The sequence below is a fragment of the Medicago truncatula genome, chromosome 7 (genome assembly GCF_003473485.1).
Source record: "Medicago truncatula cultivar Jemalong A17 chromosome 7, MtrunA17r5.0-ANR, whole genome shotgun sequence".
Taxonomy (NCBI): domain Eukaryota; kingdom Viridiplantae; phylum Streptophyta; class Magnoliopsida; order Fabales; family Fabaceae; genus Medicago; species Medicago truncatula.
Window position 1 is genome coordinate 18390862 of NC_053048.1, and position 72089 is coordinate 18462950.

At 39.7% G+C, this 72089-nt stretch overlaps 2 non-coding genes across 2 annotated transcripts; one reads left to right on the forward strand and one right to left on the reverse strand.

Annotated features, from left to right (window-relative positions):
• Positions 1-18375: 18375 nt before the first annotated feature.
• LOC120577236 (small nucleolar RNA R71) lies at positions 18376-18482 on the forward strand. The gene has a single exon (XR_005643311.1). It is a non-coding gene; the product is annotated as a small nucleolar RNA R71 (small nucleolar RNA).
• An 11474-nt stretch (positions 18483-29956) lies between these two features.
• Positions 29957-30063, reverse strand: LOC112417673 (small nucleolar RNA R71). The gene has a single exon (XR_003008266.2). It is a non-coding gene; the product is annotated as a small nucleolar RNA R71 (small nucleolar RNA).
• Between the last annotated feature and the right edge of the window lie 42026 nt (positions 30064-72089).

The window sequence follows — 72089 nt, forward strand, 5'->3', positions numbered from 1 at the left end:
AACACAAAATTTTAGTTTTATATTCTTTATCAACATTCAACAATGACGGAAATCGAATAAATTAATTGGATTCGAGTCATTAATGAACTTCTTCTAGGATAAATCGTTCAGAAAAATCAGAGTTTGATTTTTAGTGGGAACAATTTTTGAACAGACTATATTTACCTTCTGACCGAACTCCGGATTACTAGAACCCATTTTCTCTAAAACCCAGATGATTGACACCAAAAAACGACGGGAATTAGTTCGCCTGACCAAGGGATGAGAATAGGCTAGGCCGCTCGTCAAGAGCCTATGACTCGAACTACTTAAAGTCTGATCCGTCCTAACTCATTTGGTAAATATGTTAAGCTCATACTTTTTAAAAAGCTCATTAATTTAAATAAGTCAGACTAAGACTTATAAAACAACCTCATATGCCTATCAGGTCGGCTCATATATGTATAATTACATGTAGTCCATTATATTAATAAATTCTTGGTTCCATCATATTTATAATATCACAAGTTATTTTAGGCAATAGATACTTATAAAGTTGAAAAAAAAAATTATGTACAAGCTTTACAAAATTTTATTGGCTTATTAGCTTTTCAAAAAATAAATAATCTTTTTTCCAGAATTTCAATAGATAAAATTCAGAATTTTTTCGAAAATTTTATTCCAAAATTTTTAAAAAATCTTTTACAAAACTAAAAAGTTAGAAAAAAAATCATGAGGAATAGAATTAAGGTCTTGTTGTTCAACAGTATAACATGACTTATATACTGGTGTCAACCAATATTAATATCATTGTATCCTGTTATTCATCTAGATTATATTTTCGAATAAAATAAATTATGGAAATTAATTTTCAAAATCAAAATAATTAGATAATATTATATTTTCGAATTTTAAATAATTTTTATTTAATTCGGATTTTTTTATAATTTTTTCAAAAATTTTGATATATATTAATTTTTTCATTTTTATTAATTTTTCCAGAGTTTTTTTCATTTTTATTAATTATTCCAGAATTTTTTTGAAAAATGCACAAATGTCACATGTACCCATAAAAAAAATTAATTATACAATCAGCGTGCCACATTAGCAAAAATGCACAGTGAGATGGCCTAGGGGATATTTCAAAACAATTTTGTTTTAGAATGACGAAATCTAAATTTTTTTAGTGCAGGGGGCAAAATCAAAAGTGTCATATATTATATAGGGGGTAAAGCCCAATTAACCCTTTACTTTATTAAAAAAAAAAATATATATATATATATATAGGTTTATTACTCATTTTCTTTATAAATAGGTCGGATGTTTTATACAAAATTATTATCATAAACTAGACTTTTAGAGAAGTTAATAGTTGAGATCAAACTTTTAAATCAAACTTAAAATAAATTATTTGACTTCCCTGACTTAGACTTTTAATATTTGAGTGATGTCATCTCGACAAAGTTGATCACGAACAGTTCACAAAATGCAATCAATCAATTAAATTTGTTAATAATGCACGTCTTGTGCAGGATAAATCATCGTTGTTATTAATATACATCATTTTTTTTTTGTGAAAAAAAAAAAATTAATTTGTTGTTGTCCGGACAAAAAAACAGGAGTTTATAGGGTAGCTTTGTGAGATCGTGAAATTTTCACTAAGATTACTTTCGCTGTAAGTAGCAATTCTCCTTAATATTTTAAATTAGGTTTGATCTATTTAAAGAAAGTCTGGCTCGATCCGACAAATTTCCAGAACGAAATAAAAATACCCTTTTAAAAGAAATAAAAGGATTAAATACAAAATAGTCTCTGAATTTGCACTTTTGTTATCAGTTTAGTCTCTGACGTTAAAAACTTCTATTACCTGGTGAGATGACGTGCATGAGGTGTCATAAGGATAAAATGAAAGTAGAAAATGATCACTTTAATCCCTAAACAAAAAATTGAATCTCATATCCCTAAATCTCGAATTTAATCTGAAGTCCTTAAACCTGCTAAAACACATTTATAAAACATGCATGTTGAAACACTTTTATCAATTTCACTTCACTTGCACTATATAATGAGGAAAATATTATACTTGTTGGAATTAATGAGTAAAATGTGGTAATTTGTTATAAACATTAACATTACAATCTACATAATTAACAAAAAAAAAAATTGATTTTCAACAAAAAAGAGAATCAGATGAAATTTAGAGATTTGAGGATTAAATTTAGAATTTAGGGATTTGAGATTTAAGTTGGGGATATTGATTTTTGGTTCACGATTAAAGTGAACATTCTTTACTTCCACTTTATTCCATGTGACACCTCATGAGTGTCACCTCATCAATTAACAAAAGTTTTTAACGTCACAAAATTGATAATTGAAAATGCCCACATTAACAGACTAAGTGTGTGTTTGGTATGGCGGTGGGAATAATTGATTTTGATAGAATTGAGTTTGATATAATTGATTTTGGTTAAAAGTGAGTTTGATGTGAATTGATTTATGTTTGGATACACTTTTTTAAAAATGATTTTTATGAGTTGATGTTGTTTGGATAGTTTGAATCAAAATTGATTTTGAATGTACAATGACCAAATTATCCTTTTAATTAAAATCAAATTATCAAATACTCCAACATAGCCCAAAACCCAATAGTAAAAAAAAATAAGGCTTGAATATGCAAAACGTCCCTGTAATTTCGCGTGTTTTTGCAAATCGTCCCTATATCTTTTTTTGTTTCAAAATCATCCTTGTAAGTTGCCAATCGTTTGCAATTCGTCCCTCCCGTTACAAAAACGTTGTGGTGGCAGACAGAGACACACGTGGTGAAGTGTGAGTTGGAAAAAAGCTTGCTTATGTGTCAAGAGAGATGATGAGTGGCTAGAAAGGAGGGACCAAAACCAAAAGCGCAAAATTGCAGAGGGATGAAATTAAAAAAAAAAAAAATTAGTTCATTCCTCTCCCTCTATTTTTTCTTCTTCATCTCCAACCCCAGTTAAAAATGTGTATGTGTTGGATTTTTGATGATAAGAGTGCATCAACATATTCTTAGTTTTTCTCCCCAAAATCAAGAACACTTCACACTAGGTAAAGGCTCATGATAGCACTTGAATTCATTGATTTCATGTGAAGAATAGAAAAAAAGGGTGAGCTGAGTGTGTTGTTGAATGGGTTCAAAAAGAGAAGTAACATGGGGAATCACCAACAGAAACATGGCTGAACGAATTGCAAATATCTACTTCTTTTTCTTTCTTTTTGTACTCGCATAAAAGTACAATAAGGATTCTAGGGTTAAGAATCGTATACTAGGGTTTTAGACTGATTATTGGATAGATGAGAGTGTTCTCAAGGGTGGTATTTATAGCCCTCTATGGGCTTGGGTTTTGGTTGCTTAGTCTCCAAGTAATAGGGGTATTTATGTATTTAGCGCGGTTTCTAGAAGATTCTAGAGGCTAGTAAGGCGGCGCCACGTATAGTACTCGCCTGGGACCCTAAAACTTCTTTTAAGGGTGCTAAAGCCTCCTTGACGTGTCTTTAAGCCCTTTTTTAGAGGTCCTTCAGGTCCTTAGGAATATTATGACGGTCCACAGCCCCCAAGCACAAGTCTTAGTACAAGGCGTGGTGCTTTTAATGCTTATGAATTTACTTAGAATATACTTCTTCCGTGGCGAGATGTTTTTTAGAAGTATCTGGAGTTTCATAAGGGTGACTATCCTTAAGAGGGTACTCCTAAACCGTTAAGTTTTTATTGAAGAACTTTAAAGTCCTTCTAGAGGGTTTCTAAGCTTCGAGGAATATTATGACGGTCCAGTTAGTTAAGAAGAAAGATGGAAGCATGAGGTTGTGTGTGGATTATCGGCAATTGAACAAGGTGACGATTAAAAATCGGTATCCACTTCAGAGGATTGATGATTTGATGGATCAGCTGGTTGGTGCAGAGGTGTTTAGTAAGATTGATTTGAGATCAGGATATCATCAGATTAGAGTAAAGGCGGAAGATATATTCAAAACCACGTTCCGAACGAGGTATGGACACTATGAGTATTCTGTGATGCCATTTGGAGTATCTAATGCACCAGGTGTCTTTATGGAATACATGAATAGAATATTTCATCCTTATTTGGACCGTTTTGCGGTGGTGTTCATAGATGATATTTTGGTGTATTCAAAGTCTGAGGAAGAGCATGCTGAGCATTTGAGGATTGTGTTGCAAGTATTGAAAGAGAACCAGTTATGTGATTTGGTTGAAGGAAGTGAGTTTCCTTGGTCATGTGATTTCTAAGGGTGGTATTTCTGTGGATCCTTCTAAAGTTAATGCAGTGTTGCAATGGGAGTCTACTAAGTCTGTTTCTGAGATTAGAAGCTTTCTTGGTTTGGCCGGTTATTATCGGAGGTTCATTGAAGGATTCTCTAAGTTGGCGTTGCCATTGACGCAGTTGACTCGGAAAGGGAAAGCTTATGTTTGGGATGCTAAGTGTGAGAAGAGTTTCCAAGAGGTGAAGAAGAGGTTGACTTCAGCTCCAGTGTTGATTTTGACGAATCTGAAGGAATCGTTTGTGGTGTATTGTGATGCTTCTAAGATGGGTCTTGGTGGTGTGCTTATGCAGAATCGTCAGGTTGTAGCTTATGCTTCGAGGCAGTTGAAAGTGCATGAGAAGAATTATCCGACTCATGATTTGGAATTGGCGGCCGTTGTGTATGCATTGAAGATTTGGAGGCATTATCTGTATGGTTCTAAGTTTGAGGTGTTCAGTGACCACAAGAGTTTGAAGTATCTGTTTGATCAGAAAGAATTGAATATGAGGCAGAGAAGATGGTTGAAATATCTTAAGGACTTTGATTTTCAGTTGAGTTATCATCCCGGGAAGGCTAATGTTGTTGCTGATGCTTTGAGTAGAAAGACTTTGCATATGTCTGCTTTGATGGTTAAAGAGTTGGAGTTGGTTGAGCAGTTTCGAGACTTGAGTTTGGTTAGTGAGTTGACACCGGATGGTGTGAGGTTGGGTATGTTGAAGCTGACAAGCAGTATTTTGGAAGAGATCAAGAATGGTCAAAAGGAAGATTTGGAACTCGTGGACCGAGTGACGTTAGTTAATCAAGGTACGGGTGGATACTTTAGATTGGATGAGAATAATGTTTTGATGTTTTGTGATCGAGTTTATGTACCAGATGTTCTTGAGCTTAAGAGGCAAATTTTGGACGAAGGTCATATAAGTAGTTTGAGTATTCATCTAGGAGCGACTAAGATGTATCAAGATTTGAAGAGGTTGTTTTGGTGGCCTGGAATGAAGAAAGAGATCGCTGAGTTTGTTTATGCTTGTTTGGTTTGTCAGAAATCGAAGATTGAACATCAGAGACCATCGGGTTTGATGCAACCGTTGTTTGTGCCAGAGTGGAGGTGGGATAGCATTTCTATGGATTTTGTTGGAGCGTTGCCTAAGACTAGTAAGGGTTTTGTTTCGATTTGGGTGATTGTTGATCGGTTGACGAAGTCGGCAGATTTTGTTCCTATCAAGACGGGTATGACTATAGCGAAGTTGGCTGAGATCTACATTGAGTAGATAGTGAGGTTGCACGATATTCCTTCTAGTATTGTGTCGGATCGGGATCCGAGGTTTACTTCTAAGTTTTGGGAGAGTTTGCAAGCTGCTTTGGGAACTAAGTTGAGATTGAGTTCTTCTTACCATCCTCAGACTGATGGGAAGACGGAGAGGACTATTCAGAGTTTGGAGGATTTGTTGAGAGCTTGTGTCTTGGAGCAAGGTGTTAGTTGGGACGAATGTTTACCGTTGATTGAGTTTACTTACAACAACAGTTTTCATGCTAGTATCGGAATGGCACCGTTTGAGGCTTTGTATGGTCGGAGGTGTAGGACACCGTTATGTTGGTTTGAGTCCGGAGAGAGTGCTTTGTTAGGACCGGAAGTTGTGCAAGAAACTACAGAAAAGGTTAAGATGATTCAGGAGAAGATGAAGGCGTCTCAGAGTAGACGGAAGAGTTATCATGATAAGAGGAGAAAGGATATTGAGTTTCAAGTTGTTGATCATGTGTTTTTAGGGTGAATCATGTGACCGGAGTTGGTCACGCTTTGAAGTGTAGGAAGTTGACTCCTCGTTTTGTTGGACCATTTGATGTCATTGAGAAGGTTGGGGTTGTAGCGTATCGGATTGCGTTACCACCGTCTTTGTCGAATCTTCATAATGTTTTTCATGTGTCTCAGTTGAGGAAGTATGTGCATGATGCGTCTCATCTGATTCAAGTGGATGAGTTGGAAATAAGAGATAATTTGACGGTTGAGACTTGACCGGTTAGGATTGAGGATCGTGAGTTGAAGCGTTAGCGTGGCAAAGAGATCGTTTTGGTCAAAGTGATTTGGGTTGGACCAACTGGTGAGAGTGCCACTTGGGAACCGGAGAGTAGGATGAGGGTTTCGTATCCGGAGTTGTTTCAGTCAGGTAAACTTTCGAGGGTGAAAATTCTTTTTAGGGGGGAGAGTTGTAACAGCCCGATTTTTAGCTAGATTTATTTTAATTACTTTTATTATGTGTTTGTGTGTGATTATTGGTGCTTGCGTGTATTTAATTGTCATTGGATGCATTTACATGGATTACCGTATTAGAAGGGTATTTTGGTCATTTGGCGGGTAAGGGTAAAATGGTAATTTTGGTGAGAATTATTTTAATATTTAGTGAGAACCCTTATTTTACTAAGTTACTAGTGTAGTGATTAGTTTTTACCGTTAGTGACCGTTGGCTATATTTTACCGTTGTTAGTAATTACCGTTGAGTGTATAGAAACTTTTTAGAATTATGTTAGAATGGGTTAGGCCCATTAGAATCTAGAATTGAGCCCATTAAGGGAGATAACATTAGGGTTGTCATAGAAAATATCTTTCATTCACTTCACAAAATTTTCCTAGAGAGAGAGAGGTAGAGAGAGAAAGAGGTGAAGAGAAGGACAAGGGTTTTGAAGGCAATAGCTTGAGGAATCAATTGGGGTAAGCTTAGGAGCTGAATTGAAGCAAGAGTTAGGGTTAATCATCTTCTAAGGTAAGGGGTTTAGTTATTATCATAATCATGTACAATTTTTGCATTTTCTCATGTTGTATGAAAATGGGTTGATGAACAATTCTTGCTAAATTCGTGCTCTTGTTGTGATGCTATTTTCTTGTGCATGAATTGATGATAATTGTATGATTGTTGGTGAAATTACATGTTCAAATATGTAAAAAATGATAAGTTATGGAAATTGTGTCCAATTGGTGAATTTTGCTAAGTTGTTGTTAATTTGAGATTTGATTCTTGTTCAATTGATGTTATGAATGTTAATTGATGTTATGATTGATGAATAATTACTTGGGTTTGCATATTCATGGATTGATGATGAAAATTTGAATTGTGTTGATGTTTTGGTGAAAATGATGAGTTAGCTCAAATGTCAAGTGTTTTCAAGTGTGATTGTGTCTTTGTGAGTCTTTTTAGTCATATTGACCTATAAACATGTTCTGGAAACACATTTTGGGATTGGGGGATCAAATTGGGGAATTTTGAGTGAAAAGGGTTCCAAACCCGTAACTTTTTCTGTAAACCTGTGAAGGTTCACTTAGAGGTTTGCTTAAGCGACCTGGTAAGCGAGCATTCATAGTTTTTTCTGGGTTCAGTTCGCTTAAGAGAATTGTAAGCGAGCAAGTAAGCGAAGATTCTGGTTGCTACTGGAACTCGTTCGCTTAAGCGAACATGTGGTCGCTTAAGCGAACAGGTGATCGACCAGAAAGCGAACAAAGTGAGTTGCTACTGTAACTTGTTCGCTTAAGCGAACCAGGTGGTCGCTTAAGCGAACAGCTACAGTTTCAGTCACTTTGATCTTTTGTTCCGGGTCTTTGGGGGCCAATCCGAGTTTTCTTAAATGATGTTCTAAGCATGTTTAACCACTGTTAATCCTCCAAAACCTACTGGAACAATGACTGCTTGTATATACTTGGAATTTTTGAAATGAGTCTTAACTTGTGAAATTTTGAGAATTCCAAACTTTGTCGAAAACAAATTTTGTAATCTAATAAGGCTTGCAAGTGAACCTACAGCTCATATAGACTTAGGTGATGCTTGCAAGGGCGGTTAATATCTTAATCAAAGTAAAAATGGTATTTCGGGTGGGAAATGAAAGGTTGTGAAAAGGGGATTTTTCTATGAACTTAAGATGTGCTTGGGTTTATGTTGATGATCCGAAGACGACTTAATTTCATGTATACATTGTCGATTAAGATTGGTTAATGGTTTTTAAGTTGTCTATGTTGTTTCGTTTCAAGTTGGTACGGTGAATTGTTCATATGGTTAAGTGAAATTGTGTGAATGATATTGTTGATTGTTGATAATCAAGTTATTTATGTGATGATGAATACTATGATTTATTTGTGTGTGGGCATGTTTCCTTGGTAATGCAATGTTGTGGAGATAATCAATATAATTGGGTGTTGTCCTATATATTGAGGTTGAGACTGTGAATTGTTGTCGCATTATAGAGTCCTTATACATGTCCATGCATCATAGTCGAGTTGTTGTAAAAGGGTTGAGCTCTTTTACTTCGGAGATTATGTAAGGCGGGGGTGAACCCTTACATACGATGTGTTTTATCATCGGAGGTGACGACCTTTTGGAGATTTGGTACCACATGCATTTATGTGTCAATAAGTGCATATCATAACATGAGTCTTATGTGATATATGTGATTGGTGATGAAATGAGATGAATCATTATTGATGATGTTTGTGATTGATGATTGTGAATGAATATTTATGAATGGATAATTGTTCATATGATTGATGTATGATGATATGAGCTATCAAGTTGTGATGTAAGTATTTATGTATGACTAATATTATTCAAGTACATGATATTATATGATTTAATTGTTATTTGAATTATGATAATGTAATACTTACCCCAGTGGTTTTAACCGCCTACTTGCCTGTATGGGTGAGTAGATGTTGTGCAGGAATAGTGCTCGGTGAGTCTTTGCTTGGGATATCGGGAGCTTTCTCCGATATCGGTGTTGAGTCGGCTCTGATTTAGGCTTGTTGTGTCGGTCTAGATTAGGTTATTTTATTTTCCTTTGGATTATTGTTTTGTTGGTGACTATCCGTATGTTTGGGCTTTTGAGATTCATATTTGGGATATGATTTATTTGTTCATGACATGTACATATTTTGATTACTCTGGTTTATATTCCGCTGTAACTGTTGAGGTTTATATACATGTCTATCGGTTTTGAATTTTGAATGTGGCGTAGCCTCTATTTCTTGAATTAATGTATTATTCGCATGTTTAATTGCTTAAATAGAAATAGGAGCGTTACAAGGCCCAAGAGGAGAGATGCTCCTACTGAGATTGTTTGCTTCAAGTGTGGCGAGAAAGGCCACAAGAGTAATGTTTGTGATAGAGATGAGAAGAAGTGCTTCAGGTGTGGTCAGAAAGGACACACATTAGCTGATTGTAAGCATGGGGAGATAGTTTTCTATAACTGCAATGAGGAAGGTCATACCGGTTCGTAGTGTAAGCAGCCGAAGAAGGTTAGGACAGGTGGTAAAGTGTTTGCTTTGACTGGTACGTAGACAGTTAATGAGGACCGACTTATCAGAGGTACTTGTTTATTTAATAATACTCCTTTAATTGCTATTATAGATACTAGTGCTACTCATTGTTTCATTGCTGTTGATTGTGCATATAAGTTGGGTCTGGTTGTATCTGATATGAAAGGAGAAATGGTTGTTGAAACTCCAGCTAAGGGTTCAGTAACTACTTCTCTTGTTTGTTTAAGGTGTCCGTTGTCTATGTTTGGTAGAGACTTTGAAGTCGGCCTAGTTTGTTTACCGTTGACGGGTATGGATGTAATTTTTGGGATGAACTGGTTAGAGTATAACCGAGTTCATATCAATTGCTTTAGCAAGACGATGCATTTTTCTTCTGCTGAAGAAGAGAGTGGAGCAGAGTTCCTAATTACTAAACAGTTGAAGCAGTTGGAGCGTGATGGAATTTTAATGTTTTCTTTGATGGCATACTTGTCATTGGAAAATCAAGCTGTGATTGACAGGTTGCCAGTTGTGAATGAATTTCCAGAAGTTTTTCTTGATGAGATTCCAGATGTACCACCAGAGAGGGAGGTTGAATTTTCAATTGACCTTGTTCCAGGAACGAAACCGGTGTCGATGGCACCTTACCGTATGTCAGCTTCCGAGTTAGCTGAATTGAAGAAACAGTTGGAGGACTTGCTTGATAAGAAATTTGTAAGACCAGGTGTTTCATCGTGGGGAGCGCCAGTGTTGTTGGTTAAGAAGAAGGATGGTAGCATGAGGTTATGTATAGATTACCGTCAGTTGAACAAAGTTACGATAAAGAACAGGTATCCACTTTCGAGGATTGATGACTTAATGGATAAGTTAGTGGGTGCACATGTATTTAGCAAGATTGATTTGAGGTCAGGTTACCATCAGATTAAGGTGAAGGATGAGGATATGCAGAAGACGGCCTTTAGGACATGTTATGGTCACTATGAATATAAGGTGATGCCTTTCGGTGTTACTAATGCGCCTGGTGTGTTTATGGAGTATATGAACCGAATTTTCCATGCTTATCTGGATAAATTTGTGGTTGTGTTTATTGACGACATCTTGATTTATTCTAACACTGAAGAGGAGCATGCAGAGCATCTGAAGATTGTATTGCAAGTATTGAAAGAGAAGAAGTTGTATGCCAAGTTGTCTAAATGTGAGTTCTGGTTAAGTGAAGTATGTTTTCTTGGCACATTATTTCTGGTAGTGGTATTGCAGTTGATCCATCAAAAGTTGATGCAATATCACAATGGGAAACTCCGAAGTCAGTGACTGAGATTAGAAGTTTCTTGGGTTTGGCTAGTTATTACCGCAGGTTCATAGAAGGATTTTGAAAGTTAGCACTTCCGTTGACTCAGTTGACCTGTAAGGGTAAGTCTTTTGTGTGGGATGCTCAGTGTGAGAATAGTTTCAATGAATTGAAGCGAAGGTTGACAACTGCTCCTATTTTGATTTTACCGAAGCCGGAAGAACCTTTTGTTGTTTATTGTGATGCGTCCAAGTTGGGCTTAGGAGGCGTTTTGATGCAAGATGGAAAGGTGGTAGCTTATGCTTCTAGGCAGTTGAGGATTCATGAAAAGAATTATCCTACGCATGATTTGGAGTTGGCTGCGGTGGTATTTGTTTTGAAAATTTGGAGACATTATTTTTACGGTTCCAGATTTGAAGTGTTTAGTGATCACAAAAGTCTGAAATATTTATTTGATCAGAAAGAATTGAATATGAGGTAGAGAAGATGGCTTGAGTTGCTTAAGGATTATGATTTTGGTTTGAATTACCATCCGGGTAAAGCTAATGTGGTTGCAGATGCCTTGAGTAGGAAGACGTTGCACATGTCTGCTATGATGGTAAAGGAGTTTGAGTTGCTAGAGCAGTGCAGAGACTTGAGTCTTGTCTGTGAGTTGACACCTCAGAGTGTACAGTTGGGTATGTTGAAGATTAATAGTAATTTCTTGAATAGTATCCGAGAAGCACATCAAGTGGATGTCAAGTTTGTTGATTTGATGGTTGCTGGTAGTGAGACTTAAGATAGTGACTTCAAGGTTGATGATCAGGGTGTGTTGAGGTTCAGAGGAAGGATTTGTATTCCTGACAATGATGATTTGAAAAAGTTGATTTTAGAGGAAAGTCACAAGAGTAACTTAAGTATTCATCAGGGAGCTACAAAGATGTATCATGATTTGAAGAAATTGTTTTGGTGGTCTGGGTTGAAACGTGATGTCGCTCAGTTTGTGTATGCATGTTTGACTTGTCAGAAGTCTAAGGTTGAGCATTAGAAGCCTGCAGGGTTGTTGACACCGTTAGATGTGCCAGAGTGGAAGTGGGACAACATTTTCATGGATTTTGTGACGAGTTTACCGAACACTCCGAGAGGGCATGATGCTATATGGGTTGTGGTCGACAGGTTGACGAAGTCGGCGCACTTTATTCCGATTAATATCAGTTATCCGGTAGCACAGTTGGCGGAGATTTATATTCATAACATTGTGAAGCTACATGGAGTACCGTCGAGTATTGTGTTGGATAGAGATCCGAGGTTCACTTCTAGATTCTGGAAGAGTTTGCAAGATGCTTTGGGTTCGAAGTTAAGGTTGAGTTCGGGTTATCATCCACAGACAGATGGTCAGTCGGAGAGGACGATACAATCCTTGAAGGATTTGCTGAGAGTGTGTGTGCTTGAGCAAGGTGGAGCTTGGGATAGTCACCTACCGTTGATAAAGTTCACATACAACAACAGTTACCATTCGAGTATTGGTATGGCACCGTTCGAAGCATTGTATGGTCGGAGGTGCAGGACTCCTTTATGCTGGTTTGAGTCAGGAGAGAGTGTTGTGTTGGGACCGAATTTGGTTCATCAGACTACAGAGAAAGTCAAGATGATCAGAGAAAAGATGAAAGCGTCGCAGTGACGACAGAAGAGTTATCATGATAAGCGTAGGAAGGCCCTTGAGTTTCAGGAGGGTGATCATGTATTTCTGAGAGTTACCCCCATGACGGGTGTAGGACGTGCATTGAAGTCGAGGAAGTTGACTCCAAAGTTCATTGGTCCGTATTAGATTTCAGAGATAGTTGGAACAGTGGCATATAGAGTTGGTTTGCCACCACATCTTTCGAACTTGCATGATGTGTTTCATGTGTCGCAACTTCGGAAGTATGTAGCGGATCCTTCACATGTTATTCCAAAGGATGATGTGCAGGTTAGAGACAACCTTACAGTTGAGACCTTACCGTTGAGGATTGAGGACCGTGAGGTGAAGAAGTTGAGAGGCAAGGACATACCTCTAGTGAAGGTTGTTTGGGGTGGAGTAACTGGTGAAAGTTTGACTTGGGAGCTGGAGAGTAAGATGCGGGAGTCGTATCCAGAGTTGTTTGTTTGAGGTAAGATTTCAAGGACAAAATTCTCTAAGTTAGGGAGAGTTGTAACGCCCTAGTCGTTAATTTATTTATTTTGGATTTATTTAGAGTCTTTTATATGATTTTAAATAATATTGGCGATTTATGTGGTGTGTTATATTTTATTATATAGTTTATTTTAATAATAATTAGATTAAGTGAGAAATTAGTATTATTTTGGAGTGTGGGGAGTTAATTAATATTTAATAAGAATTAAGGGGAGTTTAATGAAAAGAAAGGGAAGTTACTTTTCGGGAGTTAAGAAAAGAGAAGAGTCAGAGAAAACGTTTTTACGTGAAACAAGTTTTGGGAGAGAAACACCAAGAACAAGGGAGAAGAGCCTAGGAACCGATTTTGCTGTGCAATTCTTTCTGCAAATCTAAGGTAAGGGTGAGGTTTGCTTCATTAGTGTAGATATTGAATTTTAATTTTGAATTTATCAGGTTTATGCATGAATTGGGAAATTTGGGTTTATGTGAATTAATGGGTTTGAGAGTAGGAATTGTTGTTTTGATGTTAGAAATGGGTTCTGAGTGCATACAACCTTTCATTTCATATCTGTAAACTAATTTGGGGAGTGAATTGGAGGAAAATGGGATTTTTGGGAAAAACCTGCATTCTGCCGGTACAGAAGTTCATCGCTCGCCTCGCGAGTGATGAGATAAAACCGCAAGTGCACGGTCTTACCGAAGCAGTAAAATAAGAGTATCGTTCCGACAGGGAGTTATGAATTCAATTAACTTTAGATAATGATTAGACTAAAGATTTATAAGGTAGAAAAGTTTGGGTTTTTTGATTAAAAGAAAATAATAAAAGAAAAGATAAAAGCCTTGAGATTATTGGGTCATCTAAATGACAAGTCCTTCACAAACCAAACTATAAGCTTATAACTTTATGTTAGACCTAATTTCTCAAGACAGTTTCTCTTTTGTTCCTTTAGCAACCAAGCCTATTTCGCTGACTTGATTACTATTAGATTTTGGTTCCTCTAACAACCAAGCCTATTTCGCTGACTTGATCATTATTTGTTCTCTTGAAGATCAAAACTATATGTCTCAAAGATTTCAAAGACTATTTCGCTGCCTTTGAAACCCTTGTCTAAATTCACTTGTTCGAATATCAAAGCTCCACTTTCGTTTTATGAATTGATATTTGAGATGATGGATAAACAATTATCAAACCCTCCACTTTCGTTTCCACAGTTTGATAATGGTTGATCCATGTTAAAGCGGTGAATTTAGATAAGAAATTAGGGTTACATAAGATTAAGGCTTAGAGCTTGGTTTGATTAGGATTATGTCATTTAGACTTATCCAACAATCCCAAGACAAGAAGAAGTCTACTCACTAATGTTCATCGTAGACAAGGAGCAGAAGAGAGAAAGCATAAAAGTAAATAACAAGAAAGTAAATGAACTTTTATTAGAAAGACAATTGTCACATATTGCATTCCAAGAAAAGATGAATATTTGTGATGGCTAGCTACTCTATTTATAGTTTACATTCGACTTAAAATCTAAGCAATCACTAGAATGTTCCACAAGTAAACTAAAACAGAGTAGCTTAAAATCTAAGCAAAAGCAGCAAAAGTTGTTCTAAGAGGTGGCACGGCCGTGCCAACCTTCGCACGGGCCGTGCCAAGCTTCTGACTTTAGGGAGATATATTTTTGTCTCCGAATCTTCATATTTTCGTACCGAATCAGCTCCAAAACCCCTTTCTTTTGCTCCAAGACTCAATCCATCAAATATTCGTTTCTGAAATATAACAATATGCAATTGTAGTAAAATAGCTTAAAAAGGAAATAATATAAATATAAAATAAACTCAAAACTAACTAAAACTAAACTAAATAACATATAAAAATATATAATAAATGACTCATCAAACTCCCCCACACTTGAATCTTTGCTTGTCCTCAAGCAAAAGGCATAGACATAGCAGCAACAAAAAGATTAATATATGACAATTCAAAAAAAGCTTATGTCTCATTCGAGGTTTCATTTCAATGTACACAAAGCACAACTTCAAGTATTCCTTGTGAACTTATTCAATCCAACAACAAGTTTTAAGTGAGTGTGTGTGTGTAGTCCAAGCCTTTTCTTGCTCCTGTATAAGATAGATATTATGAGGAACAGGTTCTATCCTTAACACTAAAGTGACCGAGAAAAATCCTTTCTTCATTTCATATAAAAGAGATGGGAGTTAGTTCAGATACATTTGACAATTTAGATACTTGGGGGATTGTAGATGCCTAGGGGCTATCATTTCACATTGGAAGTCCGCGAGGGGGTATCCTTTCCTCCAAATTTCCATGATCACCCTAAGTAGTGCTACAACTTATTCATCTTCACTTAGGAAGTTCCTCTTTTTAAGAACAATTTATTTGAGAAGTCATCACCACATTTAGGAAGTCAGTGAGGGGGTGTCCTTTCCTCCACGTGTTGGTGATATTCTTCTGCCCCATTTTGGTTTACACATTATAGCACATTAGAATTATTCCCACGCAAACTTATACTACTTTTACTTTGAAGATTTTTAAGGGTCCAAGTTACCATTAAAGTTAGAACGTGTTCCTTAAAATACCTATTCATACACTTACTCAAGGATTGCAACTAGGTGCTTTTCTCATTGGAGAATTTTCACAATAAAACTTGATGTGGGTATAACAAGAACACTTACAACACAAGTAATCACTTCCATGTTCAAGAAACAACCATTGGAGAGACAACAAAAAATTTATGTCATAATAAAACAATAAAAATAAGCTGCTTATTCATACCTTTTACAATAAAAAAAAACAAAAGAATAAAGTTCAAGGGAGTTTGGAAACACTACGACTCAAGACACTTTATTAGGCTCCCCCCACACTTAGGAGAAGCATTGTCCTCAATGATTTAAAAGAAGAAGAAGAAGAAGAAGAAGAAGAAGAAGAAGATGATGATGATGATGATGATGAAGAAAGAAGAGAAGTAGAGAAGAGTAGACGAAGAGGAAAGCTCACAATTTTATTGAAGTCCATAAGGTAGACCTTGGAGGTGAAGGTGTTGCATCATGTATCGGAACATTTGATTGTTTTATTCATTTATTTGAGTGCCCCTTAGGACATCGTTTCTTAGCCCGATCATTTCAACACCTTGTCTTTGTTGCTCGGTGCAGATTCTTTGAACTTTGGTTTGCATCCATGCCCACCGTTCATCATTATATTTTCCACCGGCTTCTTGTTATTGGTGCAAGTTTGCACCTACCTCCTCTTCATCACCACCATCATCACCATCATTGTGTACCTGTGGGTTAGTGCCAACATAAACCAAGTTTTCTACCACCTTCGGATTAGTAATATCTGAATTAGGTAGAATAATCAAGAAATTAGCATTATTGACTCTCCACTCATATTGGTAATTGTGAGAAGGACTATGGGTTCTAATAAAAACATGGTAGTGAGGGTATCTAAGTCTAGGTAGTAGTTTCCCTCAATCATATTTATCCCTTTCTTCACATTTACCTTAATTTTTCTAACAATGAAAGTGATGATTCCACCTACCACTATATCACCTTTATATCCGGTTTCTTTCTAGGAATTGAAACAAGATAATAAATCAAATAATAGCAAATGTTAACATGGTGGTTATAAAGCATAGCCTACAAAATAAACAGCTCAACAGTCCTTATCATTCCTACCTCTTTTCTACCTCATATGGTGCAAGCCATAACCGTGTGAAGGTATCTAAGCACAGGGTTTTGAATTTATTCAACAGCCTAATCACATGTTTATCTATTTCTAGTCTATCCAAAGCATTAACATCAGGGTACCTGCAAGGAGAGATAGTTCTAGAGATTAGAGAATTTTACCTATTTCTTTGCTCGGAATCCTTGAGTTGGATCCCATGATTGCGGGCTGTTGATTGCTTCTTGCTTGCACCTCTTCCGGAGGCTTCAATATCCTCACCTTTCCTTTTTGATGCCATTGACCTTAGCTTGGTTTGGGTGTGGGTGGATGAATGTTGTTGAAGTTTGGAGAGAATTATGGAAGAAGGATGAAAGAGGTTATTTGATTTGAATACGGGAAGAAAAAATAAAAAATAAAAAAAATGATTTTTTTTTTCGGCTAATGGGTTGGCACGGCCGTGCCACCACAGGCACGGGCCGTGCCAACTCTCTAGAAAAAGAGGGAAGATTTTTTTTTTTTTTGTGGGTGGGTTTCTGGTCAATGGCTTCAATTTTTTTTTTCTTCGCTTTTTCGCATCATATTTGGACAAATACCTACAAAACAAATTAAAACAACACAAAACAAACAAAATAAAAGCAATTAAACTCGTGGGTTTCCTCCCACGAAGCGCTCTTTTAGAGTCATTAGCTTGACGATTAGAAGGTTTCTCTACCCAATACCCAATCTTTCCCAAAGGGATAGTGGCATCAACCTGAGATTCTCTCCCAAATCACACATAGCTTTTTCAATGGTTTCACTCTCAATCACACAAGGGGTGGAAAAACTCTCAATCACTGTGAGGTTAGGATTAGCAAGCCTTTGTAGGACATGGATTTTGAGTTTATAAGGTGGTGAAACGATTGGCTTATCACTTTCTCCTATGACTTTCTCACCTTGTTGCCTTTCACTCTCTATCTCACCCTCAATTGTCTTAGTTTTCATAATGCGGTCCTCTAACTGCTTACCGTCCCTAAGTTGAATAGCATTTATAATGCTTTTGGGGTTGGCTTCAGTTTGACTTGGAAAGACTTCGGGGGGTTTGAGAGGAAGTAGCTACTTGTTGAGCTACTTGAGAGATTTGAGTTTCTAGCATTCTAGTGTGAGTAGCAATGGAGTCCACTTTAGATGTAAGCTTGACAAGAGAGTCATTCAAAAATCCAGTTTGATTTTTAAGTTCTTGAAATTGCTTGGATTGCTCTATAGCATGTTTTTCTAGTAAAATTTCCAAACTGGATTTCTGAGGGACTCTTTGGTTGTTTGCATAAACGGGTGCTGTTGTTTGTTGTCCAAAGGTATAAAAATTTTGCTCGGGACTTTTAGCAACACTACCTAGTTGGCATTCAACACCAGTATGGTCAAGTATTCCACAAAATTCACAAGGTGGTGAAACAAGAGCAGGTGTGACGACACTTACAGTAAATTTATCAAATTTTTGAAGAAGTGTGTCCACCTTAGCAGATAGATGATCAAGGGTAGAAACCTGGTACATACCTGCCTCTTTTTTAGAGGGTGGAGGAGTACCTTCAGTGATAACTCTCTCACTTGTCCACTGATAGTGGTTTTGTGCCATGTTCTCGATCAAATCATATGCTTCTGTGTAAGTTTTATTCATCAAAGCTCCACCTGCAGCTGCATCAACATTCATTTTTGTGGAAAACAAGAGACCATTATAAAAAGTGTGGATAATAAGCCAACTCTCAAAACCATGATGGGGGCAAAGCCTAAGCATTTCTTTGAAACGCTCCCACACATCGTAAAGAGATTCACCATCTTTTTGAGTAAATTGGGTGATTTGACTCCTTAATTGAGCAGTTTTACTATGGGGAAAGAATTGGGAAAGGAATGCCTTCCTCATTTGGTCCCATGAAATTATAGAACCAATTTTCAATGAATGAAACCAAGCACTAGCTCTATCCCTCAAAGAGAAAGGAAAGAGGTTCAGCCTTACGGCCTCTTGGTTTGCCTTCAAAGTTCCACTGAGTTTTAAAAAATTGAAACATGAAGATTCGGATCCTCAGTGGGTGATCCGAAAAATTGATTTTGCTGCACCAGGTAAATAAGTGCAGGCTTTATTTCAAAATTATTACCCTCAACCGTTGGGTACACAATAGCATCGTACGGCTCATCTGAAGATGTGATTGCATACTCTTTGAGAGCACGTTTCTCGACCATATCGTTATTATTGTGTGTTTTTCATCTTAGAATAAGAACCCAAGAAGTTAACGGTAAAAACAAAGAAATAAAGAAAGAAATAAAAATAATTTTTTTTTTTCAGTCTAATCGTTAAAATTTTTTTTAATCAAATTGCAATAACTCCCCGGCAGCGGCGCCAAAGACTTGATGAGATAAAACCGCAAGTGCACGGTCTTACCGAAGTAGTAAAATAAGAGTATCCTTCCGACGGGGAGTAATGATTAGACTAAAGATTTATAAGGTAGAAAAGTTTGGGTTTTTTGATTAAAAGCAAATAATAAAAGAAAAGATAAAAGCCTTGAGATTATTGGTTCATCTAAATGACAAGTCCTTCACAAACCAAACTATAAGCTTATAACTTTATGTTAGACCTAAATTCTCAAGACAGTTTCTCTTTTGTTCCTCTAGCAACCAAGCCTATTTCGCTGACTTGATTACTATTAGATTTTGGTTCCTCTAACAACCAAGCCTATTTCGTTGACTTGATCATTATTAGTTCCCTTGAAGATCGAAATTATATGTCTCAAAGATTTCAAAGACTATTTCGCTGCCTTTGAAACCCTTGTCTAAATTCACTTGTTCGAAAATCAAAGCTCCACTTTCGTTTTATGAATTGATATTTGAGATGATGGATAAACAATTATCAAACCCTCCACTTTCGTTTCCACAGTTTGATAATGGTTGATCCATGTTAAAGCGGTGAATTTAGATAAGAAATTAGGGTTACATAAGATTAAGGCTTAGAGCTTGGTTTGATTAGGATTATGTCATTTAGACTTATCCAACAATCCCAAGACAAGAAGAAGTCTACTTACTAATGTTCATCGTAGACAAGGAGAAGAAGAGAGAAAGCATAAAAGTAAATAACAAGAAAGTAAATGAACTTTTATTAGAAAGACAATTGTCACATATTGCATTCCAAGAAAAGATGAATATTTGTGATGGCTAGCTACTCTATTTATAGTTTACAGTCGACTTAAAATCTAAGCAATCACTAGAATGTTCCACAAGTAAACTAAAACAGAGTTGTTTAAAATCTAAGCAAAAGCAACAAAAGTTGTTCTGAGAGGTGGCACGGCCGTGCCAACCTTAGCACGGGCCGTGCCAAGCTTCTGACTTTAGGGAGATATATTTTTGTCTCCGAATCTTCATATTTTTGTACTAAATCAGCTCCAAAACCCCTTTCTTTTGCTCCAAGACTCAATCCTCAATCCATCAAATATTCGTTTCTGAAATATAACAATATGCAATTGTAGTAAAATAGCTTAAAAAGGAAATAATATAAATATAAAATAAACTTAAATCTAACTAAAACTAAACTAAATAACATATAAAAATATATAATAAATGACTCATCAGCGAGTAGCCTTGTTCGCTAAGGCGAGTGAGCAACTTCATAGCTCGCCTCGCGAGTGAGACAACTCGCCGTGGCGAGTCCCTGTGAGAAATTCTGGATTTTTAAATCGTTGTTATAAGCCGTAATTTGGTTAGTTTTGAGTACCTAGATGATTTTAGAGAGGACTGGAGCAAGTTTTAGATTAAAAAGATGAATAGGCAGCTTAGAATTGAAGTTTTAGTGAGAAAAATGTCAAAACTCCCGAGAGCACCATATTTTCGTTCGCCTTGAGTTCGCCATGGTGAGCAAGCTGTTTTCGTGTGCTCGCCATAGCGAGTAGAAGTATTCGCGAGGCGAATTGCCCAATATTTGGATTGTTGATTCTATTTTGTACAATGAAGAATGATATTGATGTTTATGAATGATTGTGACTAATTGTGCACTTTTCTGGAAATATTGAATTGATTAAGATGATTGTTGTTGACTGGGATGTATGCTTTTATTTAATTAAATCATACATGATGTTGCATTATAGAGTTGTGAGTCATATACATATATATGCATTGGGTTGAGTTGTATGTAGATATACACAAGTGGGTCAGTTGCATAAGTTTAAAAGCGGGAGGGCTTCGGGCCTGAAACGCCTTGTCGTTCAAAGCGGTGGAACACTTTGTTGTTCAAAGCGGTGTTTAGCGGTGAGGACTCATGTCCTGAAAAAGAATGCTTTGACCATTCGATTAGCGAGGGCTTCAGCCCTGAATATGGTACCACATGCATATCTGCAGTTGTTGAGGAGTCTAAGAGTGTCGTCTTAGCGGTGTTGACATGTCATTTGCATGAGTCGGTGTTGTTGATTATAATTGCCATATTGATGATGATGATGTTGTTTGATGAAGTATATATTTATACATATATGACGATGATCTGATTATATTTAGGGTGTTAGATTCAATTGACGAATTTTAATATTTATATCTTATTGTTGTGAATCTCACCCCTTCTGCTTGAAAATGTTGCCCTTCCTATAGGTAACTTGCAGGTGATCCTGAGTAGTTGGTGGTGGCTCAAGTGTCTAGGGCTCTGATACATTTGAGATGGGTTTACTTTATTTATGTTTCATTCCTTATGTATCATATTTTGAAACTTGATGTTGTAGCCCTTTTTAGTGGTTGAACTTATGTTGTTGAGGCTTTTATGTAAGAATTATCGTGGAGAATTAAACAGTTAATGTTGTTGCTTTTAATGCAAATATTCTGCTGCAGATTATTGATGTTTAGTTAAATAGTTTTATATTCTATTTAAGAAAATTTGAAAATGTAGTGTGACATGCCCGTTGGGGATTTACTCTGATGTAGGTTTAATTATTTAATTGTTTTTGGGTAACGGGGTGTTACACATGATGCCATATGGGTTGTTGTCGATAGGTTGACGAAGTCAGCACATTTCATTCCGATCAATATTAGTTATCCGGTAGCTCAATTGGCAGAGATTTACATCCACAATATTGTGAAGCTGCATGGTGTACCATCGAGTATTGTGTCAGATAGAGATCCGAGGTTCACATCTAGATTTTGGAAGAGCTTGCAAGATGCATTGGGTTCGAAGTTGAGGTTGAGTTCGGCTTATCATCCGCAGACAGATGGTCAGTCGGAGAGGACGATCCAATCATTAGAGGATTTTCTGAGAGTGTGTGTACTTGAGCAAGGTGGAGCTTGGGATAGTCACCTACCGTTGATAGAGTTCACGTACAACAACAGTTACCATTCGAGTATTGGTATGGCACCGTTCGAAGCTTTGTATGGTCGGAGGTGCAGGACTCCTTTGTGTTGGTTCGAGTCAGGAGAAGGTGTTGTGTTGGGACCGGACTTGGTTCATCAGACTACGGAGAAAGTCAAGATGATAAGAGAAAAGATGAAAGCGTCGCAGAGTCGACAAAAGACTGTGAGGTGAAGAAGTTGAGGGGCAAGGATATACCTCTAGCGAAAGGTTGTTTGGGGTGGCGTAACCGGTGAAAGTTTGACTTGGGAGCTGGAGAGTAAGACGCGGGAGTCTTATCCAGAGTTGTTTGTTTGAGGTAATATTTCGAGGACGAAATTCTCTAAGTTGGGGAGAGTTGCAACGCCCTAGTCGTCGTTTTATTTATTATTGATTTATTTAGAGTCTTTTATATGATTTTAAATAATATTGTTGATTATGTGGTGTGTATTATTTTATTATATAGTTTATTTTAATATTAATTAGAATAATGTGAGAATTATTATTATTTTGGAGTTTGGGGAGTTAATTAGGAATTAATAGAATTAAGGGGGAGTTAAATGAAATAAAGGGGAGTTAAGTATTGGGGAGTTAGGAAAAGAGAAGTCAGAAAGCAGTTTACGTGAAAACAGTTAGTTTTGGGAGAAAAGGGAGAAGAGCCAAGTAGAGCCAAGAGAATCCGATTGTTGTGCATTTGTTCATCTGATTTAAGGTAAGGGTGAGGTTTGCTTCAGTAGTATAGATGTTTGATTCTGATTTTGATTTAACAGGTTTATGATAGAAAATTGGGAATTTTGGGTTTATGTTGGATTATTGGGTTTTGAGTGAATTGAGTGTAGATATTGCTGTTTTGATGTTACAAATAGGTTATAAGTGCATACAGCATTTCATTTCATATCTGTAAACTAATTTAGGGAGTGAAATTGAGAAAATTGGGATTTTTGGGGAAAACCTGCATTCTGCCCATACAGACATTCATCGCTCGCCCCGCCGAATAGCTAGTCTCGCCTCGCGAGTGAGCAACTTCATGGCTCGCCTCGCGAGCAAAACCACTCGCCATGGCGAGTAAGTGACTGAGAGATCCTGATATTTGAATTGTTGTTATAAGCTATATTTTGGATAGTTTTGAGTGTCTAAATGATTTTAGAGAGGACTGGGACAATTTTTAGATTAAAAAGATGAATAGGGAGCTTAAAAATGAAGATTTAGTGAGAAAAATGTCAAAACTCACGAGAGCACCCTTTTTTTGTTCGCCTTGAACTCGCCACAGCGAGTAACCTGTTTCCTTGTGTTCGCCATAGCGAGTAGATGTACTCGCGAGGCGAGTTGTAACGCCCTAATTGTTATTTAATTATTTTTAGTTGATTTAAAGTCTTTCATATGATTTTAAATGATTTATGTTGATTTTGTGGTGTGGTGTATTTTATTAAATGGCTATTTTCATTATTTAATAAAATAAGTGAGAGTTAGGATTTAATTGGAGTTTTGGAGTTAAATGAGAATTAATAGAATTAAGGGGAGTTAAAAGAAATAAGTGGTAGGTTATGTTTTATTGAGTTATTAGAAAATAGAACCAAGAGTCAGAGAAACAGTTTTCACGTAGAAACAAGAGCTTTTGGGAGAAAAAGGGAGAAGAGCCAAGAGGAGCCAAGAGAGAAAGATTCTGGATTTTGTAGAGCTTTGATTCGTAAATTAAGGTAAGGGTGAGGCTAACTCTCAATGATTGTAATATATAACTTCTGAAAATTGATTTAACATGAATTGTTCTTGAAATAAGAATTGGGAAATTAGGGTTCTAATACTGATTTTGAGTTGAAAAGTGTAGGAGACATGTTAATTATGCTTAGAATCATGTTCAGATCGTTTTTAGGATTTAGTAACATTTCTGTAATTAGAATTGGGAAAGGTTGGGAGTTGTTGGAGAGAATTTGAGAGATTATGCAAGATTGTTGGAATGAGCTGAATTGTTGTTGTTGTTGATGCATGTTTTATGTTCCTTTAGATGCCTAATTGTATATTGAACCTATAAACAATCTTTGGAAACATGTTTGGGCATTGGGAGATCAAAATTGGGAGTTTTGGGTGAAAAAGGGGTGGAACCCGTAACATTTTTCTGCAGAAATTTTGAATGGTCGCTTAAGCGACTCTGGAAGCGACACTGCAAAGTGCTGTCTGATGACTGCACGCTTAAGCGTGCTGTAAGCGAGATGGTAAGCGTGGAGTTACAGTAGCTACTGGAATTTGGACGCTTAAGCGAGCAGTTCTTTTTCCACCACTTTTGAAATTTTGTTCTGAGCTTCCTAGGGCCAATCCGAACTTCTTAAAACACTTCTTTTAACTTGTATAATCATTAGTCTCATACTTAATCCTATTGGAACATCTCCTTGAATGAAATTTAGACTTGGTTTGTGAAATCAAAACTTAACTTTGAAAATTGCTCAAGAACGTTGACTTTTCCGGAAAATGGGATCTTCAAGGAAATGGAATGGGATTAAGATAGAATAGAGATTATATGATTACTGAAAATTGTAGTGATTGGTTTCCTTGAGTTTTATTTGGTTTTGGTTTTGAAAATGGAAGATTCTTGTAAAATGTTAAAGAGAGACGAACATAGATGAAAATATCCTTTTAAGCCAATCGCCTTATAAATCCTTCATATTTAGTTTTGTATGACTATATGGAAGTATTTGATTGTTAGTTGAGTGTTGAATGTGATGTTTATCTTAAGGTGATGTATTTTCCTCTTGACTTGGAATGTGGGCAAATCATATATCTGATGTGAAATTATGTAAAGGTGATGATATTGGTGAATCCATATACATTGTTTATTATGATATGGTGGGTGAATATATATGTTGTTGTGAATATGTTGATGAATCTTGCTATTAAGAGGCGTTGTGTCATAGTTGACTAAGAGGTGGAGTATGTCATAATTAATTATGTGCATTTGTTGTTGTCGTTGCTGTTGTTGAGTTGTATGTAGATATACACAAGTGGAGTCCATTACATAACATATAAAACGGGAGGGCTCATGCCCTGGAACGCCTTGTCGTTCAAAGCGGGAGGACTCATGTCCTGGAAAAGTTTGTTGTTCAAAGCGGTGAGGGCTCATGCCCTGGAACGCCTTGTTGTTCAAAGCGGGAGGACTCATGTCCTGGAACACTTTGTTGTTCAACGCGGTGAGGGCTCATTCCCTGGAATACTTTGTCATTCAATTGTTGAGGGCTTATGCCCTGGAATGTTTATCATTCAAATTGTTGGGGGCTTGTGCCCCAGAATGCTTAGTCATTCAGCACATTGAAAATGGTGCCACGTGCATATTGTAGTTGTCGTTGTTCTTGAGAGAGTTGTTGTTGTTGTTGTTGTTGATGAAGTTGTGGTTGTCGTTGTTGATTGAGTTGTCGTCGTTGTTGAGTGAGTTGTTGTCGTTGTTGTTGAATCTTGTTGTTGTCGTCGTTGTTGGTTGAATTAGTAAGTGTTACTAAAGTTAAAGAAGTAAGAACATTATTGTTGAATATATGTTGCTGTTTATATTATTATGATGTGATGATTATGTTGTGTCGTTTATATTATTATGAGAAGATGTTTATGATATGATGAATTATGTTGTTATGATGTTGTTTATGATATTGATTACGATGTTATGATGACTGTTTATGGTGTTGAATATGAGGTTGTTATGATGTTACATGATGATGATTATGAATGTTGTGATGATGATTACGTGATGTTATCTATGAGTTGTTTAATGTACTTGATGATGGTTATGTTAAGTTGATAAGTTGTCTTTTATTCATGAATTGCTAATGGAATGTTTGATGAATAATTATTATTATGAAATGATGATGTTACGTATAGTTGCTAAGTTGTCTTCTATTCATGAGTTGTTAATGAGGTGCTTGGTGGAGAATGTTAATACGAATTAATGATGTTGTTATGTTGTATATGAACTATGAATATGATGTTGTTACGTTGTTTATGTCATTGATTATGAAGTTGTCATGTTGTATACGAATTATGAGTATGATGTTATATGATTATGATTAAGATGTTGATTATGATGTTAAATGATGCTGTTATGATGCTGTTTATGATATCGAGTTATGACTGTTGATATGATGAGTACATGATATGGTTTAGGAGTCGTTAAAAGAATTATTATTACTAATTGATGGAGTTTAAGTTGTTAGATGCATTTGATGAATTATATGCTTATTATTATTGTTTGTGAAATCTCACCCCTTCTGCTTTGCCCTTCATATGGGTAACTTGCAGGTAATAAAGATTAGTAGGAGTGGTGGCTCAAGTGGCTTAGGGCTCTGATACGTAACGGGATGGGAAATTGTTGCTAAGTTTATCATTCCTTTATGTATCAATTTTGGAACATGTTGTTGAAGCTTTTATTGTCATTGAATTAATTATGCTGCAAACTTTTAATTATTACGTTGTTGAAATTTGAAGGATAATTATTTAATTATTCCATTTGTGATTTTTAAGAAAAGAGGTGTAATATTCCGTTTAAGGTGTTTTACTCTGATTAATTTATGAAATTTTTATGTTGGAAAAACGGGGTGTTACACGAGTTGCCCAGTTCAGAAACTGATTGTTATAAAATTGAATAGAAATGGGAGAACTTGAATGTATGAGCATGATATGATTAATTGTGTATTTTTCTGGGATTGTTGGATTACTTGTGATGATCTGTTGATGACTGTGATGTATGCTTTTATTTAATTAAATCATACATGTTGTTAAATGGTGGAGTTGTAAGTCATATACATTTATATGCATTGTAAGTTGTATGTAGATATACACAAGTGGAGTCCATTGCATAAGCATATAAAGCGGGAGGGCTCTTGCCCTGAAACGCCTTGTCGTTCAAAGCGGGAGGACTCATATCCTGGAACACTTTATTGTTCAAAATTGGTGAGGGCTTATGCCCTGATGAATGCTTTAACCATTCAATATTCGGTGAGGGCTTCTGCCCTGTAAATTGGTACCACATGCATGTGCATTGTCGCATAGTCGATGAGTCTTAGCGGTGTTGTCGAGTAGTTGCATGAGTCGTTGTTGTTGGTCGTAAATACCATTGTTGTTGATGTGTTGATTATGAATTATATATTTACATTGAATAATCACTATTATGTTAGGGTGTTAGATTCAATTGATAAATTTTATTATCTATATTTATTGTTGTGAATCTCACCCCTTCTGCTTTGAAATGTTGCCCTTCCTATGGGTAACTTGCAGGTGATCCTGAGTAGTAGGTTGTGGCTCATTGTCTAGGGCTCTGATACGTATGGGATGTAATTTCTTATTTATTTTTCATTCCATATGTATCATTTTTTGGAACATGCTGATGTAGCCCTTGTATTTGATTGTTGAATTATTTTGATGAGGCTTTTATGCAAGGATATTTAGTGGAGTATTAAACATGGATGTTGATGTTGTTATTTAATGAAAAACATTCCGCTGCAATTTATTGAGGTTAAATTAAATAGTTTTATATTCTATTTAAGAAATTTTGAAAAGTAGCGTGACATGCCCGTTTTGGTGATATACTTTGATGTTTATTTATTATTTAATTGCTTTGGGATAACGGGGTGTTACATTTGACTTAGGAGCTAGTGTTAGTTTGTTGCCTCTATCCCTCTTTAAAAAGATGGGAATAGGAGAGTGGAAACCTACCGAGATGACATTGAAGTTAGCCGATCGTTCTGTTATCCCCGTAGTTGGATACGTTGAGGACATCCCCGTTAAGATAGAAGGGATATACATCCCGACTAACTTTGTGGTTGTTGACATAGAGGAAGACCATGATTGCCCTATGATTCTAGGAAGACCCTTCCTCGCCACTTGATTAGGATTATGTCATTTAAGTTTGTTTTATATTAGTATTATTTCCTTTTTAAGATAGTTTACTACAAATTGCATTTTATTATATTCCAGGAGCGAATATTGGATGGATTGAGTCTTGGAGCAAAAGAAAGGGATTTGGAGCTGATTCGGTATGAAAATACGAAGATTTGGAGACAAAATATGTTTCCCCCAAAGTCAGAAGCTTGGCACGGCCGTGCCACCCTCCAGAATCGCTTTTGTCGCTTTTGCTTAGATTCTAAGCTACTCTATTTTAGCCCGCAGTTTCTTGTGGAACATTCTAGTAATGTAATTGCTTAGATTTTAAGACGAATGTATGCTATAAATAGAGTAGCTAGCCATCACAAATATTCATCTTTTCTTGGAATGCAATATTTGACAATTGTCTTTCTAATAAAAGTTCTTTTACTTTCTTGTTATTTACTTTTATGCTTTCTCTCTTCTTCTCCTTGTCTACGATGAACATTAATGAGTAGACTTCTTCTTGTCTTGGGATTGTTTGATAAGTCTAAATGACATAATCCTAATCAAACCAAGCTTTAAACCTTAATCTTATGTAACCTTAATTTCTTATCTAAATTCACTGCTTTATAATGGATCAACCATTATCAAACTGTGGAAACAAAAGTGGAGGGTTTGATAATTGTTTATCCATCATCTCAAATATCAATTCATAAAACGAAAGTGGAGCTTTGATATTCGAACAAGTGAATTTAGACAAAGACTGTAAAGGCAGCGAAATAGTCTTTACAATCTTTGAGACATATAGTTTTGAACTTCAAGGATTCTAAATTGTGATCAAGTCAGCGAAATAGGCTTGGTTGCTAGAGGAACAAAAGAGAAACTGTCTTGAGAAATTAGGTCTAACATAAAGTTATAAGTTTAATAGTTTGGTTTGTGAAGGACTTGTCATTAGGATGAACCAATAATACCAAGGCTTTTATCTTTTCTTTTATTATTTGCTTTTAATTAAAAATACAAACCTTTCTACCTTATAAAATCTTCAGTCTAATCATTATCTAAAGTTAATTGAATTCATAACTCCCTGTCGGAACGATACTCATATTTTACTACTTCGGCAAGACCGTGCACTTGCGGTTTTATCTCATCATGTTTTTGGCGCCGCTGCCGGGGAGTTATTGTAATTTGATTAACTTTTCAATAGTGGTTAGTCTAAAACAAAAAAAAAAAATTATTTTATAAATATATAATATTTTATTTCTTTTTCTTATCGTTTTATTTTGGGTTAATAATGTTTTTCACCCCTGTAATATATGTCATTTTCAATTTTCGCCCCTATAAAATTTTCGGTTTGATTTGCACCCTCGTAAAAAAATTATTTTCCGAAAAACACCCTTAATAGGCCATTCAAAAACCAAAATTTCTTGATAAAAAATTCTGAAAATGGCCTATTAGGGGTGTTTTCCGGAAAATTTTATAGGGGCGAAAACCAGAAATGACATATATTACAGGGGTGAAAAACACTATTAACCCTTTTATTTTTTATTTTTTTTATATATATTTATCTGTCTCTCTCTCTCTCTCTCTCTCTCTATATATATATATATATATATATATAAAATCTCTCTCTCTCTCTCTCTAAAAAAAATAAAATATATATATATATAATCTCTCTCTCTCCCCCTCCCTTTCTCCTTATTTTATTTTATTTTTATTTTTTATTATTTTTTATTTTCTATCTTTAACCGCTTTGATTTCAGGGATGGCTCAAAGAAACACACAATAATAACGATATGGCTGAGAAACGTGTTCTCAAAGAGTATGCAGTCACATCTTCAGATGAGCTGTACGATGCTATTGTGTACACAACGGTTGAGGATATTAAATTTGAAATAAAGCCTGCACTTATTTACCTGGTGCAGCAAAATCAATTTTTCGGATCACCCACTGAGGATCCGAATTTTCCTGTTTCAATTTTTTTAAGACTCAGTGGAACTTTTAAGGCAAACAAAGAGGCCGTAAGGCTGCACCTCTTTCCTTTCTCTTTGAGGGATAGAGCTAGTGCTTGGTTTCATTCATTGCAAATTGGTTCTATCACTTCATGGAACCAAATGAGGAAGGCATTTCTTTCCCAATTCGTTCCCCATAGTAAAACTGCTACATTGAGGAGTCAAATCACACAATTCACTCAAAAAGATGGTGAATCTCTTTACGATGCGTGGGAGCGTTTCAAAGAAATGCTTAGGCTTTGCCCCCATCATGGTTTTGAGAATTGGCTTATTATCCACACTTTTTATAATGGTCTCTTGTGTACCACAAAAATTTATGTTGATGCAGCTGCAAGTGGAGCTTTGATGAATAAAACTTACATAGGAGCATATGATTTGATCGAGAACATGGCATAAAACCACTATCAGTGGACAAGTGAGAGAGTTATCACTGAAGGTACTCCTCCACCCTCTAAAAAAGAGGCAGGTATGTACCAGGTTTCTACCCTTGATCATCTGTCTGTGGACACACTTCTTCAAAAATTTGATAAATTAACTGTAAGTGTCGTCACACCTGCTCTTGTTTCACCACCTTGTGAATTTTGTGGAATACTTGACCATACTGGTGTTGAATGCCAACTAGGTAGTGTTGCTAAAAGTCCCGAGCAAAATTCTTATACCTTTGGACAACAAACAACACCACCCGTTTATGCAAACAACCAAAGAGTCCCTCAGAAATCCAGCTTGGAAATTTTACTAGAAAAACATGTTATGGAGCAATCCAAGCAATTTCAAGAACTTAAAAATCAAACTGGATTTTTGAATTACTCTCTTGTCAAGCTTACATCTAAAGTGGACTCCATTGCTACTCACACTAGAATGCTAGAAACTCAAATATCTCAAGTAGCCCAAAAAGTAGCTACTTCCTCTCAAACCCCCGAAGTCTTTCCAAGTCAAACTGAAGCCAACCCCAAAGGCCTTATAAATGCTATTCAACTTAGGGACGGTAAGCAGTTAGAGGACACCATTATGAAAACTAAGACAATTGAGGGTGAGATAGAGAGTGAAAAGCAACAAGGTGAGAAAGTCATAGGAGAGAGTGATAAGCCAATAGTTTCACCACCTTATAAACTCAAAATTCATGTCCCACAAAGGCTTGCTAAGCCTAACTTCATAGTGATTGAGAGTTTTTCCACCCCTTGTGTGATTGAGAGTGAAACCATTGAAAAAGCTATGTGTGATTTGGGAGAGAATCTCAGGTTGATGCCACTATCCCTTTGGGAAAGATTGGGTATTGGGTAGAGAAACCTTCTAATCGTCAAGCTAATGACTCTAAAAGAGCGCTTCGTGGGAGGCAACCCATGAGTTTTATTGCTTTTATTTTGTTTGTTTTGTTGTTTTAATTTGTTTTGTAGGTATTTGTCCAAATATGATGCGAAAAAGTGAAAAAAAAATTGAAGCCATTGACCAGAAACCCACCAAAAAAAAAAAAATCTTCCCTCTTGTTATCGCGATTTTCGGGTGTCAAGTCATTAATTAGGCTTGAACTTTTCAATCTTTGATATTCTCTATTTTTTCTTGGGAAGGGCAAAATTGAGAAAAAACCCTTAAATTCTAAGTTCGGGGGTCGTTTTCACTACGGGAAGGTGTTAGGCACCCGCGGTGACTATAGTACTCTATAGGAGCCGTTCTCTTAGTTTATGTCTACGCTTTATTTTTAATGCTATTTATGAAAAAAGGAAGTTTGTTTATGTTAAGAATGGGGGGGAGAAAGTGTTTGAGGTTTTATTTTAGTGGACTTGGAGAGGTTTTGACCTCATGCCTACATACCCATTTAAGGGATCAAACTCCATGTAGTTCTCTCTCAAAAATGTTTTTTGTGTTTTGGTTGATTTTAATTTTTGTTGGAAAATGGTTTTGAAGAAAAGAAAGAGGCCTTAGAGGCATAAGAGAGAAAAATGGTGAATGGTTGGTTCAATTGTTATTAAAAAGTCTAAGTAGGAATTAGGATTCATTTGGATTTGTTTAAGAAGATAAAAGAAGAAATTCAATGGAGTTTTGACTCCAAGGTTTGTTTGGGAAAATTTTCAAGTGAGGGAATTTGTTTATTTTGGAAAATTGGTATTTTTCTAAGTATCGCGTTTCCTAAGCATACATCTAAAGCGGCAAATCATGCAACGTGTGTGCGTGTCGGTGCTTGTGCCGGTGTACATCATTAGAGTCCATTGTCCGTTACATTGGCCCTAGTTTACATTCTATGGTCTTGCAAGAAATTAAAAGGGAAAATTAAACTACCTAAAATATTACATGACATTTTAACATAGATAATAAAAGGTAAAAACCTAAACCATGAGAAATTGAGATGAAAGGGAGTAAGATGCTCATGAGATGGATGAAACATGAAATGAAATGGTTAGTAATATAAGGCATAAAAATAGTAGAAAGGTAAACAAAATTGAATAGAATAGCAAGAGAGAAAAAAAAAAGTAATGAAATGAAATAAAGTGGCAAAATATACCTAAAATTGGTTATGACACTTAAACAATGCACATGACCTATAATCCCCTCATTATAGCAATGTTAAAGGGGTTTGATTTTGAACTATAACGTGGGAACAAATAGGACACATGCAAGCCAAGAATCATGACACATTTTTAAAGATATTTTGCACTTTATTTCTTGATCAAAACACACATTACTTACAAAACAAGAAAGAAATGAAAATCCATATCCACAATCAGCAAAACATACATGTGATCAGCAACATATTCACCATGAAATTACACACCAATCATCCATATCACATGCCAACATTTTATGAGAAAATATACCACAAAAATACACCAACTTAGATCAAATACAAAATTAATCAAGAAGAAATGACATACACATTTTTATCATTTTTAAACCACTGGAGAATGTCACAAAAGTGTTAAAATGTATTAAGAAACATATAACAATTTTTTAGGAATTTTTAGAGAAAAAATTGAGCAAACTGGGGGTTCAATCAGCAAGAAAACATGGTGTAAGCAGCACAAAAAGCAAAAAAAACGTACAGAACCCTAGGCCCAAACCCAAAGCCCAACACCGGATTCACAAGGAGGTACAGGGACCGTTGGATTGATCCAGGAGATGGAACCCTAGATCCAACGGTCTAGATTGAGGGAAAACGAACCAGAATTGGACCGGTCCGGTTCAGTTGGTTATAAAAGGGTTGGGGGACCGGTCCAGTTCATTCTTCTTTCTCCTCTCTCTCTCTAACCTAAACCTAGTGAGAGAAGCTCTCACCTCTCTCGTCTCTTCCGGTCGTCTTCTCCGGTGAGCTTCACCGCTCCGGCGTGGTGGTTTGCCGGCCCAACAGGGCGGCGCCGCCGCACCGGAGATGAGAAACTCCTCCGTTTTCAAAATTTTTTGCAGATTAAGACATCCTTTTTCGTTCTAAGCAAGAATATGGCATTAGATTTTACATGCAAGGTCTAAATCGTTGTAGATCTAAAGTTTTGTGTTACGGTTTTGAAAATTTTTTTAGGTTTGAAACTTTCTTGGCTCAAATCCTTTTTATCTTTCTCGATCTGTAACGATTCACTTGCGTTGATGCTTTTCGAGAAAGAAAGATGAAATTTACGTGTTTACCTCTGGTTTAGTTGGAGATTTCGAACTGGAGATCTTTGAGAAACTTGAATTTTTGGTGCTGCTCGTTGATTTCTTGCTTTAAACCGAAAATAAATCGGTGCCGTTCTTTCTTCTTCTTCACCGGTCCAGATTCTGCTTCTTTTCTTCTTCTTCTCACTGATTCCTTCGTGATCGGTGCTGGAGTTTGCCAATGGCGAATTCGCACTTTGAATTGCGAAGGAAACCGATTCGATGATGAAGATTCAGTGATGAATCTCTGAGAATCGCGAAAGATCTTGTTGATTCTCTGTTGATTTGTGATGGTTTGTGATGATTTGTGTTGATTTGTGATGATTCTGGTGGAATTTGGAAACGGTTAGGGTTTGATTGTTCTTGGTGTTCTTCGTGATTTCTGGAAATTGTTGAGTTCTGATCTTTGAGGGCAGAAAGAGAAAGTTGGAAAGTGTTTGTTGAGGTGGCGTGGAATGAATGGATTCTGATTCTGACTTGTACAGTAAATGCGCCTTTTATAGGCTGCCAAGTGTGCTTGAGACCCAATGGGAGAGGAACACCTGTTTCTGGACTTAAGGACCTTGCTGCAAAAAAGAAAAATTGAAGGACTAAACTGCAATAATAAAAAAATGGACTGAAATGAAATTTTTAAATGTTTTGGACTAAAATGCAATTTTAGAAACTGTCTCAGGGACTAAAATGTAATAAAAATAAAAATGGACTAAAATTGGACAAAACGTAAAGTGAAACCAAAAATAAAATTAACAAAAGGACTAAAATGAACCAGCTACAAAAATGAGGTATTTTAAAATACCTCTCTGCCGAAATTTTGACAGGAAAAGACCAAAATGCCCCTAGGGACTAAACTGACTCAAACTGACTCAGATGCAATTTTGAAATGATTTTTAAACAAAGACTCAACAATGATTTGTACAGACAAATTGAAAAGGCTCAGAGGCAAACACAGGGACTAAAATGGGTTCCACTGCAGGAAATGACCAAAATACCCTTTTGTATGATTTTTGAAATAAAATGTGAGAAAAGTAATGCGACGTTTCAGAGAGTTCTTAAATGACTTGTAATGCAAGAAAAGACAGACAGAGGCAGTAAAATATGTTTTAAAAAGAGAATAAAGATTCAGAGAATTGACAAATATCAGTGTTAAAAAAGAAATTTGAACGAGCATTTTTAGGTCCAAAATCAGGGTATAACAGCTGCCCCTATTTAAGTTTCTTTGTCCGGAGGGTCAAGAGACGGAGTCTTTGGCTTGACGGGACGAAGATACTTAAATATTAACATTTGCACTGTGTTTGGACGTAAAAATACGCTTGTACATTTTCAAACATCATGAATGCCATGCAACATTTGGATTATGAATGCGAGACAAACGAGAGCTGGAACTAACAAAAGATGTCATATCCATTGCGGGATTGGTAGACATTGACAAGATAACAGATAACAGGGTAGATAGGAGACTAGGAACGAATTGACGGGTACAAGCTGCTCTTGGATTGAGCTGGGCACTTGACCGGGAATAAAAGCAGACGAACAGGTGCGAGTTGTTCTTGGATTCGAACTGGTCACTCGACCGGGGACATAGAAAAGGTAGACAGGTACGAGTTGTTCTTGATTCGAACTGGTCACTCGACCGAAGACAAAGACAAAATAGACAGGCGCAAGCTGCTCTTGGATCGAGCTAGCCACTTGAGCGAACAAAAACAGATAGACGGGTACAAGCTGTTCTTGGACTTGAACTAGCCACTTGACCAAAATCATAGACACATAGACAGGTACGAGCTGTTCTTGGATTCGAACTGGTAACTCGACCGATAACATTGAAAAGTAAACGGGTGCAAGCTGCTCTTGGATTGAGCTGGGCACTCGACCGATAACATAAGCAAATTGATAGGTACAAGCTGTTCTTGGACTTGAACTAGCCACTTGACCGAACAGAAACAAATTCACAGGGGATTAGTTTTTTGACAAAATATAGGTTGAAATTGACTTGACGTCGATTTGATTTGAAAGGTAGAAATTGATCGATATTATTGGCTCACAAGGTTTTGACAGAGAACCCGACATGAGTATTGAGTTGAGACTGATATTGATATTGGAAATGCAATATGCATGAATGATATAACAATTTCATTAAATGCATGGGCACGTAATATGCATGATTATGCATGTATGAATGCTTGTAATGCATGACTGTTGGCGATTTGTAGACACAGTTTCGCAGAGACAGACAAGACATTGGAGTATTGGGCACGTAATGGCTCGTGCTATATTACACATTCTTGGAAATCCTCTTTGGAGATGACGTCGTTGGGAGACGTGTCCGAACCATGGCTGAGGGCAGGTAGCTATGCAACTTGTTGGGGATAGAATCTCGGGAGACTCTACTGGGAATAATGCCGGATGTATCGTGGACGTCGCATCTGTGGTCAATGCTTTTTGCATGTTATTTTTTCAATTTTCATTCATTCATTTTTTGCATCCCATTTTTGCCTGGATCGCCCTTTCGGGTTTTCGATCCACCGAGGGAATAAATTCTTTTCAATGCCCCATTTTTGCCTGAACTGCCCTTTCGGGTTGTCAATCCAGCGGGGTGCTCATTTTTGCCTAAGTCGCCCTTCCGGGTTTTCAACTTAGCGAGCCTATTCATTTTCATGCATTTTCATTCTGTTTTTTCATTCTTGCCATTGACCACAGACTATCCTGGGGAAGAGCCTGCTTGTAACACATATTGAAATAGACATCAACATACACTCGCTCGTGCATGTTTCATTTGAATGTACCCTGTTGCTCAGGTTTTGCTTTCAAAAATAGACAAAAACTTTTTCAATTTTCAAGATGTTTGTTTCAAGCATTGTCATTATCAAAATAGAAAGAAAATGTTTTTTTGTACATAGCTTTGAAAGTAAAAAGGAAATAGAGTTTTAAACAAAATCACAGGCTCAATTTGATGTATAAGAGTGGTGGTCAGCCGAAGGCGTGACTCCACGGATTTACAAAGCTTGGAAAATGGTAATTTTATTGGTTGGTGGTACATTGAACACAGCAATCATGACATTTCCTAGAAACTTTGAATTCGCAAGCATAGGAGCTTTTGATGAAGATGGTCATTAACAGCTGCAGATGCCCCAAGGGAACGGTGGTTGGCCAGATATAGTTACTTGCCTTTTGTTTCAATCTCATTTTTGCATGAACCGCCCTTCCGGGTTTTCGGCTCATCGAGACGCTCATTCTTGCCTGAGTCGTGTACAATCTCAGCGAGCTTTTTCATATATCTTTTTGTCCCTTATTTTTGCCTGGACCGCCCTTTCGGGTTTTCGATCCACCGGGAAGCGCATTTTTGCCTAGGCCGCCCTTTCGGGTTTTCGACCTACCACGCTGTTCTTTTCATATTTCTAGGCAAAGTATTTCTTGACTATATCGGCATTCACTGGATTTGGAAGTTCTACACCATCCATGTGTGTACGAATTAAAGCACCACCGGAGAAGGCCTTCTTGACAACATAAGGACCTTCATAGTTAGGCGTCCACTTGCCCCTTGGGTCGGGTTGCTGGCTCATCCTCCTTTTCAAAACAAGTTCTCCTACCTTGAATTCTCGAGGATGGACTTTCTTGTCAAAGGCAGTCTTCATTCTTGCTTGATATGACTGTCCACGAGCCATGGCATCCATACGTTTTTCCTCAATCAAATTCAACTGATCATACCGGCTTTGGCACCATTCAGCCTCAGATAACTTTGCTTCCATGATCACACGGAGAGATGGGATCTCCACTTCCAAAGGAAGAACTGCTTCCATACCATATACAAGAGAGAAAGGGGTTGCCCCGGTTGAACTGCGCACTGTAGTACAGTAGCCATGCAGAGCATAGGGTAACATCTCATGCCAGTCCTTGTAAGTGGTTACCATCTTCTGGACAATTCTCTTGATATTCTTGTTGGCGGCCTCAACTGCACCATTCATCTGAGGTCTATAAGGAGAAGAGTTATGATGCTCAATTTTGAATTCTTCGCAAAGGGCTTGCACCACATTGTTGTTCAGGTTGGTACCATTGTCGGTAATAATCTTGCTGGGAACACCATATCGACAGATGATGTTGTTCTTGATGAACTTAGCTACCACTTGCTTGGTCACATTGGTATAAGATGCTGCTTCAACCCACTTGGTGAAGTAGTCAATTGCCACTAAGATGAAACGATGACCATTTGAAGCCTTCGGTTCAATTCTTCCAATCATGTCGATGCCCCACATTGAGAACGGCCATGGGGATGAAATAACATTGAGAGCGTGCGGAGGCACATGGATCTTATCAGCATAGATTTGACATTTGTGGCACTTTCTGGCGTGCTGGTAGCAGTCATGCTCCATGGTCATCCAGTAGTAACCTGCTCGTAGCAACTTCCTTGACATAGTATGCCCTGTAGCATGGGTCCCGAAGGTACCGTCATGTACATCATGCATTAACTGCTCTGCTTCATGTTCATCAACACATCTTAACAATACCATGTCATAGTTTCTCTTGTACAGAATATCTCCATCTAACAGGAATCTACTGGCCAATCTTCTCAGGGTCTTCTTATCTTGTTTGGAAGCACCAGGCGGATACTCACGGCTCAGCAAGAACTGTTTGATGTCGTAGTACCAGGGTTTATAGTCAACCACATTTTCGCCAGCCTGATCGATCACATCCCCAATAGCAAACACATGTGAAGGTCTTTCAAGGCGTTGCACTTTGATTAATGGCACATCATTCCAATGGTTTACTCAAAACATGGAGGATAGAGTAGCAAGAGCATCAGCCATTTGGTTCTCATCACGAGGAATATGGTGCAGCTCAACCTTTGTAAAATATGTCAGCAAACGTCTCGCATAATCACGATAAGGAATCAACTTAGCATGGTGGGTCTCCCATTCACCCTTTATCTGATTGATGACGAGTGCAGAATCTCCATAGATGTCGAGGTGTTTGATTCTCATGTCAATTGCTTCCTCGATCCCAAAGATACATGCTTCATACTCAGCCATATTGTTTGTACATTCGAACAGAATTCTGGCGGTAAAAGGGGTGTGATGCCCCTGTGGGGATACAATGACTGCCCCAATTCCTTTACCATAAGCATTGACAGCACCATCAAAGACTAAACCCCACTTGCTATTGGGATCTGGACCTTCATCAATCAACGGTTCTTCGCAGTCTTTGGATTTCAAATACATGACCTCTTCATCGGGGAAATCGAACTCAATTGGTTGGTAATCATCAAGAGGTTGGCAAGCAAGATGATCGGCAAGAATGCTACCTTTGATTGCCTTTTGAGTTTTGAACACAATATCGTATTCAGACAAAAGCATCTGCCAGCGTGCAATCTTCCCAGTAACAGCCGCTTTCTCAAAGATATACTTTATCGGATCCATTCTGGATATCAACCAAGTTGTATGATTCACCAAATAATGACGCAGGCGTTTAGCGGCCCAGGCCAAAGCACAACAAGTCTTCTCAAGCATTGTATACCGAGTTTCACAATCGGTGAACTTCTTGCTTAGATAGTAGATAGCATGTTCTTTCTTTCCAGTCTCATCTTGTTGACCAAGTACGCATCCCATGGATTCATCAAATACTGCCAAATACATAATCAAAGGCCTTCCTTCCACGGGTGGGACAAGGATAGGTGGTTCCAGCAGGTAATTCTTGATGCTATCAAAAGTTTCTTGGCATTCATCATTCCATACAATAGGCTGATTCTTTCTGAGTAGCTTGAAGATCGGCCCGCAGGTTGCAGTCATATGAGATATGAATCGGGAGATGTAATTCAAACGCCCGAGGAAACCTCTGACTTGCTTCTCGGTCTGTGGAGCTGGCATTTCTCGGATGGCCCGGACTTTATCAGGATCGACTTCAATGCCCTTTTGGCTGACAATGAAGCCTAATAACTTGCCGGATCTGACGCCGAATGTACATTTGTTGGGATTCAATCGAAGCTTGTATTTCCTCAACCTTTCAAACATCTTTGTCAAATACTCAACATGTTGCTCCTCATCTGTTGACTTCACAATCATGTCGTCCACATATACTTCGACTTCTTTGTGAATCATGTCATGAAACAGAGTAGTCATTCCTCTTTGGTAGGTAGCACCAGCATTTATTAGGCCGAACGGCATCACTTTATAGCAGAAAGTACCCCATGGAGTGATAAAAGACGTCTTTTCTCTATCTTCAGGAGACATTTTGATCTGATTGTAACCGGAGAAACCATCCATGAAGGAGAACACCTTAGACTGAGCAGTATTATCAACAAGCACATCAATATGAGGTAATGGAAAGTTGTCTTTTGGACTAGCTTTGTTCAGGTCTCTGAAGTCAACACACATCCGGACTTTACCATCCTTCTTTGGCACAGGTACAATATTGGCAACCCATTCAGGGTACTCAACTGTCATGAGGAAACCCGCATCAATCTGTTTTTGAACCTCGCTCTTAATCTTGAGAGCCATATCTGGATGAGTCCTTCTCAATTTCTGGCTGACGGGAGGACATTCAGGCTTGGTGGGGATCCGATGCTCCACAATCATAGGATCTAGACCTGGCATATCTTCATACGACCATGCAAAAATATCCGGATATTCCCAGAGGAGTTGGATGATCTTCTTTTTAACCCCTTCCTCTAGAGCAGCACCGATCTTGATTTCTCGCTTGTTCTCCTCGGTACCTATGTTGATAAGCTCAATCTCTTCCTGGTGAGGCTGAATGGCTTTCTTTTCTTGCTCAAGTAACCGAGTGATCTCATATGGTATGTCATCACCTTCCTCATCTTCGGCCTCATACACTGGGAACTCAAAATTCGGAGGGAAAGCAGGGTTACTGTGCCCAACGGGTTTATTATAGTTCAATCTGCGTAAAATGATTGGATGATTTTAGAAGGAGGTTTATTATGCAGATTTTTGAAATTAATAAGAAAATACAGATGTTTTGGTTTTTTCTGGCATTACCATTATTTCCAAGGGAAAAAGCACTAAAAAAAGCAGTCGTGGAAGAAACGACAAAATTTTTATTAATCAACGGCAATGCCGAAACAAACATGCCCTTATAGAAAATATCACTCTCGCTTTGGGCAGAGCGAGAGGATTGTTATTTTGAAAAAACAAGATACTTAAGCAACAAGGTATATTACTCATAAACATGCATGATTGAGGGAATGTCAATGGCATCCCAATCTCTCGTAATGCCTCCTGGTATAACAAATACAGGCCTCGGGCCAAATCCAGTTGCTTCTTCTGTGATTGCGTTGACAAACCCAGCACTATAGAATGCCCCGGTGGAAACTCCTGAAGTTGGGGAGAAGCCAAGACCTTCCTTATGCTTGTTCTCACGAAGCTGTATTAACCTGCCCCAGCCGGCAGCTTGACCCTCTTGGACGGCTCTCTGTGCATCCTTCAAAGAAGCCATGGCAGTTCCATCCCTCTTGGGCTCCGTACCTTCGACAGTTAATCCTTGAAAAGCGGTCCCCTCTGCAGACCCTGCTTATATGCAAGAGAAAGATGATAGCTGGCTAACCAGGTATGCCTCCTCTCCATGAATGGTAACAAGCTTTCCACTTTTTGCAAATTTCAACTTTTGGTGCAAAGTAGAGGTCACCGCCCCCGCGTCGTGTATCCATGGTCTCCCCAAGAGACAGCTGTAAGAGGCATTAATATCCATGACCTGAAAGGTGATTAGAAAGGTTTCGGGGCCGATAGTTATTGGCAAGTCTATCTCCCCGAGAACACTCTTGCGGGTTCCATCAAAGGCTTTGACCAGAAAAGTGCTCCTTCTCAAGGGAGTTCCCCGGTAACTCAGCTGATCCAGCGTTGACTTGGGCATCACGTTCAAAGATGAGCCAGTGTCTACTAACACATTTGAGATCATGTCAGACTTGCAATTCACGGCGATATGCAAGGCCAGATTATGATGCTTTCCTGCTTCGGGCAATTCATCTTCACTGAACCACAGATTGCTGCAGGCGGTAATGTTCCCCACTATGCTACCAAAGTGATCCAACGTAACCTCATGATCCACATAAGCTTGCTCCAATACTTTCAAAAGGGTATCTCTGTGGGCAGCGGAACTCAGGAGTAGAGACAAAATGGATATCTTCGACGGAGTTTGCAGCAGCTGATCTACAATCTTATAATCACTTCTTTTGATCAACCTCAAAATCTCGTCCAGATTAGAATCCTCTATAGACCGGCCTGGTTGGCTCGCGTCTCTGTTAACGGGAGAAACATCAGTCGGGGTTGGCTTGTCAATGAGTGGCACGGTAGGCGTAGCTGCCTTCTTTTGAAACAACGGTGGACGGACTCTTCCGCTTCTTAGGGCTGCTGAAGTTCCTTCGGCAGTATTGTTCACCACAGCCAAGGACACCAGAGGCACTTCTACTCTGTTTTCGATTATGGTAGCATTATATTTGTACGGGATAGCCCTATCTGAAGTATACGGTACCGGTCCGGGCAACCTTATCACCAAAGGCTCAGCATTCTTCTTCAAAGGTATACTCTTGACAGGCGGATCGTGAAAAACTGGCACAATCACGCAGACATCACTAACAGTCAAAAAATTATCATTCATCAAGCTTTGGATGTCATCTTGAACAGTATAGCAACCCAAATGATTACAAAGGCATCCTAGACACTTGGCATGATCATGGCTGAACAGAGAAGCTTTGCACAGCTTGATGTGTAGAGGCACCAGAGGAGTTGCGACGTTACGGACATCAAGTCTAGGAGCTTCCTCACATACTTCAATCATATTCACAGCGGCATGATTTGGAAGAGGATTGTCGAGGACGTGTGGGACATTATTCTCAAAAGTCAGCTTTCCTTGATCAATGAGCTTCTTCACGATATACTTCAAAGCATAGCACCCCTCGACATCATGACCCAGGGCGCCTTGATGAAAATCACATTTGAGATCGGACCTGAACCTGGGAGGCAACGGGTCAGGTGGGGGCTTGCCCTGTCTGGTTGTACAATGCCCTCTATGGAGTAAAGTTGGAAGTAACTCAGCATACAACATCGGTATCAGAGGGAAAGTAGGTCTAGCTTGCTGATTTTGTTGTTGTTGTTGAACCGGCAACTGTTGTTTCATCTGTTGAGCGATTGCATTAACGGGTACTTGAGGTTGACCCGGTGGCAGAGGGTACTGATGATAAAATGGCGGAAAGAAAGGATGTTGAGAATACGGCACATATGGGTATGATGGAGGCATTTGGGCTGCATTGATAGGAGCAACAGTAGCCATGGATTGACCGGCTCCAGCTGACACCATCCCTACTTCCGTTTCTTTCTTCTTGTGGTGTCCGTTACCATACCTTTTCGATGCATTCACAGAGGATTCAGCTTTCTCGAACACAATGATTCCATCCCTGACGGCTTCTTCCAAACGAGTTCCCATGGTGACCATCTCCGAAAAGTTATTCGGGGCAGCAATGATCATTCTCTCAACATAATCCTTCTTCAAGGTCTTTAAGAATGTCTGGGTCATTTCTTCTTCATCAAGAGCGGGAGTAATGCGGGCAGCTGCCCCCCTCCATCTCTGTGCGTATTCACGAAAGCTTTCCTCCTTCTTCTGGGAGAGAGATCTGAGGAATTCCCTGTTCGGCTTCAATCGGGTGTTAAACCCATAGTGGCTCTTGAAAGCAGCGGCTAATTCATCAAAGGTATGGATGTCATTTTTGCTCAAACTAGTATACCACTCTGCAGCATCTTCCATCAAACTATCCTGAAAGCAGTGGATCATAAGGGAATCATTGTCTTTGTAATTGCCCATCTTTCGGACATACTTGATGATGTGGTTCTGGGGACAAGTCAGCCCGTTGTATCGGTCGAAATCCGGGATTTTGAACTTCTTAGGGACATCCACCTTTGACACCAAGCAGAGATCTTGGGTTTTGAAAGAGTCCGCATTTCCTCGATTGGCTTTAATTTCATGACGGAGTTCTTTAGCAAGTTCCTCCATCATCTCTTCCATGGTTTTGGTCACGGGGATGCTTCCGTACGGTGTGTTGATGTTAACACCTTGAGGTAAGGCATGCACAAGAGGCTCGGTGACAGCTGCCGTTGTTTGTGGCAAAGTAGCATTGATAGAGACAGCATTTGTTGCAGGGATCAGAACATTGTTAGCAGTGCCCGAAGTGCCCGCTGCAGTACTGGGAGTGAAGAACGGTGGAAGCCCATACGGAAACCCAGCTGGCATAGCAAAGCGAGCGTCTGCAGATGCGGTTGGGAGCACGCTTGTAGTCACCGGTATAGCTGTGGCTATAGGGATAGCCGTGGCTGATTGTTCTTGAGCGGCTAGCAGAGCGGTCATGACATCATTAGCTTTAGCCAATTCTTCCCTTAGAGTGGCTAATTCGGTACGGAGCTGAGCATTCTCTTCTTCCATGGCTGCTGAATTCTTCTTTCTGTAGAGTCTAGTCCGGTGTATTCTGTCTGATTCGTAAACTTTCCGAGCACGAGCCACCTTTCAATCTCTGTGGCAGAAGAACCAGGAGGCAGTGAGCACTTGTAAACCTTTTGTGGCTTGATGAATGATGCACATGATGCATGATATGTACAAATGCAAATGCAAAAGTTGTTTTTGGACATCGAAGGATTTTTAGACAAATTAGGAGTTTTGTAAACAATATCTAAACAAGCAAAGCAAAACGAAGCGTTTACAAGATGAATCCCTTTGAAATACTAAGCCAAGGGAAGACTTTTGAAATATAAACAAATAAAACTCTCAAGCATAGGAAGTAGTGGGATGATCCTCAGACTCAGACTCCGAATCCGAACCGCAATATCTAGCATAGAAGTTGCATCGTCCTCTGGCTCTCTTGGAGTCCCGCATAAGTAGCTCATCCTTTTCTTCAAGTTCCCTTCGGACCTTAACCAATTCCTTCTTCAACATCAGGTTCTCATGAGTCTTCTGCTCATCCTTACCATCCAAAGTCATGATTAGATTCTCAGCCTCATTGTATCGGGCCTTCCACATTTGTTTCTCACGACTTTCCATGGCCAGATGCTCCTGATACATCTCCTGAGTAGTGGGAGGTAGAGGTAAAGGTATAGATGGAGCAGATGCAGCCACATGTCTCATAGCAGGGTATGGCATACCAATCTCTTCGGCTCGGTTTATTACCCACTGAGTATAGGCCTCATGAGCAATACCAGATCTCACACCCAAATGCTTCACACTCTTCCTACGGACCTTAGACCAAGCCCTTGTGAAAGCCTCCCTTTGTCCGGTGGGGGCGTTCGAATAATAGAAGAACTCCGGAGATGTAGCAAGATTGATGGGCTTTGTCTTCATAGGGAACCCAAACTGTCTCATAGCAATCTCCGGATTGTAGTTGATTCCCCCACGGGTACCAAGAAGAGGTACATTGAGAAAGTCTCCACAACCAGTAATAATCTCCTTAACCTGAGCGGCGGGAGTGATCCAGACCACCTCGTTAGGAGAGAGAGCCATCATCCGCTGTGAGTAGGACCAATCCTCCGAGTTATCATGGAAGGAGCTCGGAAGGTGAGAAATAAACCACCTATATAGGAGAGGCACGCAGCAAAGGATATACCCACGACCTTTGAGAGTCCGGTCATGGATAGCATGGTACGTGTCAGCTAGCAAGGTAGGAACCGGATTCCTAGAATGGAAGATCTCAATAGCATTCATGTCCACAAAGTTATCGAGATTCGGGAAGAGAATGAGCCCATAGATAAGCAATGCAAGAATAGCCTCGAGTGCGTCCTGACAAGTAGTTTCGAGATTAGCTTGCTCAAGTAGATACTTGGAAGTGAACCCTCGGATGTGAGACTTAGTAGTAAGATGCTTGGAGACATCAGAAGTCTTGAGATAGAGATCCTTAGCAATAACCAGAGGAGTAAGAGAAGCCCCGGGACTGGTGAAAGGCGTCTTCTCGGCTATAGGTGAATCCAATAAGTGGGAATAAGCCTCAAGAGTAGGGACCAACTGGAAATCCGGGAAAGTGAAGCAGCGGAAACTCGGGTCATAGAATTGCACTAGAGTGTGCACGAGCTTCTCTTCAACATTAGTCCGGAGAATAGTAAGCAAACCACCATACCGGAGTCGGAAACCTGTTTGATTCTTCACCTTGAGTGCCAACTCTCTCAAACTAACCAAATCAACCTCCTTGAACTTGTAGGATTTAGTCTTCTTCATACCTGTAATATTTTACAAAGCTTTTTAATTTGTCCAATCCTTCGATGAATGCATGAGAAAAAATGCATGAATGCATGTATGCATGATTGTTTTTTCAATTACAGAGAAAACTTGGAGGGTTGAGATTAAAGTCGAGGAGCCAAGGGCGGACACGGTGCCCGGTAAACTAAAGTTTAGGATAATAGTAACCAAGGTTCTAATCAAGTTCCCAAACTGCAACCTCTCTTTCGTATATCATGGTAGCACGGGACAACGTCCGTTCCATGTTTATTCGCAAGAAGGTCTAGTTTGAGTGTAGTATCGCGTGACGACTAAAACTCGAGACAACACTCGGTTTAGCCACCGCACTACGTCCTAAAAAGGCCAGGGATGGGTTTGGTAACTACGGTCCATAGCATCGTCGAACAATTGAAAGCAAAGTGCCTAAGCATGACAACACACGCCGACAATATTACTTCCAAAATGCCTCAGCTATGTGAGATTGATCGCATAACCCAATACACGAGGCAACCCTCGGATCGAATTGTCGATTATATCTCTTCCTAATCATAAGTTCACTCAGCCCGGGTATAGGCTTGAACCTTTCAATCTTTGATATTCTCTATTTTTTCTTGGGAAGGGCAAAATTGAGAAAAAACCCTTAAATTCTAAGTTCGGGGGTCGTTTTCACTACGGGAAGGTGTTAGGCACCCGCGGTGACTATAGTACTCTATAGGAGCCGTTCTCTTAGTTTATGTCTACGCTTTATTTTTAATGCTATTTATGAAAAAAGGAAGTTTGTTTATGTTAAGAATGGGGGGGAGAAAGTGTTTGAGGTTTTATTTTAGTGGACTTGGAGAGGTTTTGACCTCATGCCTACATACCCATTTAAGGGATCAAACTCCATGTAGTTCTCTCTCAAAAATGTTTTTTGTGTGTTTGGTTGATTTTAATTTTTGTTGGAAAATGGTTTTGAAGAAAAGAAAGAGGCCTTAGAGGCATAAGAGAGAAAAATGGTGAATGGTTGGTTCAATTGTTATTAAAAAGTCTAAGTAGGAATTAGGATTCATTTGGATTTGTTTAAGAAGATAAAAGAAGAAATTCAATGGAGTTTTGACTCCAAGGTTTGTTTGGGAAAATTTTCAAGTGAGGGAATTTGTTTATTTTGGAAAATTGGTATTTTTCTAAGTATCGCGTTTCCTAAGCATACATCTAAAGCGGCAAATCATGCAACGTGTGTGCGTGTCGGTGCTTGTGCCGGTGTACATCATTAGAGTCCATTGTCCGTTACATTGGCCCTAGTTTACATTCTATGGTCTTGCAAGAAATTAAAAGGGAAAATTAAACTACCTAAAATATTACATGAAAACCTAAACCATGAGAAATTGAGATGAAAGGGAGTAAGATGCTCATGAGATGGATGAAACATGAAATGAAATGGTTAGTAATATAAGGCATAAAAATAGTAGAAAGGTAAACAAAATTGAATAGAATAGCAAGAGAGAAAAAAAAAGTAATGAAATGAAATAAAGTGGCAAAATATACCTAAAATTGGTTATGACACTTAAACAATGCACATGACCTATAATCCCCTCATTATAGCAATGTTAAAGGGGTTTGATTTTGAACTATAACGTGGGAACAAATAGGACACATGCAAGCCAAGAATCATGACACATTTTTAAAGATATTTTGCACTTTATTTCTTGATCAAAACACACATTACTTACAAAACAAGAAAGAAATGAAAATCCATATCCACAATCAGCAAAACATACATGTGATCAGCAACATATTCACCATGAAATTACACACCAATCATCCATATCACATGCCAACATTTTATGAGAAAATATACCACAAAAATACACCAACTTAGATCAAATACAAAATTAATCAAGAAGAAATGACATACACATTTTTATCATTTTTAAACCACTGGAGAATGTCACAAAAGTGTTAAAATGTATTAAGAAACATATAACAATTTTTTAGGAATTTTTAGAGAAAAAATTGAGCAAACTGGGGGTTCAATCAGCAAGAAAACATGGTGTAAGCAGCACAAAAAGCAAAAAAAACGTACAGAACCCTAGGCCCAAACCCAAAGCCCAACACCGGATTCACAAGGAGGTACAGGGACCGTTGGATTGATCCAGGAGATGGAACCCTAGATCCAACGGTCTAGATTGAGGGAAAACGAACCAGAATTGGACCGGTCCGGTTCAGTTGGTTATAAAAGGGTTGGGGGACCGGTCCAGTTCATTCTTCTTTCTCCTCTCTCTCTCTAACCTAAACCTAGTGAGAGAAGCTCTCACCTCTCTCGTCTCTTCCGGTCGTCTTCTCCGGTGAGCTTCACCGCTCCGGCGTGGTGGTTTGCCGGCCCAACAGGGCGGCGCCGCCGCACCGGAGATGAGAAACTCCTCCATTTTCAAAATTTTTTGCAGATTAAGACATCCTTTTTCGTTCTAAGCAAGAATATGGCATTAGATTTTACATGCAAGGTCTGAATCGTTGTAGATCTAAAGTTTTGTGTTACGGTTTTGAAAATCACTTTTTAGGTTTTGAAACTTTCTTGGCTCAAATCCTTTTTATCTTTCTCGATCTGTAACGATTCACTTGCGTTGATGCTTTTCGAGAAAGAAAGATGAAATTTACGTGTTTACCTCTGGTTTAGTTGGAGATTTCGAACTGGAGATCTTTGAGAAACTTGAATTTTTGGTGCTGCTCGTTGATTTCTTGCTTTAAACCGAAAATAAATCGGTGCCGTTCTTTCTTCTTCTTCACCGGTCCAGATTCTGCTTCTTTTCTTCTTCTTCTCACTGATTCCTTCGTGATCGGTGCTGGAGTTTGCCAATGGCGAATTCGCACTTTGAATTGCGAAGGAAACCGATTCGATGATGAAGATTCAGTGATGAATCTCTGAGAATCGCGAAAGATCTTGTTGATTCTCTGTTGATTTGTGATGGTTTGTGATGATTTGTGTTGATTTGTGATGATTCTGGTGGAATTTGGAAACGGTTAGGGTTTGATTGTTCTTGGTGTTCTTCGTGATTTCTGGAAATTGTTGAGTTCTGATCTTTGAGGGCAGAAAGAGAAAGTTGGAAAGTGTTTGTTGAGGTGGCGTGGAATGAATGGATTCTGATTCTGACTTGTACAGTAAATGCGCCTTTTATAGGCTGCCAAGTGTGCTTGAGACCCAATGGGAGAGGAACACCTGTTTCTGGACTTAAGGACCTTGCTGCAAAAAAGAAAAATTGAAGGACTAAACTGCAATAATAAAAAAATGGACTGAAATGAAATTTTTAAATGTTTTGGACTAAAATGCAATTTTAGAAACTGTCTCAGGGACTAAAATGTAATAAAAATAAAAATGGACTAAAATTGGACAAAACGTAAAGTGAAACCAAAAATAAAATTAACAAAAGGACTAAAATGAACCAGCTACAAAAATGAGGTATTTTAAAATACCTCTCTGCCGAAATTTTGACAGGAAAAGACCAAAATGCCCCTAGGGACTAAACTGACTCAAACTGACTCAGATGCAATTTTGAAATGATTTTTAAACAAAGACTCAACAATGATTTGTACAGACAAATTGAAAAGGCTCAGAGGCAAACACAGGGACTAAAATGGGTTCCACTGCAGGAAATGACCAAAATACCCTTTTGTATGATTTTTGAAATAAAATGTGAGAAAAGTAATGCGACGTTTCAGAGAGTTCTTAAATGACTTGTAATGCAAGAAAAGACAGACAGAGGCAGTAAAATATGTTTTAAAAAGAGAATAAAGATTCAGAGAATTGACAAATATCAGTGTTAAAAAAGAAATTTGAACGAGCATTTTTAGGTCCAAAATCAGGGTATAACAGCTGCCCCTATTTAAGTTTCTTTGTCCGGAGGGTCAAGAGACGGAGTCTTTGGCTTGACGGGACGAAGATACTTAAATATTAACATTTGCACTGTGTTTGGACGTAAAAATACGCTTGTACATTTTCAAACATCATGAATGCCATGCAACATTTGGATTATGAATGCGAGACAAACGAGAGCTGGAACTAACAAAAGATGTCATATCCATTGCGGGATTGGTAGACATTGACAAGATAACAGATAACAGGGTAGATAGGAGACTAGGAACGAATTGACGGGTACAAGCTGCTCTTGGATTGAGCTGGGCACTTGACCGGGAATAAAAGCAGACGAACAGGTGCGAGTTGTTCTTGGATTCGAACTGGTCACTCGACCGGGGACATAGAAAAGGTAGACAGGTACGAGTTGTTCTTGATTCGAACTGGTCACTCGACCGAAGACAAAGACAAAATAGACAGGCGCAAGCTGCTCTTGGATCGAGCTAGCCACTTGAGCGAACAAAAACAGATAGACGGGTACAAGCTGTTCTTGGACTTGAACTAGCCACTTGACCAAAATCATAGACACATAGACAGGTACGAGCTGTTCTTGGATTCGAACTGGTAACTCGACCGATAACATTGAAAAGTAAACGGGTGCAAGCTGCTCTTGGATTGAGCTGGGCACTCGACCGATAACATAAGCAAATTGATAGGTACAAGCTGTTCTTGGACTTGAACTAGCCACTTGACCGAACAGAAACAAATTCACAGGGGATTAGTTTTTTGACAAAATATAGGTTGAAATTGACTTGACGTCGATTTGATTTGAAAGGTAGAAATTGATCGATATTATTGGCTCACAAGGTTTTGACAGAGAACCCGACATGAGTATTGAGTTGAGACTGATATTGATATTGGAAATGCAATATGCATGAATGATATAACAATTTCATTAAATGCATGGGCACGTAATATGCATGATTATGCATGTATGAATGCTTGTAATGCATGACTGTTGGCGATTTGTAGACACAGTTTCGCAGAGACAGACAAGACATTGGAGTATTGGGCACGTAATGGCTCGTGCTATATTACACATTCTTGGAAATCCTCTTTGGAGATGACGTCGTTGGGAGACGTGTCCGAACCATGGCTGAGGGCAGGTAGCTATGCAACTTGTTGGGGATAGAATCTCGGGAGACTCTACTGGGAATAATGCCGGATGTATCGTGGACGTCGCATCTGTGGTCAATGCTTTTTGCATGTTATTTTTTCAATTTTCATTCATTCATTTTTTGCATCCCATTTTTGCCTGGATCGCCCTTTCGGGTTTTCGATCCACCGAGGGAATAAATTCTTTTCAATGCCCCATTTTTGCCTGAACTGCCCTTTCGGGTTGTCAATCCAGCGGGGTGCTCATTTTTGCCTAAGTCGCCCTTCCGGGTTTTCAACTTAGCGAGCCTATTCATTTTCATGCATTTTCATTCTGTTTTTTCATTCTTGCCATTGACCACAGACTATCCTGGGGAAGAGCCTGCTTGTAACACATATTGAAATAGACATCAACATACACTCGCTCGTGCATGTTTCATTTGAATGTACCCTGTTGCTCAGGTTTTGCTTTCAAAAATAGACAAAAACTTTTTCAATTTTCAAGATGTTTGTTTCAAGCATTGTCATTATCAAAATAGAAAGAAAATGTTTTTTTGTACATAGCTTTGAAAGTAAAAAGGAAATAGAGTTTTAAACAAAATCACAGGCTCAATTTGATGTATAAGAGTGGTGGTCAGCCGAAGGCGTGACTCCACGGATTTACAAAGCTTGGAAAATGGTAGTTTTATTGGTTGGTGGTACATTGAACACAGCAATCATGACATTTCCTAGAAACTTTGAATTCGCAAGCATAGGAGCTTTTGATGAAGATGGTCATTAACAGCTGCAGATGCCCCAAGCGAACGGTGGTTGGCCAGATATAGTTACTTGCCTTTTGTTTCAATCTCATTTTTGCATGAACCGCCCTTCCGGGTTTTCGGCTCATCGAGACGCTCATTCTTGCCTGAGTCGTGTACAATCTCAGCGAGCTTTTTCATATATCTTTTTGTCCCTTATTTTTGCCTGGACCGCCCTTTCGGGTTTTCGATCCACCGGGAAGCGCATTTTTGCCTAGGCCGCCCTTTCGGGTTTTCGACCTACCACGCTGTTCTTTTCATATTTCTAGGCAAAGTATTTCTTGACTATATCGGCATTCACTGGATTTGGAAGTTCTACACCATCCATGTGTGTAAGAATTAAAGCACCACCGGAGAAGGCCTTCTTGACAACATAAGGACCTTCATAGTTAGGCGTCCACTTGCCCCTTGGGTCGGGTTGCTGGCTCATCCTCCTTTTCAAAACAAGTTCTCCTACCTTGAATTCTCGAGGATGGACTTTCTTGTCAAAGGCAGTCTTCATTCTTGCTTGATATGACTGTCCACGAGCCATGGCATCCATACGTTTTTCCTCAATCAAATTCAACTGATCATACCGGCTTTGGCACCATTCAGCCTCAGATAACTTTGCTTCCATGATCACACGGAGAGATGGGATCTCCACTTCCAAAGGAAGAACTGCTTCCATACCATATACAAGAGAGAAAGGGGTTGCCCCGGTTGAACTGCGCACTGTAGTACAGTAGCCATGCAGAGCATAGGGTAACATCTCATGCCAGTCCTTGTAAGTGGTTACCATCTTCTGGACAATTCTCTTGATATTCTTGTTGGCGGCCTCAACTGCACCATTCATCTGAGGTCTATAAGGAGAAGAGTTATGATGCTCAATTTTGAATTCTTCGCAAAGGGCTTGCACCACATTGTTGTTCAGGTTGGTACCATTGTCGGTAATAATCTTGCTGGGAACACCATATCGACAGATGATGTTGTTCTTGATGAACTTAGCTACCACTTGCTTGGTCACATTGGTATAAGATGCTGCTTCAACCCACTTGGTGAAGTAGTCAATTGCCACTAAGATGAAACGATGACCATTTGAAGCCTTCGGTTCAATTCTTCCAATCATGTCGATGCCCCACATTGAGAACGGCCATGGGGATGAAATAACATTGAGAGCGTGCGGAGGCACATGGATCTTATCAGCATAGATTTGACATTTGTGGCACTTTCTGGCGTGCTGGTAGCAGTCAGCTCCATGTATCATAGTAATGCTCGTGCATTTTGACATAGTATGCCTGTAGCATGGGTCCCGAAGGTACCGTCATGTACATCATGCATTAACTGCTCTGCTTCATGTTCATCAACACATCTTAACAATACCATGTCATAGTTTCTCTTGTACAGAATATCTCCATCTAACAGGAATCTACTGGCCAATCTTCTCAGGGTCTTCTTATCTTGTTTGGAAGCACCAGGCGGATACTCACGGCTCAGCAAGAACTGTTTGATGTCGTAGTACCAGGGTTTATAGTCAACCACATTTTCGCCAGCCTGATCGATCACATCCCCAATAGCAAACACATGTGAAGGTCTTTCAAGGCGTTGCACTTTGATTAATGGCACATCATTCCAATGGTTTACTCGAAACATGGAGGATAGAGTAGCAAGAGCATCAGCCATTTGGTTCTCATCACGAGGAATATGGTGCAGCTCAACCTTTGTAAAATATGTCAGCAAACGTCTCGCATAATCACGATAAGGAATCAACTTAGCATGGTGGGTCTCCCATTCACCCTTTATCTGATTGATGACGAGTGCAGAATCTCCATAGATGTCGAGGTGTTTGATTCTCATGTCAATTGCTTCCTCGATCCCAAAGATACATGCTTCATACTCAGCCATATTGTTTGTACATTCGAACAGAATTCTGGCGGTAAAAGGGGTGTGATGCCCCTGTGGGGATACAATGACTGCCCCAATTCCTTTACCATAAGCATTGACAGCACCATCAAAGACTAAACCCCACTTGCTATTGGGATCTGGACCTTCATCAATCAACGGTTCTTCGCAGTCTTTGGATTTCAAATACATGACCTCTTCATCGGGGAAATCGAACTCAATTGGTTGGTAATCATCAAGAGGTTGGCAAGCAAGATGATCGGCAAGAATGCTACCTTTGATTGCCTTTTGAGTTTTGAACACAATATCGTATTCAGACAAAAGCATCTGCCAGCGTGCAATCTTCCCAGTAACAGCCGCTTTCTCAAAGATATACTTTATCGGATCCATTCTGGATATCAACCAAGTTGTATGATTCACCAAATAATGACGCAGGCGTTTAGCGGCCCAGGCCAAAGCACAACAAGTTTCTCAAGCATTGTATACCGAGTTTCACAATCGGTGAACTTCTTGCTTAGATAGTAGATAGCATGTTCTTTCTTTCCAGTCTCATCTTGTTGACCAAGTACACATCCCATGGATTCATCAAATACTGCCAAATACATAATCAAAGGCCTTCCTTCCACGGGTGGGACAAGGATAGGTGGTTCCAGCAGGTAATTCTTGATGCTATCAAAAGCTTCTTGGCATTCATCATTCCATACAATAGGCTGATTCTTTCTGAGTAGCTTGAAGATCGGCCCGCAGGTTGCAGTCATATGAGATATGAATCGGGAGATGTAATTCAAACGCCCGAGGAAACCTCTGACTTGCTTCTCGGTCTGTGGAGCTGGCATTTCTCGGATGGCCCGGACTTTATCAGGATCGACTTCAATGCCCTTTTGGCTGACAATGAAGCCTAATAACTTGCCGGATCTGACGCCGAATGTACATTTGTTGGGATTCAATCGAAGCTTGTATTTCCTCAACCTTTCAAACATCTTTGTCAAATACTCAACATGTTGCTCCTCATCTGTTGACTTCACAATCATGTCGTCCACATATACTTCGACTTCTTTGTGAATCATGTCATGAAACAGAGTAGTCATTCCTCTTTGGTAGGTAGCACCAGCATTTATTAGGCCGAACGGCATCACTTTATAGCAGAAAGTACCCCATGGAGTGATAAAAGACGTCTTTTCTCTATCTTCAGGAGACATTTTGATCTGATTGTAACCGGAGAAACCATCCATGAAGGAGAACACCTTAGACTGAGCAGTATTATCAAAAGCACATCAATATGAGGTAATGGAAAGTTGTCTTTTGGACTAGCTTTGTTCAGGTCTCTGAAGTCAACACACATCCGGACTTTACCATCCTTCTTTGGCACAGTACAATATTGGCAACCCATTCAGGGTACTCAACTGTCATGAGGAAACCCGCATCAATCTGTTTTTGAACCTCGCTCTTAATCTTGAGAGCCATATCTGGATGAGTCCTTCTCAATTTTTGCCTGACGGGAGGACATTCAGGCTTGGTGGGGATCCGATGCTCCACAATCATAGGATCTAGACCTGGCATATCTTCATACGACCATGCAAAAATATCCGGATATTCCCGGAGGAGTTGGATGATCTTCTTTTTAACCCCTTCCTCTAGAGCAGCACCGATCTTGATTTCTCGCTTGTTCTCCTCGGTACCTATGTTGATAAGCTCAATCTCTTCCTGGTGAGGCTGAATGGCTTTCTTTTCTTGCTCAAGTAACCGAGTGATCTCATATGGTATGTCATCACCTTCCTCATCTTCGGCCTCATACACTGGGAACTCAAAATTCGGAGGGAAAGCAGGGTTACTGTGCCCAACGGGTTTATTATAGTTCAATCTGCGTAAAATGATTGGATGATTTTAGAAGGAGGTTTATTATGCAGATTTTTGAAATTAATAAGAAAATACAGATGTTTTGGTTTTTTCTGGCATTACCATTATTTCCAAGGGAAAAAGCACTAAAAAAAGCAGTCGTGGAAGAAACGACAAAATTTTTATTAATCAACGGCAATGCCGAAACAAACATGCCCTTACAGAAAATATCACTCTCGCTTTGGGCAGAGCGAGAGGATTGTTATTTTGAAAAAACAAGATACTTAAGCAACAAGGTATATTACTCATAAACATGCATGATTGAGGGAATGTCAATGGCATCCCAATCTCTCGCAATGCCTCCTGGTATAACAAATACAGGCCTCGGGCCAAATCCAGTTGCTTCTTCTGTGATTGCGTTGACAAACCCAGCACTATAGAATGCCCCGGTGGAAACTCCTGAAGTTGGGGAGAAGCCAAGACCTTCCTTATGCTTGTTCTCACGAAGCTGTATTAACCTGCCCCAGCCGGCAGCTTGACCCTCTTGGACGGCTCTCTTGCATCCTTCAAAGAAGCCATGCAGTTCCATCCCTCTTGGGCTCCGTACCTTCGACAGTTAATCCTTGAAAAGCGGTCCCCTCTGCAGACCCTGCTTATATGCAAGAGAAAGATGATAGCTGGCTAACCAGGTATGCCTCCTCTCCATGAATGGTAACAAGCTTTCCACTTTTTGCAAATTTCAACTTTTGGTGCAAAGTAGAGGTCACCGCCCCCGCGTCGTGTATCCATGGTCTCCCCAAGAGACAGCTGTAAGAGGCATTAATATCCATGACCTGAAAGGTGATTAGAAAGGTTTCGGGGCCGATAGTTATTGGCAAGTCTATCTCCCCGAGAACACTCTTGCGGGTTCCATCAAAGGCTTTGACCAGAAAAGTGCTCCTTCTCAAGGGAGTTCCCCGGTAACTCAGCTGATCCAGCGTTGACTTGGGCATCACGTTCAAAGATGAGCCAGTGTCTACTAACACATTTGAGATCATGTCAGACTTGCAATTCACGGAGATATGCAAGGCCAGATTATGATGCTTTCCTGCTTCGGGCAATTCATCTTCACTGAACGACAGATTGCTGCAGGCGGTAATGTTCCCCACTATGCTACCAAAGTGATCCAACGTAACCTCATGATCCACATAAGCTTGCTCCAATACTTTCAAAAGGGTATCTCTGTGGGCAGCGGAACTCAGGAGTAGAGACAAAATGGATATCTTCGACGGAGTTTGCAGCAGCTGATCTACAATCTTATAATCACTTCTTTTGATCAACCTCAAAATCTCGTCCAGATTAGAATCCTCTATAGACCGGCCTGGTTGGCTCGCGTCTCTGTTAACGGGAGAAACATCAGTCGGGGTTGGCTTGTCAATGAGTGGCACGGTAGGCGTAGCTGCCTTCTTTTGAAACAACGGTGGACGGACTCTTCCGCTTCTTAGGGCTGCTGAAGTTCCTTCGGCAGTATTGTTCACCACAGCCAAGGACACCAGAGGCACTTCTACTCTGTTTTCGATTATGGTAGCATTATATTTGTACGGGATAGCCCTATCTGAAGTATACGGTACCGGTCCGGGCAACCTTATCACCAAAGGCTCAGCATTCTTCTTCAAAGGTATACTCTTGACAGGCGGATCGTGAAAAACTGGCACAATCACGCAGACATCACTAACAGTCAAAAAATTATCATTCATCAAGCTTTGGATGTCATCTTGAATAGTATAGCAACCCAAAGGATTACGAAGGCATCCTAGACACTTGGCATGATCATGGCTGAACAGAGAAGCTTTGCACAGCTTGATGTGTAGAGGCACCAGAGGAGTTGCGACGTTACGGACATCAAGTCTAGGAGCTTCCTCACATACTTCAATCATATTCACAGCGGCATGATTTGGAAGAGGATTGTCGAGGACGTGTGGGACATTATTCTCAAAAGTCAGCTTTCCTTGATCAATGAGCTTCTTCACGATATACTTCAAAGCATAGCACCCCTCGACATCATGACCCAGGGCGCCTTGATGAAAATCACATTTGAGATCGGACCTGAACCTGGGAGGCAACGGGTCAGGTGGGGGCTTGCCCTGTCTGGTTGTACAATGCCCTCTATGGAGTAAAGTTGGAAGTAACTCAGCATACAACATCGGTATCAGAGGGAAAGTAGGTCTAGCTTGCTGATTTTGTTGTTGTTGTTGAACCGGCAACTGTTGTTTCATCTGTTGAGCGATTGCATTAACGGGTACTTGAGGTTGACCCGGTGGCAGAGGGTACTGATGATAAAATGGCGGAAAGAAAGGATGTGAGAATACGGCACATATGGGTATGATAGAGGCATTTGGGCTGCATTGATAGGAGCAACAGTAGCCATGGATTGACCGGCTCCAGCTGACACCATCCCTACTTCCGTTTCTTTCTTCTTGTGGTGTCCGTTACCATACCTTTTCGATGCATTCACAGAGGATTCAGCTTTCTCGAACACAATGATTCCATCCCTGACGGCTTCTTCCAACGAGTTCCATGGTGACCATCTCCGAAAAGTTATTCGGGGCAGCAATGATCATTCTCTCAACATAATCCTTCTTCAAGGTCTTTAAGAATGTCTGGGTCATTTCTTCTTCATCAAGAGCGGAGTAATGCGGGCAGCTGCCCCCTCCATCTCTGTGCGTATTCACGAAAGCTTTCCTCCTTCTTCTGGTAGAGAGATCTGAGGAATTCCCTGTTCGGCTTCAATCGGGTGTTAAACCCATAGTGGCTCTTGAAAGCAGCGGCTAATTCATCAAAGGTATGGATGTCATTTTTGCTCAAACTAGTATACCACTCTGCAGCATCTTCCATCAAACTATCCTGAAAGCAGTGGATCATAAGGGAATCATTGTCTTTGTAATTGCCCATCTTTCGGACATACTTGATGATGTGGTTATGGGACAAGTCAGCCCGTTGTATCGGTCGAAATCCGGGATTTTGAACTTCTTAGGGACATCCACCTTTGACACCAAGCAGAGATCTTGGGTTTTGAAAGAGTCCGCATTTCCTCGATTGGCTTTAATTTCATGACGGAGTTCTTTAGCAAGTTCCTCCATCATCTCTTCCATGGTTTTGGTCACGGGGATGCTTCCGTACGGTGTGTTGATGTTAACACCTTGAGGTAAGGCATGCACAAGAGGCTCGGTGACAGCTGCCGTTGTTTGTGGCAAAGTAGCATTGATAGAGACAGCATTTGTTGCAGGGATCAGAACATTGTTAGCAGTGCCCGAAGTGCCCGCTGCAGTACTGGGAGTGAAGAACGGTGGAAGCCCATACGGAAACCCAGCTGGCATAGCAAAGCGAGCGTCTGCAGATGCGGTTGGGAGCACGCTTGTAGTCACCGGTATAGCTGTGGCTATAGGGATAGCCGTGGCTGATTGTTCTTGAGCGGCTAGCAGAGCGGTCATGACATCATTAGCTTTAGCCAATTCTTCCCTTAGAGTGGCTAATTCGGTACGGAGCTGAGCATTCTCTTCTTCCATGGCTGCCGAATTCTTCTTTCTGTAGAGTCTAGTCCGGTGTATTCTGTCTGATTCGTAAACTTTCCGAGCACGAGCCACCTTTCAATCTCTGTGGCAGAAGAACCAGGAGGCAGTGAGCACTTGTAAACCTTTTGTGGCTTGATGAATGATGCACATGATGCATGATATGTACAAATGCAAATGCAAAAGTTGTTTTTGGACATCGAAGGATTTTTAGACAAATTAGGAGTTTTGTAAACAATATCTAAACAAGCAAAGCAAAACGAAGCGTTTACAAGATGAATCCCTTTGAAATACTAAGCCAAGGGAAGACTTTTGAAATATAAACAAATAAAACTCTCAAGCATAGGAAGTAGTGGGATGATCCTCAGACTCAGACTCCGAATCCGAACCGCAATATCTAGCATAGAAGTTGCATCGTCCTCTGGCTCTCTTGGAGTCCCGCATAAGTAGCTCATCCTTTTCTTCAAGTTCCCTTCGGACCTTAACCAATTCCTTCTTCAACATCAGGTTCTCATGAGTCTTCTGCTCATCCTTACCATCCAAAGTCATGATTAGATTCTCAGCCTCATTGTATCGGGCCTTCCACATTTGTTTCTCACGACTTTCCATGGCCAGATGCTCCTGATACATCTCCTGAGTAGTGGGAGGTAGAGGTAAAGGTATAGATGGAGCAGATGCAGCCACATGTCTCATAGCAGGGTATGGCATACCAATCTCTTCGGCTCGGTTTATTACCCACTGAGTATAGGCCTCATGAGCAATACCAGATCTCACACCCAAATGCTTCACACTCTTCCTACGGACCTTAGACCAAGCCCTTGTGAAAGCCTCCCTTTGTCCGGTGGGGGCGTTCGAATAATAGAAGAACTCCGGAGATGTAGCAAGATTGATGGGCTTTGTCTTCATAGGGAACCCAAACTGTCTCATAGCAATCTCCGGATTGTAGTTGATTCCCCCACGGGTACCAAGAAGAGGTACATTGAGAAAGTCTCCACAACCAGTAATAATCTCCTTAACCTGAGCGGCGGGAGTGATCCAGACCACCTCGTTAGGAGAGAGAGCCATCATCCGCTGTGAGTAGGACCAATCCTCCGAGTTATCATGGAAGGAGCTCGGAAGGTGAGAAATAAACCACCTATATAGGAGAGGCACGCAGCAAAGGATATACCCACGACCTTTGAGAGTCCGGTCATGGATAGCATGGTACGTGTCAGCTAGCAAGGTAGGAACCGGATTCCTAGAATGGAAGATCTCAATAGCATTCATGTCCACAAAGTTATCGAGATTCGGGAAGAGAATGAGCCCATAGATAAGCAATGCAAGAATAGCCTCGAGTGCGTCCTGACAAGTAGTTTCGAGATTAGCTTGCTCAAGTAGATACTTGGAAGTGAACCCTCGGATGTGAGACTTAGTAGTAAGATGCTTGGAGACATCAGAAGTCTTGAGATAGAGATCCTTAGCAATAACCAGAGGAGTAAGAGAAGCCCCGGGACCGGTGAAAGGCGTCTTCTCGGCTATAGGTGAATCCAATAAGTGGGAATAAGCCTCAAGAGTAGGGACCAACTGGAAATCCGGGAAAGTGAAGCAGCGGAAACTCGGGTCATAGAATTGCACTAGAGTGTGCACGAGCTTCTCTTCAACATTAGTCCGGAGAATAGTAAGCAAACCACCATACCGAAGTCGGAAACCTGTTTGATTCTTCACCTTGAGTGCCAACTCTCTCAAACTAACCAAATCAACCTCCTTGAACTTGTAGGATTTAGTCTTCTTCATACCTGTAATTTTTACAAAGCTTTTTAATTTGTCCAATCCTTCGATGAATGCATGAGAAAAAATGCATGAATGCATGTATGCATGATTGTTTTTTCAATTACAGAGAAAACTTGGAGGGTTGAGATTAAAGTCGAGGAGCCAAGGGCGGACACGGTGCCCGGTAAACTAAAGTTTAGGATAATAGTAACCAAGGTTCTAATCAAGTTCCCAAACTGCAACCTCTCTTTCGTATATCATGGTAGCACGGGACAACGTCCGTTCCATGTTTATTCGCAAGAAGGTCTAGTTTGAGTGTAGTATCGCGTGACGACTAAAACTCGAGACAACACTCGGTTTAGCCACCGCACTACGTCCTAAAAAGGCCAGGGATGGGTTTGGTAACTACGGTCCATAGCATCGTCGAACAATTGAAAGCAAAGTGCCTAAGCATGACAACACACGCCGACAATATTACTTCCAAAATGCCTCAGCTATGTGAGATTGATCGCATAACCCAATACACGAGGCAACCCTCGGATCGAATTGTCGATTATATCTCTTCCTAATCATAAGTTCACTCAGCCCGGGTATAGGCTTGAACCTTTCAATCTTTGATATTCTCTATTTTTTCTTGGGAAGGGCAAAATTGAGAAAAAACCCTTAAATTCTAAGTTCGGGGGTCGTTTTCACTACGGGAAGGTGTTAGGCACCCGCGGTGACTATAGTACTCTATAGGAGCCGTTCTCTTAGTTTATGTCTACGCTTTATTTTTAATGCTATTTATGAAAAAAGGAAGTTTGTTTATGTTAAGAATGGGGGGGAGAAAGTGTTTGAGGTTTTATTTTAGTGGACTTGGAGAGGTTTTGACCTCATGCCTACATACCCATTTAAGGGATCAAACTCCATGTAGTTCTCTCTCAAAAATGTTTTTTGTGTGTTTGGTTGATTTTAATTTTTGTTGGAAAATGGTTTTGAAGAAAAGAAAGAGGCCTTAGAGGCATAAGAGAGAAAAATGGTGAATGGTTGGTTCAATTGTTATTAAAAAGTCTAAGTAGGAATTAGGATTCATTTGGATTTGTTTAAGAAGATAAAAGAAGAAATTCAATGGAGTTTTGACTCCAAGGTTTGTTTGGGAAAATTTTCAAGTGAGGGAATTTGTTTATTTTGGAAAATTGGTATTTTTCTAAGTATCGCGTTTCCTAAGCATACATCTAAAGCGGCAAATCATGCAACGTGTGTGCGTGTCGGTGCTTGTGCCGGTGTACATCATTAGAGTCCATTGTCCGTTACATTGGCCCTAGTTTACATTCTATGGTCTTGCAAGAAATTAAAAGGGAAAATTAAACTACCTAAAATATTACATGAAAACCTAAACCATGAGAAATTGAGATGAAAGGGAGTAAGATGCTCATGAGATGGATGAAACATGAAATGAAATGGTTAGTAATATAAGGCATAAAAATAGTAGAAAGGTAAACAAAATTGAATAGAATAGCAAGAGAGAAAAAAAAAGTAATGAAATGAAATAAAGTGGCAAAATATACCTAAAATTGGTTATGACACTTAAACAATGCACATGACCTATAATCCCCTCATTATAGCAATGTTAAAGGGGTTTGATTTTGAACTATAACGTGGGAACAAATAGGACACATGCAAGCCAAGAATCATGACACATTTTTAAAGATATTTTGCACTTTATTTCTTGATCAAAACACACATTACTTACAAAACAAGAAAGAAATGAAAATCCATATCCACAATCAGCAAAACATACATGTGATCAGCAACATATTCACCATGAAATTACACACCAATCATCCATATCACATGCCAACATTTTATGAGAAAATATACCACAAAAATACACCAACTTAGATCAAATACAAAATTAATCAAGAAGAAATGACATACACATTTTTATCATTTTTAAACCACTGGAGAATGTCACAAAAGTGTTAAAATGTATTAAGAAACATATAACAATTTTTTAGGAATTTTTAGAGAAAAAATTGAGCAAACTGGGGGTTCAATCAGCAAGAAAACATGGTGTAAGCAGCACAAAAAGCAAAAAAAACGTACAGAACCCTAGGCCCAAACCCAAAGCCCAACACCGGATTCACAAGGAGGTACAGGGACCGTTGGATTGATCCAGGAGATGGAACCCTAGATCCAACGGTCTAGATTGAGGGAAAACGAACCAGAATTGGACCGGTCCGGTTCAGTTGGTTATAAAAGGGTTGGGGGACCGGTCCAGTTCATTCTTCTTTCTCCTCTCTCTCTCTAACCTAAACCTAGTGAGAGAAGCTCTCACCTCTCTCGTCTCTTCCGGTCGTCTTCTCCGGTGAGCTTCACCGCTCCGGCGTGGTGGTTTGCCGGCCCAACAGGGCGGCGCCGCCGCACCGGAGATGAGAAACTCCTCCATTTTCAAAATTTTTTGCAGATTAAGACATCCTTTTTCGTTCTAAGCAAGAATATGGCATTAGATTTTACATGCAAGGTCTGAATCGTTGTAGATCTAAAGTTTTGTGTTACGGTTTTGAAAATGTTTTTAGGTTTGAAACTTTCTTGGCTCAAATCCTTTTTATCTTTCTCGATCTGTAACGATTCACTTGCGTTGATGCTTTTCGAGAAAGAAAGATGAAATTTACGTGTTTACCTCTGGTTTAGTTGGAGATTTCGAACTGGAGATCTTTGAGAAACTTGAATTTTTGGTGCTGCTCGTTGATTTCTTGCTTTAAACCGAAAATAAATCGGTGCCGTTCTTTCTTCTTCTTCACCGGTCCAGATTCTGCTTCTTTTCTTCTTCTTCTCACTGATTCCTTCGTGATCGGTGCTGGAGTTTGCCAATGGCGAATTCGCACTTTGAATTGCGAAGGAAACCGATTCGATGATGAAGATTCAGTGATGAATCTCTGAGAATCGCGAAAGATCTTGTTGATTCTCTGTTGATTTGTGATGGTTTGTGATGATTTGTGTTGATTTGTGATGATTCTGGTGGAATTTGGAAACGGTTAGGGTTTGATTGTTCTTGGTGTTCTTCGTGATTTCTGGAAATTGTTGAGTTCTGATCTTTGAGGGCAGAAAGAGAAAGTTGGAAAGTGTTTGTTGAGGTGGCGTGGAATGAATGGATTCTGATTCTGACTTGTACAGTAAATGCGCCTTTTATAGGCTGCCAAGTGTGCTTGAGACCCAATGGGAGAGGAACACCTGTTTCTGGACTTAAGGACCTTGCTGCAAAAAAGAAAAATTGAAGGACTAAACTGCAATAATAAAAAAATGGACTGAAATGAAATTTTTAAATGTTTTGGACTAAAATGCAATTTTAGAAACTGTCTCAGGGACTAAAATGTAATAAAAATAAAAATGGACTAAAATTGGACAAAACGTAAAGTGAAACCAAAAATAAAATTAACAAAAGGACTAAAATGAACCAGCTACAAAAATGAGGTATTTTAAAATACCTCTCTGCCGAAATTTTGACAGGAAAAGACCAAAATGCCCCTAGGGACTAAACTGACTCAAACTGACTCAGATGCAATTTTGAAATGATTTTTAAACAAAGACTCAACAATGATTTGTACAGACAAATTGAAAAGGCTCAGAGGCAAACACAGGGACTAAAATGGGTTCCACTGCAGGAAATGACCAAAATACCCTTTTGTATGATTTTTGAAATAAAATGTGAGAAAAGTAATGCGACGTTTCAGAGAGTTCTTAAATGACTTGTAATGCAAGAAAAGACAGACAGAGGCAGTAAAATATTTTTAAAAAGAGAATAAAGATTCAGAGAATTGACAAATATCAGTGTTAAAAAAGAAATTTGAACGAGCATTTTTAGGTCCAAAATCAGGGTATAACAGCTGCCCCTATTTAAGTTTCTTTGTCCGGAGGGTCAAGAGACGGAGTCTTTGGCTTGACGGGACGAAGATACTTAAATATTAACATTTGCACTGTGTTTGGACGTAAAAATACGCTTGTACATTTTCAAACATCATGAATGCCATGCAACATTTGGATTATGAATGCGAGACAAACGAGAGCTGGAACTAACAAAAGATGTCATATCCATTGCGGGATTGGTAGACATTGACAAGATAACAGATAACAGGGTAGATAGGAGACTAGGAACGAATTGACGGGTACAAGCTGCTCTTGGATTGAGCTGGGCACTTGACCGGGAATAAAAGCAGACGAACAGGTGCGAGTTGTTCTTGGATTCGAACTGGTCACTCGACCGGGGACATAGAAAAGGTAGACAGGTACGAGTTGTTCTTGATTCGAACTGGTCACTCGACCGAAGACAAAGACAAAATAGACAGGCGCAAGCTGCTCTTGGATCGAGCTAGCCACTTGAGCGAACAAAAACAGATAGACGGGTACAAGCTGTTCTTGGACTTGAACTAGCCACTTGACCAAAATCATAGACACATAGACAGGTACGAGCTGTTCTTGGATTCGAACTGGTAACTCGACCGATAACATTGAAAAGTAAACGGGTGCAAGCTGCTCTTGGATTGAGCTGGGCACTCGACCGATAACATAAGCAAATTGATAGGTACAAGCTGTTCTTGGACTTGAACTAGCCACTTGACCGAACAGAAACAAATTCACAGGGGATTAGTTTTTTGACAAAATATAGGTTGAAATTGACTTGACGTCGATTTGATTTGAAAGGTAGAAATTGATCGATATTATTGGCTCACAAGGTTTTGACAGAGAACCCGACATGAGTATTGAGTTGAGACTGATATTGATATTGGAAATGCAATATGCATGAATGATATAACAATTTCATTAAATGCATGGGCACGTAATATGCATGATTATGCATGTATGAATGCTTGTAATGCATGACTGTTGGCGATTTGTAGACACAGTTTCGCAGAGACAGACAAGACATTGGAGTATTGGGCACGTAATGGCTCGTGCTATATTACACATTCTTGGAAATCCTCTTTGGAGATGACGTCGTTGGGAGACGTGTCCGAACCATGGCTGAGGGCAGGTAGCTATGCAACTTGCTGGGGATAGAATCTCGGGAGACTCTACTGGGAATAATGCCGGATGTATCGTGGACGTCGCATCTGTGGTCAATGCTTTTTGCATGTTATTTTTTCAATTTTCATTCATTCATTTTTTGCATCCCATTTTTGCCTGGATCGCCCTTTCGGGTTTTCGATCCACCGAGGGAATAAATTCTTTTCAATGCCCCATTTTTGCCTGAACTGCCCTTTCGGGTTGTCAATCCAGCGGGGTGCTCATTTTTGCCTAAGTCGCCCTTCCGGGTTTTCAACTTAGCGAGCCTATTCATTTTCATGCATTTTCATTCTGTTTTTTCATTCTTGCCATTGACCACAGACTATCCTGGGGAAGAGCCTGCTTGTAACACATATTGAAATAGACATCAACATACACTCGCTCGTGCATGTTTCATTTGAATGTACCCTGTTGCTCAGGTTTTGCTTTCAAAAATAGACAAAAACTTTTTCAATTTTCAAGATGTTTGTTTCAAGCATTGTCATTATCAAAATAGAAAGAAAATGTTTTTTTGTACATAGCTTTGAAAGTAAAAAGGAAATAGAGTTTTAAACAAAATCACAGGCTCATTTGATGTATAAGAGTGGTGGTCAGCCGAAGGCGTGACTCCACGGATTTACAAAGCTTGGAAAATGGTAATTTTATTGGTTGGTGGTACATTGAACACAGCAATCATGACATTTCCTAGAAACTTTGAATTCGCAAGCATAGGAGCTTTTGATGAAGATGGTCATTAACAGCTGCAGATGCCCCAAGGGAACGGTGGTTGGCCATATATAGTTACTTGCCTTTTGTTTCAATCTCATTTTTGCATGAACCGCCCTTCCGGGTTTTCGGCTCATCGAGACGCTCATTCTTGCCTGAGTCGTGTACAATCTCAGCGAGCTTTTTCATATATCTTTTTGTCCCTTATTTTTGCCTGGACCGCCCTTTCGGGTTTTCGATCCACCGGGAAGCGCATTTTTGCCTAGGCCGCCCTTTCGGGTTTTCGACCTACCACGCTGTTCTTTTCATATTTCTAGGCAAAGTATTTCTTGACTATATCGGCATTCACTGGATTTGGAAGTTCTACACCATCCATGTGTGTAAGAATTAAAGCACCACCGGAGAAGGCCTTCTTGACAACATAAGGACCTTCATAGTTAGGCGTCCACTTGCCCCTTGGGTCGGGTTGCTGGCTCATCCTCCTTTTCAAAACAAGTTCTCCTACCTTGAATTCTCGAGGATGGACTTTCTTGTCAAAGGCAGTCTTCATTCTTGCTTGATATGACTGTCCACGAGCCATGGCATCCATACGTTTTTCCTCAATCAAATTCAACTGATCATACCGGCTTTGGCACCATTCAGCCTCAGATAACTTTGCTTCCATGATCACACGGAGAGATGGGATCTCCACTTCCAAAGGAAGAACTGCTTCCATACCATATACAAGAGAGAAAGGGGTTGCCCCGGTTGAACTGCGCACTGTAGTACAGTAGCCATGCAGAGCATAGGGTAACATCTCATGCCAGTCCTTGTAAGTGGTTACCATCTTCTGGACAATTCTCTTGATATTCTTGTTGGCGGCCTCAACTGCACCATTCATCTGAGGTCTATAAGGAGAAGAGTTATGATGCTCAATTTTGAATTCTTCGCAAAGGGCTTGCACCACATTGTTGTTCAGGTTGGTACCATTGTCGGTAATAATCTTGCTGGGAACACCATATCGACAGATGATGTTGTTCTTGATGAACTTAGCTACCACTTGCTTGGTCACATTGGTATAAGATGCTGCTTCAACCCACTTGGTGAAGTAGTCAATTGCCACTAAGATGAAACGATGACCATTTGAAGCCTTCGGTTCAATTCTTCCAATCATGTCGATGCCCCACATTGAGAACGGCCATGGGGATGAAATAACATTGAGAGCGTGCGGAGGCACATGGATCTTATCAGCATAGATTTGACATTTGTGGCACTTTCTGGCGTGCTGGTAGCAGTCATGCTCCATGGTCATCCAGTAGTAACCTGCTCGTAGCAACTTCCTTGACATAGTATGCCCTGTAGCATGGGTCCCGAAGGTACCGTCATGTACATCATGCATTAACTGCTCTGCTTCATGTTCATCAACACATCTTAACAATACCATGTCATAGTTTCTCTTGTACAGAATATCTCCATCTAACAGGAATCTACTGGCCAATCTTCTCAGGGTCTTCTTATCTTGTTTGGAAGCACCAGGCGGATACTCACGGCTCAGCAAGAACTGTTTGATGTCGTAGTACCAGGGTTTATAGTCAACCACATTTTCGCCAGCCTGATCGATCACATCCCCAATAGCAAACACATGTGAAGGTCTTTCAAGGCGTTGCACTTTGATTAATGGCACATCATTCCAATGGTTTACTCGAAACATGGAGGATAGAGTAGCAAGAGCATAAGCCATTTGGTTCTCATCACGAGGAATATGGTGCAGCTCAACCTTTGTAAAATATGTCAGCAAACGTCTCGCATAATCACGATAAGGAATCAACTTAGCATGGTGGGTCTCCCATTCACCCTTTATCTGATTGATGACGAGTGCAGAATCTCCATAGATGTCGAGGTGTTTGATTCTCATGTCAATTGCTTCCTCGATCCCAAAGATACATGCTTCATACTCAGCCATATTGTTTGTACATTCGAACAGAATTCTGGCGGTAAAAGGGGTGTGATGCCCCTGTGGGGATACAATGACTGCCCCAATTCCTTTACCATAAGCATTGACAGCACCATCAAAGACTAAACCCCACTTGCTATTGGGATCTGGACCTTCATCAATCAACGGTTCTTCGCAGTCTTTGGATTTCAAATACATGACCTCTTCATCGGGGAAATCGAACTCAATTGGTTGGTAATCATCAAGAGGTTGGCAAGCAAGATGATCGGCAAGAATGCTACCTTTGATTGCCTTTTGAGTTTTGAACACAATATCGTATTCAGACAAAAGCATCTGCCAGCGTGCAATCTTCCCAGTAACAGCCGCTTTCTCAAAGATATACTTTATCGGATCCATTCTGGATATCAACCAAGTTGTATGATTCACCAAATAATGACGCAGGCGTTTAGCGGCCCAGGCCAAAGCACAACAAGTCTTCTCAAGCATTGTATACCGAGTTTCACAATCGGTGAACTTCTTGCTTAGATAGTAGATAGCATGTTCTTTCTTTCCAGTCTCATCTTGTTGACCAAGTACACATCCCATGGATTCATCAAATACTGCCAAATACATAATCAAAGGCCTTCCTTCCACGGGTGGGACAAGGATAGGTGGTTCCAGCAGGTAATTCTTGATGCTATCAAAAGCTTCTTGGCATTCATCATTCCATACAATAGGTTGATTCTTTCTGAGTAGCTTGAAGATCGGCCCGCAGGTTGCAGTCATATGAGATATGAATCGGGAGATGTAATTCAAACGCCCAAGGAAACCTCTGACTTGCTTCTCGATCTGTGGAGCTGGCATTTCTCGGATGGCCTGGACTTTATCAGGATCGACTTCAATGCCCTTTTGGCTGACAATGAAGCCTAATAACTTGCCGGATCTGACGCCGAATGTACATTTGTTGGGATTCAATCGAAGCTTGTATTTCCTCAACCTTTCAAACATCTTTGTCAAATACTCAACATGTTGCTCCTCATCTGTTGACTTCACAATCATGTCGTCCACATATACTTCGACTTCTTTGTGAATCATGTCATGAAACAGAGTAGTCATTCCTCTTTGGTAGGTAGCACCAGCATTTATTAGGCCGAACGGCATCACTTTATAGCATAAAGTACCCCATGGAGTGATAAAAGACGTCTTTTCTCTATCTTCAGGAGACATTTTGATCTGATTGTAACCGGAGAAACTATCCATGAAGGAGAACACCTTAGACTGAGCAGTATTATCAACAAGCACATCAATATGAGGTAATGGAAAGTTGTCTTTTGGACTAGCTTTGTTCAGGTCTCTGAAGTCAACACACATCCGGACTTTACCATCCTTCTTTGGCACAGGTACAATATTGGCAACCCATTCAGGGTACTCAACTGTCATGAGGAAACCCGCATCAATCTGTTTTTGAACCTCGCTCTTAATCTTGAGAGCCATATCTGGATGAGTCCTTCTCAATTTCTGCCTGACGGGAGGACATTCAGGCTTGGTGGGGATCCGATGCTCCACAATCATAGGATCTAGACCTGGCATATCTTCATACGACCATGCAAAAATATCCGGATATTCCCGGAGGAGTTGGATGATCTTCTTTTTAACCCCTTCCTCTAGAGCAGCACCGATCTTGATTTCTCGCTTGTTCTCCTCGGTACCTATGTTGATAAGCTCAATCTCTTCCTGGTGAGGCTGAATGGCTTTCTTTTCTTGCTCAAGTAACCGAGTGATCTCATATGGTATGTCATCACCTTCCTCATCTTCGGCCTCATACACTGGGAACTCAAAATTCGGAGGGAAAGCAGGGTTACTGTGCCCAACGGGTTTATTATAGTTCAATCTGCGTAAAATGATTGGATGATTTTAGAAGGAGGTTTATTATGCAGATTTTTGAAATTAATAAGAAAATACAGATGTTTTGGTTTTTTCTGGCATTACCATTATTTCCAAGGGAAAAAGCACTAAAAAAAGCAGTCGTGGAAGAAACGACAAAATTTTTATTAATCAACGGCAATGCCGAAACAAACATGCCCTTACAGAAAATATCACTCTCGCTTTGGGCAGAGCGAGAGGATTGTTATTTTGAAAAAACAAGATACTTAAGCAACAAGGTATATTACTCAGAAACATGCATGATTGAGGGAATGTCAATGGCATCCCAATCTCTCGCAATGCCTCCTGGTATAACAAATACAGGCCTCGGGCCAAATCCAGTTGCTTCTTCTGTGATTGCGTTGACAAACCCAGCACTATAGAATGCCCCGGTGGAAACTCCTGAAGTTGGGGAGAAGCCAAGACCTTCCTTATGCTTGTTCTCACGAAGCTGTATTAACCTGCCCCAGCCGGCAGCTTGACCCTCTTGGACGGCTCTCTGTGCATCCTTCAAAGAAGCCATCGCAGTTCCATCCCTCTTGGGCTCCGTACCTTCGACAGTTAATCCTTGAAAAGCGGTCCCCTCTGCAGACCCTGCTTATATGCAAGAGAAAGATGATAGCTGGCTAACCAGGTATGCCTCCTCTCCATGAATGGTAACAAGCTTTCCACTTTTTGCAAATTTCAACTTTTGGTGCAAAGTAGAGGTCACCGCCCCCGCGTCGTGTATCCATGGTCTCCCCAAGAGACAGCTGTAAGAGGCATTAATATCCATGACCTGAAAGGTGATTAGAAAGGTTTCGGGGCCGATAGTTATTGGCAAGTCTATCTCCCCGAGAACACTCTTGCGGGTTCCATCAAAGGCTTTGACCAGAAAAGTGCTCCTTCTCAAGGGAGTTCCCCGGTAACTCAGCTGATCCAGCGTTGACTTGGGCATCACGTTCAAAGATGAGCCAGTGTCTACTAACACATTTGAGATCATTTCAGACTTGCAATTCACGGAGATATGCAAGGCCAGATTATGATGCTTTCCTGCTTCGGGCAATTCATCTTCACTGAACCACAGATTGCTGCAGGCGGTAATGTTCCCCACTATGCTACCAAAGTGATCCAACGTAACCTCATGATCCACATAAGCTTGCTCCAATACTTTCAAAAGGGTATCTCTGTGGGCAGCGGAACTCAGGAGTAGAGACAAAATGGATATCTTCGACGGAGTTTGCAGCAGCTGATCTACAATCTTATAATCACTTCTTTTGATCAACCTCAAAATCTCGTCCAGATTAGAATCCTCTATAGACCGGCCTGGTTGGCTCGCGTCTCTGTTAACGGGAGAAACATCAGTCGGGGTTGGCTTGTCAATGAGTGGCACGGTAGGCGTAGCTGCCTTCTTTTGAAACAACGGTGGACGGACTCTTCCGCTTCTTAGGGCTGCTGAAGTTCCTTCGGCAGTATTGTTCACCACAGCCAAGGACACCAGAGGCACTTCTACTCCGTTTTCGATTATGGTAGCATTATATTTGTACGGGATAGCCCTATCTGAAGTATACGGTACCGGTCCGGGCAACCTTATCACCAAAGGCTCAGCATTCTTCTTCAAAGGTATACTCTTGACAGGCGGATCGTGAAAAACTGGCACAATCACGCAGACATCACTAACAGTCAAAAAATTATCATTCATCAAGCTTTGGATGTCATCTTGAACAGTATAGCAACCCAAAGGATTACGAAGGCATCCTAGACACTTGGCATGATCATGGCTGAACAGAGAAGCTTTGCACAGCTTGATGTGTAGAGGCACCAGAGGAGTTGCGACGTTACGGACATCAAGTCTAGGAGCTTCCTCACATACTTCAATCATATTCACAGCGGCATGATTTGGAAGAGGATTGTCGAGGACGTGTGGGACATTATTCTCAAAAGTCAGCTTTCCTTGATCAATGAGCTTCTTCACGATATACTTCAAAGCATAGCACCCCTCGACATCATGACCCAGGGCGCCTTGATGAAAATCACATTTGAGATCGGACCTGAACCTGGGAGGCAACGGGTCAGGTGGGGGCTTGCCCTGTCTGGTTGTACAATGCCCTCTATGGAGTAAAGT